At 38.5% G+C, this 72,089-nt stretch overlaps 2 protein-coding genes across 4 annotated transcripts in view; both read right to left on the bottom strand.

Annotated features, from left to right (window-relative positions):
- Positions 1 to 7,652, bottom strand: part of LOC114646531 (galactose-3-O-sulfotransferase 2-like) — a 20,521-nt gene extending 12,869 nt beyond the window's left edge. Inside the window, exon 1 of one of the 3 annotated variants that reach the window (XM_028794757.2) lies at positions 7,529 to 7,652. In XM_028794757.2, coding sequence (XP_028650590.1) covers positions 7,529 to 7,575 — 47 coding nt within the window. In that variant the 5' untranslated portion in view covers positions 7,576 to 7,652. Of the gene's footprint in view, positions 5,070 to 7,528 lie in introns of those variants that run through there. The other 2 variants (XM_051922889.1, XM_051922888.1) reach the window with 2 other exon arrangements.
- A 15,612-nt stretch (positions 7,653 to 23,264) lies between these two features.
- klhl6 (kelch-like family member 6) lies at positions 23,265 to 59,260 on the bottom strand. Its single transcript, XM_028794756.2, has 7 exons — positions 58,909 to 59,260; positions 53,673 to 53,838; positions 39,041 to 39,490; positions 34,070 to 34,307; positions 30,057 to 30,259; positions 29,439 to 29,652; positions 23,265 to 24,509 (listed from the first exon to the last, which is right to left on the bottom strand). The coding sequence occupies exons 1-7, from the start codon at positions 59,166 to 59,168 to the stop codon at positions 24,208 to 24,210; spliced, it is 1,833 nt and encodes a 610-aa protein (XP_028650589.2). The 5' UTR covers positions 59,169 to 59,260; the 3' UTR covers positions 23,265 to 24,207.
- Between the last annotated feature and the right edge of the window lie 12,829 nt (positions 59,261 to 72,089).

Below are 72,089 nucleotides of genomic sequence, written 5' to 3'. Positions count from 1 at the left end.
GCAAAGGTTTTGGAGAAACAAGATACAAAGTGAATATGACCAGTTTGACAACATTCCACAGAGGATATGCTTCATCAAGCAAGGAGTCGGCGCACAAAACATTAACTAGAAGGAGTGGTTTCTCCTGACAGCTGAATGTGAGTGGAATGTGAGAGTGGACCTTGATCAACAGCTGAAATTCTAATGTGAGCCACAACTTCCTATGTTCAGATATCATACTTCACCTCTGCCAGGGCAGTGATCAAGGTCAACCAGGGTGGAAGGAAGTATGGAGGCAGCCTTTGAGAGGAAGAAGGAAAAGTATAGTAAGTTGTCCATGGCATGTGCAGACGCAGGATGGAAGGCATCTACATATCCAGTAGAGGTTGGCCACAGACACTTTGTTGGAAAATCCACCCAACAATTCCTGAAGGCACTTGGAATAACTTGATCCAGACAGAGGAAGACGTAAAAGGAGGCAGAGCATGGGATGTGGGTGTGCTGTTTCATGTTTCTATGTATATATTTTCACCATGAATATGTGCTTTTTTGACACTCTTTAAGCAGATGCTTGGTATTAGGATTCCTGCCATCACGCACATTCAGAACATATCTTGAGGCTCTAGACAATGACACTGTGTTTTCAAAATGAAAGATTATTAGAGGAAATGTAAAAGAATAAATTTAGAATTAAAAACAAACCAAGCATGTTTTTCCACAAACAGGTTTTGTTACAAATGCTGCTTTTCATCACTAGTTTGGTTAGAGCTATTTTCTCTAGGGAAGTATTGAGGCGGAGTTAAAGAATTATGATTCAGAAGATAAGATGTACTTGAAATTCAAGGTTAAAGTTAAATGTTGAAAATTTAGTAATCAGGAACAATAAACTATGAAGCAACCTCAGATACATTTTCTCCTTTAATTGAATCCAAGTAATAAGAATTAACAACAAGTGGAGTAGACACCAAGGCACAGAAGACTGAATCCTGAATGTGGCTACTTCAGTGTCACACCCACTAGTGCAGTAACTATTAAATTATAGGAACATCTGGAAAAGTGCAATATCAATCATAATTATGATGAAAACCAAGATAAAAAACACCCAATTATGTATCTTTATGTAATACGCACAAATTAATACATTAGAATAAAGTTTAGAAAAACCAATTTCTAAATTTCTGGTATCAAGTCACTATGCTCCTTGTTAGTTGCTATTATTAGGATACAATCAAGGAAGCAAAAGACACAGAAAAAGGTGAATTAATATAAAAATGACAAAAGAGAGTTAAGATGCTAATACTAAAATACCAATATTTCTTAATGTTTCATAAAAGTGAATCTCAAACTACTATGCTTTTCTGAATGCAGAATAAAAGAATAAAAAGACCAGCTAATTAAACAATGAAATCCATTACAGGTAAAAATGTTTCACTGAGTGTGAATTTGTTTAGAACAGAAACCTGCAGTCAGGTTGGGCTCAAAGGATTGACCTTCAAGACTATTGCTCTAGTGCTTTTGTCCCTTTATCAGAAATATTTTTATTTTTGCTTTGGAAAATGTGAGCATAAGAACCATATTCTTTCATTGTTATCTAATTTCTCTCAGATCAATGCTTTTCAATCTTTCTGGTGTCATGACCCACTTTTTCCCATGCAAGTGTCTTTGCAACCCACCAATAAACATTAGAGCGTGGCCGTCAGAACACTAGTTAATCGACACAGTTGTATCTGTGTCCTTGGGTACAAGATAAGAGGGACTGATGGCATGAGTTTAAGCTTAATTACTCCTCCACAAGGTGCCCCAATGTAATATACATTGAGATCTATAGATTTTGAAAGGAGATCCCCACCTTGCCCTCTGAAATCATTAACATTTACATATGCATCTGCTTACTTTGAATGGAGATGCCCCACCTCCCAGCCACTCTACAAAATTCTTTACATATACATTCACTTCTGTGGACTTCAAATGGGGATCCCTAATTGTTTAACGGGCCTTCAAAACATCATACCATCAGTTGTTTTCATTTCAGTCACTAGAGAAAACAAAAGTAACACCATTCAGTTCATCACATGGACCTCCTAAATATGCAGTCAGTAAACTGTGTTAGAATTTTATTGCCTGCCAAACAAGTTAAATTTGTAAACATCTAATAATGACAATCATAATCATTTTGCTTAAATTTGGAATTATTCCTACTGATTGTTCAATTTAAAAGAATGCACTTTCCTGTAAAATTATGTTTTGCAATGACCATTAACAAAATCCAAGTTACTAGGAAAAGCAGGAACTGATCTCCAGAAGGTATGTTTTACTCATGGACAATTGTATGTAGCATGTTCATCTGTAAGCAGCTCCAATGATCTAATAATATTACTATTTCTTATTATTTGACTGGTGTCTTTATCCAAGGTGGCTTACAACATTTGAGATACAATTGGTTACATTTCTTTTGCTTTTGGAGAACAAGCAGGTGAAGTGACTTGCTCATGATCACAAAGTGGCAGTAGTAAGATTTGAACTCACAGCCTCAGGTTTTGACATACAAAGCGTCAACCATTATACCACTCTACCTGCCAATAATAATTAGCCTTTGATTAAAAGCCCTACAAATACTGCATACAGAAATGTACTTCATAACCTGGTACATCTCATACATCTGAATAACTCTTGGCACTATAACTGAGGCCCATTGTCTTATTACAGTTCCCTAGGTAGCAGGATAACATAGCTAGTGGTTTATAATGTCCTAAAAATTTTCAGGCAAGATTCTTTGTATGTACTTAAATTCAGTGTTCAGGCTTTTGTGCTAAATAGAACAGATAAGCATTATCAAAATAAACATCCTGGAAAGGAAATATTTCTAACTTTAACTAATACCTTTAATCTAGATCAAGTTCATTAACAGCTGTGCCATTAAAAATAGTTACATAGGCAAAGAAAAAAAATCAGAGAGCAGGCATACTCCCTGTCTGGCCTGAATTTAACTACTCAGAGGGTTCTTGGAGTTGTGTTTTTTGTAAGAAGGAAGGGCATAATCACACCATCGCACCTCACATTCACACACTAATAAATAGCTAATGTAGTTCACCATTGCTGAAACATGCAACCTGCTGGGAAAAATTATCACCATTATCATTTTCATTCATCTGTTCCTGGTAAGGGCTATGGTGGCAACATGCTGAGATGGGCTGATCTGGGGCAAAATCCTGCAGCAATTCTTGGAGAATACCCAGAAGTTTCCAGGATTGCTGACAGATACAACACCCACTGCAGGCATCCTAACCACATGCTAAAACCATCTCAATTGGCTCCACTCGACCTAGGAAGCAGCAGATCTATTCCACCTTCCTCCTGTATATGCAGAGTTCTTCATACTGTTATGAACAGTAATCCAACACACCTTGCACAGGAACTTTATTTCTGATGCTCGCACAAACAATTTTGTTCTTTCATTCTCTACTCAGTGCTACATGAATAGATTTATCCACTGATTTAGTTTTTACTTCACCATTATAGTCAAGAGCAATGTTTGTACAATTGTTACTGTTGTATAAGTATGTTGGTCAATTTTGCAATCACCTCTACCCTCAATCATAAACAAACCTCTGACTTACTTGGACTCCTTCGCTTGGGGCAGTTGCTCCCCTCTTACCTGCAGAGAACAAGTCACTCTTTTTTGGAGATGTCAGTTCTCATGCCAATTTCATCACGCTCATGTATTAACTGTTCCAGTACACACCAGACACCATAGTCTGGAAAGTTATGTTGCACATCCCAACAGCTATCTTCCAATCCCAAAATATACTATGCCAACGTCTATCCAACTTGCTACTGTCACCTGACTGTCAGTACAGCTTTCACCTTAAAGGTGGCAATACTTCATGCTATTTCCATGGAGCCTTTTGGGGCAGAGCACAACTGGGATATATGGCTCACCTGGCCACCAAGTTTTTGACAGTGAATACCATGTCAGATTACAGTAGCTGGTCTCATTATCTCTGTTCTTTGGGAGAGTCACCTCAATTTAATTAGAACATTTATGAAGTTCACTTATGGATGGATCTTTGTCTTTGAGCAATTTGCTGTCTGTAACCCTAACAGGAGCACATACAGTATAACCACACAGCATAGCCACACAAAGCCCCACCACTAAGCACAGTTCGCAATCCTAGGAAGGAGAAGGAGACTACCCAGAGAAAACCACACAGACAAAAAGAGAACAGGCCCTTTTCCATTAAAGTGGACTGTGTGTTCTTTTTAGTAATGTTTTGCAAGGACTTGATGAAATATTAATACATATTGTGTTATAAAAAAACAGGTAGAGTACTAAAAGCACCGAAAAAGTAATGAGCATGAGATTGTTGATAGACTCTCAGTATCAGGTTTTACAGTCACCTTTTTACTAACGCAGTGGATTATCTGTCATGGAATTTGACATTTACGATTAGGGTGTAAAATTTACAGTCTCTCTAACAGCTGAAAAATAAAGATTAAGCATTAGAAGAGATTACGCATAGATGCCTTACAACACAACCTTCTGCTTTCACTGTTTCCTTGGGCCTTAACGATTCCTTTGTTTCAGTAAAGTGTTTCCGTTAATATGTACCTAATCATACAGTTATTTTTACTGAAATTTTGTGCTTGAACCAGTTGTATACATTTATGGGGCCAAAAGGGTATTTTGAAATTCCTGTTTTTTCAGTCTGATGTCTGAAGAGGCTGAAGTCAGTGACTTATTTGCAGTTTTTTTCATTCCTACACATCTATGGTAACATGAAGATCCAATATTATAAACATATATACTAACTAATTAAACAGGATCAACAACTTGAAAGACAAGATTCCACTTTTGAGTTTGCATTTTTGACCTTTGTCCAGCTCAGTGCACAAACACTTCTCAAATGCATTGGATAGGATTAACTATCGTGTGTAATGGGCATTCTGATGGCATTGGTTATTTTCACAATTATTTAACAAAAAAAGGGCTTTGGTTTACATTTTTAGGAAGAACTACACCACAAGAGAGAATGAATGGGTTGACTACAACATCCCTGAAAAGAAGCTGGCAGAAAGTTTGGGTTATTAGGATTTAATTGGAGATTTCTCTTCAATAAAAGTTAGGAAAATTAGAAAAATCTAATTTAGAAAATAATCTACTATGACTGTCATGAATAAATGTTATATTGCCGAATAAGTGGTATTCTGTCAAAATGACAGTGAAATTTTAATGGTCCATAATGTACTGATAGCATTTAATCTCTTAATGTGTTTTGTCAACACAAAAGTCACTTTGCTTGAAAAATAATACAAAATTTCCTGATATTTTTTATTAATTCTTATTTCTACTTCAATATAAGTATAATTGATACCTTTAAGAGCCTATTTTTAAAGACTTTTATTATACATATATACATATAATACATATAATATACTAGGGGGCTCCGCCCCCTGCTCGCTTCGCTCGCCCACCCCCGGGTTTGATTTACCGGATATACAATTTATAGAGATTGTTATTTTCATGGGAATTGTTACATATGCATTATTTTCACTTTTACTTTAAAACTTTTGTAAAAACAATATTTGTACTTTATTTTCGGCCCCGGGCGTGGTTAAATTTCTTTCATGCAGGACGTATAACGATGCTCGCGTTGTGAAGGGGGTGTGGCTGAATGCACACTAAGGAGATGCCGTCGGATCATCTGCTGTCTTTCTGCTGCTGCTGCTGCTGCTGCTGGTGAGGTACGTGTTCTGTTTGCCTCACTGCACATCGATCATTTAAAACCCTGTACAGCAGCTGTCCTTTTGCCACTTCATGTCTCTGCTGCATGCGTTGTGAAGGGGGGTGTGGGGGGCTGAACACACGCTAAGGATAAGCGGTCGGATCATTTGCTGGTTTGCTGCTGCTGCTGCTGGCAAACTGCATGTTCTGCTTGTTGTTTGTCGTTGTTTTAAGTGCTGGGAGCAACATGAAGTGTGTCTGCCAAATGCATGCCAACAACTGCTAGGTTAGATGTCTGTGAACTTGTTTTAAATGTTGTCTCACTGCCTTGTCTCGCATGACGTTAAAGTGTCTTTCACGGGATGTCAAATTGTCTTCCAAGAAGATCATGTCTCGTCTCCCTCCCAAGATTTTTTTTTATAATAGAGTGATGTGTGTGTGTATACAGTATATACTGTATATATATAGTGAGTACCATAATGGATGTACTGCAGACTGCCTTCTGAATGGAGGGTGATTTCTCACCCAGCTGGAATGTCTTAAGGTCAGAAAATGGATGGCAGGGCAAGGAATTGCCCTCCATTTGAGTCCAGATGCTAGTTCATCCTTTAGGGTACTCACAATATATATACTCTATACAGTATACACACATACACTGTATATATGACTATAAAAACAGGGCCTTTCACTCTTCTTATACTGCCCCTCATATTCTATGCTTCTTTAAATTAACAAAAGTTTGAAGAAATCCAGTCTGAAAGAAGTCTCAGCATTGCACAGTTTGAACATAGTTCATTGTTTCTGACTACTATAAATGTAACAAATGTGACTATACTCAGCAACCCACCTCTACTCCTAGATTAAGTTAAGACAGCCATCCATTTTGTGGACCTTCATTTTTATAGTGCAGGCTTTTTATGGATTAGGAATCTGTCCCAGTAGCATCAAGTGGAAGGCATTCATCAAACTTGAACTTGTCCATTACTGGTTACCTTAACACACAAACCCACTGTAATTCATGCTTGACTGCTTATACATGTCAATAACTTTAATATACACAACTTTATAATGTGGCAGATACTGTGCTCGGAGATCTATTATGGTGGGAAACAACAGGGCTAACCTCCTGGCCATCAGGCTTTCCATGTTAGTGAAATGACAGAATTAAGAAAAGAAACGTTTTTAGAAAACGATCTGAGAAGCCAAGTAAAATGACACCTTTTATTGGCTAACTAAAAAGGATTACAATATTCAGACTTTCTAGGCAACTCAGGCCCCTTCTTCAGACAAGATTACATCTTGCCTGAAGAAGGGGCTGAGCTGCCTAAAAAGCTTGTATATTATAATCCTTTTTAGTTAGCCAATAAAAGGTGTCATTTTACTTGACTTCTCATTACATTCATAATGAATAACACAGTACAACACCATAGTACTATAGAAAATGATCTGTAATATGATAATGTTATTTCCAGTTTATAAAAGTATATTATTGTTAACACAGCTCTGTAACTAATAAGAAAACATTTTAAAAACATTTCGGGTTACAGAGTGCAGAGGCCACTTTGGCAGCACTGAATCTGAGGCAGATTATGTATCAATCCTAGAGAAAGTGTTAGTCCATCACAGAACTTCAGAAAATTTCACATAAAATTAAATACCAAATTAATACAATACATTGCCATCCAAAACAAGCATGTTGTTCACATAAAGATAAAAATGAGGAAAAAAAAATACAATAAAAAGTACTGCAACGGCTAAAAACATGCCAAAATGTGAGATTTACTGTATTACAAACTAATTTGCTTAAAAACAGTATAATGAACTTACATGGCAACTGACTGAGTACTCCTCCAGAGATGCACATTTTTCTTCATGCCTTTTCTTTAAAAAAGACTCTTCTGATAGAGTGTAAAAGAATGCAACCTGGTAAAGTCACTAAGGGAGGAGATTACAAAAGTCCACGTCATGCAGTGCTCTAGTGTTACTCCCCTCCTTTCATCATGAGTAGCATTTGCTTTCTCCAGAAGAATAAGGAACTCCGGGACAGTGGGCAGTCAAAAATTAGTTTAATGAAGACCCTAGAAGACAAAGAAGTAAAGTGATAAGATTAACTGAAACCCACAGCTGATATTACAGGGAAGAGTGGCTTTTTAGCTTCCAGTGTGTTTTGGAGCAGAACAGCTGCCTTGCATTTCAAATAAATACATAGCAACAGATGAGAAATAAAAGCAAAATTATTATAACCTAGCAAAATACACCTAAATATCAGTACTGGAGCTAAGGAAATGCATTCATTATAATAAAAAAGGCTATACAGCACCAAAAGAATACTATCCCTTCAGATCTATACAGTATTTCACAATGCTGTGAATATTAATTCACTTGTGTTTATTGCTTTGTTGCTTTATTGCTTTAATTGTGTGAAAAAGTTGATAGATAACTATATACAAAAAGTGAATAACAAAGGTCTAAACATTTTTAAAATTTCAGGGTTTATTTTTAAGCTTTGAATGCTTTTTATTATAATTTTATAATTACAATTTTATAACTTTTGTTAATAATAATATTAATTAAAAAAAATGATCCACTTCTTTTTTGACATGTTGGTTACAAGACCTCATTAACGTTAAAGGTCTGCCTTGATTTGTTTTCATATCAACAAAAGCTACGATTTCAATAAAGGTGGCCTCTGAAATGACAGACAGAATAGACAAACAGAACAAGAAGAGTGGTAGGGAAGCTGGATGTACCTCTCAGCATGTTAATTGTCTCCCGCAGCTATGGGAGATACCACCAAAACAAACAGGTGTAGGATTGTGCAGCATGTTCTTGCTCTTTCTTCATCTGCCGTACTTTGTTTCTCTCTGTCATGCTCTCTCTTTACACCAAGTGCTCACAATCACCATCGCCAGCTTTATGTGTGGACAAGTATTTCTGCATTCCTCTCCATTGTCCTGCTTGTAACATGTGCTTTATGCCAAAATCCCTTTGTCATTAGTTTCATTTTATCATCAATAGGTATCCAGCATCTGGGAAGCCCACTGCAATGGCAGAAAAACAAGTCATCTGAGAAGTAGTAAACATCTAATAAAGTTCCATCTATCTTTCTAAAGTTCTATTTATGTGCAATGCACAACTATGACTAGACATTACCATGCACATACTTTGAAGAGTTGTCAGGGTTAGTAGAACAGAAAAAGTGAGAACCACACTGTGAGCAGTACAGATTCTACCAATTCCAGTGTGTAAGCAGTGTGCCTTCCTGCAAAGGTCATCAGGAAGAGTCTACAGTATGGAAAGGAGAAAGCTGCAGCCTGGGTGAAAACATGTACTGTTTGTCCAAGATACTAGAGGGTGTGTGACACAACAGTAGCCAGACATTTTTTTACTTGAGACAGAGAGAGAGAGAGAGAGAGAGAGAGAGCGGTCAAGGAGACATAGCAAGAGCTGTAAATCCTTAGAGCCAAAAGGTGGGAATGTATGGCCATTTACTGATGAGTTGGGTGAAGGCTGCTCATTCAAGGCTGAGCTCAGAAAGGGCAGACAGAAAACCAGTACCCTCTTACCCATCCACTAGGGGTAAGCAATGCATCCCTCCCTATACGGTATGGAAAGACAACAGACTGCCTGCAATGTTCAGCCTTTTAAAGGTAAAGTTGGCTCTAGGGTGAAGAGACACTGGGGCCACCAAGGCGAATTCTAGTGTTCTCTCTGCATGACTAAAGGAAAGCAGCTCACCAGGCATTGGGGAGAGATGCTGGGGTCTAGGCAGAAAGAAATAATATATAAGATGAGAATGTGAATGCTTTACATAGTATTTTCAGTTGTTAATAGTATTTTCAGAATGTTAACAACACTCTTTTTTAAAATGCTACATGTAACACTTTGCATATAGTGAGCATATAGTGCTATGAATATTCTAGTCTTTTTCTCCCTACATCAGCTGGTGGTTACTATTGACAGCTTAATCATACTAGTAGGCACAAGGTAAAAATAAGATTTGTAATGACTGGGCAGTGAAAGAATAGTGGCAGCTGAAAGATGAGTATTAAATACTTGTACAGAGTGAGTTCAAAGTCAATACTAGTCATGGTTCCTGTCAATGACAGGTATTAGAATAATTTAAAAATATTTGCTACCTCTTGTCGTATGTGTACCTTCAGCGCCTTTTCTCTTTATTTGTGTATATCTGAACCTCTCTGCTTCTCAGAGTCTGTCATTATTTGTGAGGTGCCTTCCTTGCCTCCTGTTCGCTTTTATACTCCCTGTCTTTGAAGACGACTCACTCAGCATATCTCCTATGCCCTGTCTACTCCTCAGGTGTCTAACACTCATACATTCTCTTACTGCTTACCTTTTCACCATTCATTGCATTTCAACTGATTCCATTTGAAAAGAAACTGGAGAAACAGGGGTGTTGGAAAACATTTGACTGGTATTATGTAAGTGGAAGAATATTCTATGTTAATTAAGTTGATTGTCTACAAGAAATATGGGTAATACTTTCTGCTGCAAGGACCAGTCTTTAGTCCTTTACTAGTGTCTTTATATGGGCTTCTCTTAGATAGATAATTGTAAAAATAGAAGGTGAATTTCAATAATTTTGCTGGTGAAATAGGGGCTCTTAACCTCATGATTGAATATCTCTGTAGCATTAACAGAGTGGATATGCAATAATGTTCTTAAAACTAACAACTAAAAAAGACAAATTCTACTATCTTGGTATAGTGTAAAATCAGGGATTGGATGGTAAAATTCGTTTAGCTGTAAATTCAAAAATGCAGTAGGGAGAGTTCTATTCAAAAAGTGAGTATCTAAGCATATAACACCAGTATTAGCTGCACTTCAATGGCTTCCAGCTTTTTTTAGGATTGTTGTTAAATGTCTCTTGATTGTACTGTATATATGGTAAGTCATGCTATGGTGATAATTTTTTGTTGTTGGGTGTAACTATTTATTGCGCTTTTGTTTAGTTTAAAAAGTTGTACAGGGACACTTATCTTGAGCATTACAAGGTTGTGTAGATAAGAAAACTGCGAAGTAAACAGCAAGGCAGCTGTGCAGGAGCACCCATTTGAGGCAGTGCAGGTGGGAGATCTTGGTGTCTTCACAAGTCCTCCAAGCCTGGATGTGGAGTGGCATCCTAGGATAACGCACCATGCTGCGAGGAAGACAATAAAAGATGGTAGAGCCATTTCAGTTCAACTGAAGTTGGAGCATCTGTGGCGAATCACAGATGTGTGAGGATGGGCATTGCTTTTATTGGATTCCTCCTAGGTTATGAAGCATAGAACCGTAAGTCCAGTGTATATCCATTACACCAAACAAATATTCTTGTGGTGCAGGAAACCACAGTGCCTGATGTAAGCCAGATATGCTATACTCACCACAAACTAGCATGCATGATACAATAGGTACAAAGAAAATCTGACAAAAAATTGGACTCAAAAGCCAGTGTTAATCCAATCAAATATACAGACATCCATCCCCTTTCCAGCACAAAACGTCAAACGTTTTAGTCAGAAGAAAATTCAGGGTTCAGTGGCACTTCACTAAAATCCACAATACATTTGCACAGGACTTTCCTGCAGATAGCAAGCTATGAAAGGAAAAGGTGACAAAGCGGAAAACAACACCAAAAAGACAGCAAATTCTATTCACCAAAGTGTTGAAGAAATCCAATTCAGCAACAGAGGCTGCATTTAAAGTGTTCCATACCCTGACAAAACATAAGAAACTGTTCACCAATGGCAGGATAGCAAAAGAGGGGACATCTGTGGTTACCGAAACTTTATTTAAGGGTCTTAAAAATAAAACAAAATCAGGTTTGCTTTTGCCAATGTTTGTCTTGGTGCTAACTCATTTTTGAGGAGAGTGCCTGTGTTTTCTGCAGATCAGTTATGCCAGGACATGGCTAGGTACAAATGGCTTTCAATCCCATGTGAGGAGTCAGTGGATGCCACTGATGCCGTCCAATTGGCTGTGTTCGTTAAGATGGTATTTGAGAACTTTTTCTCCAAAGAGAGTTTTTGACATTGCTTCTGATGAAAACCAAAGGAATTGATATCTACAATACAACTAACTAGTTTTGTTTAAGATTAGATTTGATCTGGATTCAGGGTTGTCACTGATAGTAGCCATTGAAAATAGGCAAATGTATTTTCAATTTACCAGTGAAGTATACTCTATGCAGGCAGCACAGTGGCGCAGTGGTAGTGCTGCTGCCTCGCAGTTAGGAGACTCGGGTTCACTTCCCGGGTCCTCCCTGCGTGGAGCTTGCAGGCACTCCGGTTTCCTCCCACAGTCCAAAGACATGTAGGTTAGGTATATTGGCGATTCTAAATTGGCCCTAGAGTGTGCTTGGTGTGTGGGTGTGTTTGTGTGTGTCCTGCGGTGGGTTGGCACCCTGCCCGGGATTAGTTCCTGCCTTGTGCCCTGTGTTGGCTGGGATTGGCTCCAGCAGACCCCCGTGACCCTGTGTTCGGATTCAGTGGGTTGGAAAATGGATGGATGGATGGTATACTCTATGCAAACCCAGGAGCTGACTCACCTTCACTGCCCAGTTAAGGTGCAAACTTGGGAGGGGTGGAAAAGAGGACCAGGAGGTTACCTTATGTCTGGAACACATGGAAACGTAAGATATACTCATAAAATAAAAGCGGAGTGTATGAAATACTCCCATAACCATCTACATGCGCTGAGATTGCAAATGCCTTAACAGCTAATTTTCACTGTATTGCAAGAGTTGTTTGTGTGAAGACGGTGGGGACAATGTGTTGGTGCAAGAATAAAAGCAAGGTGAAAAGGATTCAGAATTGGTCTGCCATCCATTGTAATGTGTAATGTGATGAATTGTCCGCTCTCATAGCAGGTCACTGCATGTACAGATACAGTGGCATTTTGTGTTTAAGGGAGAGCTGGATTAAACCTGATACACCTGACACTGTTTTAATGCTGGATGGATTTTATTTTATTCAAGCAGACAGAGAATCCAGTATGGTGTGGAAACAAGATAGGAACGGGACTGGTCATCTATTTGAGTGAGGAACAGTGTAAAAGGGTGCATACTATAGTTTAAAATACAGTTTGTAATTCACTGTGGTGGGCTGGCACCCTACCCAGGGATTTGTTCTTGTCTTGTGCCCTGTGTTGGTTGGGATTGGCTCCAGCAGACCCCCACGACCCTGTGTTAGGATATAGCGGGTTGAACAATGACTGACTGACTGAGTTTGCAATTCAGACATTAAAATTCTGGCTCTTGGAATTTGTCCACCTTATTTGCACAGGAAAAAACACCCTTACTAATGTTTATATATTCCTCCCTCTGTAAATAGGAACTCATCAATTGAGATGATTTACTCTGTCACTAACACTTTAATGAATACTCACTCCAACCTCGCAGTAATAATATATAGTGACTTCAACCATATGACTTTGCAAGGAACAATGATGAATTTCTATCAGTTTGTGTCATGTTCCACTTGAGTAAACAATGAGTGACTTCTATTCTCTGTCTCATCTCCCTTATCAATACACCCCATAAGTGTAGTGACATTACCTGGTGTTATATTTATAGTCTGATGTGTACAGAGCAAAGAGAAAACAAGACAGGACTGTTCCTGGTAGTGATGCAGTTTTGCTCACATCTATGTCAGAAATACAGTCCTTGAGACTATCTGCCCAACAGCTAGTCCAATATCCAGGGAAAATAGGCTCAACCACCTACATATCTCTGAGTTTAATCCTTAACAGGGATAGCTGGATGGTATTGAAGGAGCTGGAAAAGTCAAAAAAACATAATCCTCATACTGCTGCCACTTTTGTCCAGATGAGAATAAACCTTCTGGAGCAGATAGATAATTGTATCTCCACTCCAATCTTTGTCTGATAGGCAAACTGCAATGGTTCCATGAAGTCTACCACAAGATGACTCATACAGTCCCGGAACATCCTTTCAGAAGTTTTCATGATGTGAGATGTAAGTACCACTGGTCTGTAGTCATTAGGTAAAGAGGAGTCTGCCTTCATTTGAAACAATGCAGGATGTTTTCCACAGCAACTGCACTTTCTGGAGCCTTACAGACAGACTGAACAGGTGACAGAGGACACCACAAAGTTGGTCAGCACAGGCCTTAATAATTTGAGACCTGACTCCACCTCATCCTGAGGATTTTCCTCTATGTAGCTTCCTCAGTTGTCTCCTCACTTGATCTTCCATATATAGAGTATGCCCAGTCCTTTCCAGACATCTTTCTTTTGCATTCACTGTGCATCCTTAAGAGCCTTGTTATCACCAGAATTAACTACTCATTTTCTCATTCAGGAGACCTTTTAGCTCCTCAGTAATCCAGGGTTTGTTGTTTGGAAAGCAATGCATTGTCTTTGTGGGTATCACAGTGTCACACAAAAAGTTAATATAATCTATGATTCAGTGGCAGAGTCCCCCAATGTCATCTCCATGTAACTTGCACATCATTTCCCAGTCTATCATTTGGAAGCAGTCATTCAGAGCCATTTCAGCCTCCAAGCTCCACTTCTTCACTATCCTGGTGGTAACAGTTTGCCATCTGATAACAGGCTTGTATCTGGGAATGAGAGGAATCAGGTTGTGGTCAGATCTGCCCAAAGGTGCCAGATGTTCACTCTTAAACATCTTTAACATTTGAGTAGAGCAGATCCAGGCACTACATCTGTATAAAGCCTCACTATGACTATGACAGCCAATTTAGTAGTTTTTCTTTCTTTTTAAATTTTCTTCCTACAGTGGAACCTTGGTTCATGAACGTTTCAGTACACGTACAAATCGGTTTACGACCAAAAAGTTTGCCAAACTTTTGCCTCAGTTCACGACCACACACTCGGTATATGAAAAAGCCAGTTTCCCTTTTGGTTTGTGCGCGCTGATGATTTCCGCACGTGTTGCATTGTTCTTGGTCAGATGTGCGTGCTTGCACGTGCATGCATGCTTTCACTGTGAACTCTTTGTGCTCTATTTCATTTCCCTTCCGGTTCGTACGCGCCGATTACTGTATTTAAGCACGTGTTTAGCCTCTTCCTGTTCATTGTTCTCAGTCAGACGTGCATGCTTTACCTGTGAACTCTTTGTGCTCTACAGTATTTCGTGTGCTTTTGCAGTTAACCATGGTTTCTAAGCAAGTGAAGAGTGGTGAGAAGAAAGTTTTGCAGAAAATTGAAATCGAAGTAAAGAAAGAAATTATTGAAAAGTATGAGCGTGGCGTTCATGTTACTGATCTTGCCGCCGAGTACAAGAAGTCAAAATCTATGATTTTGACTATTCTAAAGCAGAAAGAATCTATTAAAGCAGCTGATGTTGCAAAAGGAGTTACAGTGTTAACCAGGCAGAGGCCTCAAGTGCTGGAAGAGGTGGAAAAACTGTTGCTAGTGTGGCTGAACAAGAAACAACTTGCAGGGGATAGCGTAAGCAAGGCGATGTTATGCGAGAAAGCCAGGAAGATTCATGGCGATTTGCTGCAAAACTATCCTTCTACGAGTGGCAAAAGTGAGGAATTTAAAGCTAGTAGAGGATGGTTTGAAAAGTTTCGCAAGAGAAGTGGCATTCATAGTGTGGTAAGGCATGGAGAGGCTGCTAGTTCCGACGCTGAAGCTGCGAAAGAATTCGTGACAAATTTCACAAAATTAGTGGAGGACGAAGGCTACATCCTGCAACAAGTCTTCAACTGCGACGACACCGGATTGTTCTCCACCCAGTTCCTCCTCACTTCATGCCAGAACTCGATTCATGCAAGGTTAGTTTTCTTGGTGGTTTATGGTTAGTTTTTGTATTACGGATTTTTCAAATGTTCATTTTTCGGTTCGTAGCGTGAATTGTTGCAATGTTACTTTTCTTGGTTGTTTATTAAATTTCTGATTTTTCAAATGTTCATTTTTTTCCCTGTGCTTGAAACTCATTAAAAAAAAGTTTACACAGCGATCGGGTTGTAAGGCTATTAGCGTGAACTCCTGCAATGTTACTTTCTTGGTTGCTTATGGTTGGCTTTTAAATAAAGTTCGGATTTGTTGAAATGTTCCTTTTTTTCCCTGTGCTTAAAACTCATTTAAAAAGAGTGTTTACAGCGATCGGGTTGTAATGCTATTAGCGTGAACTCCTGCAATGTTACTTTCTTGGTTGCTTATGATTGGCTTTTAAATAAAGTTCGGATTTGTTCAAATGTTCCTTTTTTTACCCTGTGCTTAAAACTCATAAAAAAATGTTTACAGCGATCGGGTCATAAGGCTACAGTATAGCGCGAACTCTTGCAATGTTAGTTTTCTCTGTTGTTCAAGGTTTTCTCAGTGTTATTCAATGTTTTTACATTTAGTTTACTATTACACTGTGCATTCTATGGTTTAATTAACTATATTTGTGCTTAAAAACATAAAAAAATATATATTTACAGTTCATATGGTCTGGAACGGATTAATTGTATTTACATACAATCCTATGGGGGAAATTGCTTTGGTTCACTAACAAATTGGTTTACGACCAGAGTTTTAGAACGAATTATGGTCGTGAACCGAGGTTCCACTGTATTTAGTTATTCTGGTGTGTGTTCAGATCATAGTGTTTGTGTGATTATATTTATTTAACTACCTATTTAATGATTTATTTAATGAGCTTCTGCAAAAAGTTAAATTTCCTCAAACTCTTCCATAAAAACATCTATCTTTGGCATGTAACAGTTCTGAAACCGAGACTGAAAAGTCCACAATCTTTCGGAACCACGACTACCCCAACCTGTTGCAACCAATTCAGCTGCAGCCTGTTGAACTCTCATTACGCTGCAAAACTAATTTCTTATTTCATAATTAACACTAACACATTTAAAATCGCACAATTATTGTTCTATCTAAAATTAGGACAAGCCGTATATTTTGTAAACAGTCAGTCCTCAACTTTCACAGGGAGTACGTTCCTAGGGAACGACATGAAAGCTGAACTCACAAATGTTAATAAAATGAACCTATGGGAAACAGACGGTTAGGTTCCAGTAACAAAAAAAAACAAATTTTTTGCTGGAGACTGCTCATAATACATTATTTTCATGGAATTCTTTATAACAAAACACTATTTTTGACAACATGAAATTTCATAACCACAGCTGCATCTAGAAAGGGGCAGAATTAGGCAATGCCCACCCAAATGTATGCTCTGCCCACCCAACTAAATTCTGCACTGTTTGAAAATGCCAATCACATTTATTTCCTCAGCTCTTGTCACAATTTCCTAATTTCTCTGGAACTTTTGTAGGCGCCTATTATTTGGAGAAGAATATTTGTGCATTCTTTTTTTTTAATTTATTTTTTTTAATTTCTGTTATTGTTGCTATAGTTTATATTTGTGTTGGGTTGAATAAGAAAATTTATTTTAAGTTTTAACATCATTGTTAGCTTGCTAAGACACAATGTGAATTTCCCATTGGGATTAATAAAGTATCTATCTATCTATCTATCTATCTATCTATCTATCTATCTATCTATCTATCTATCTATCTATCTATCTATCTATCTATCTATCTATCTATCTATCTATCTATCTATCTATCTATCTATCTATCTATCTATTTAACATTTAATTATTACAAAAGTTGATATTAATGCTCGGTTTAAAAAAAACTACCTGGTTAAAGTCCAGACTGGATATTCCTTAAAAAAGCTATAAACACTATGCAGTGATTTTTGGTTCCCAAATCAAAGCTTGTTATCAGCAAATCGGGCAGTGCTGTCATTAGCTCTACACCTTCAGATCAAGTGGGCAGTTCAAGAGATAATGTTACACCTTCCTTGCCCATTTTGCACCAACACAGTGCAGGTAGTGTTTAGTAGGTCTTGTGGCTGAAAGTTATATAAGTGATCTGAATAATAGTGAACCATCCAGGAGTGGCTAGTTGAAAAAAATTTGGGCTGGGCACAGTTTTAGGGTGGGAAAAACTGAAGCAGCAGTTTTATAGTGCCTTTCATATCTATCTATCTATCTATCTATCTATCTATCTATCTATCTATCTATCTATCTATCTATCTATCTATCTATCTATCTATCTATCTATCTATCTATCTATCTATCTATCTATCTATCTATCTATTGATTGTGGTACGCGGCTGGGGGTCAGACCCGGCCGGGACGCCTGGAAGGACTGGGTCGTGGCATATTTATCCTCCAGGCCACGAGGGGGCAACCGCCCTGGAGTAGAAGAGGCCCACGGAAGGGGAGCAGGGAGGCTCAAGACCGTTGGGGCCTCTGGTCACCGTCAGGGGGAGCCCCGAGCCTCATGAAGCCCGGGACTTATTCACTTCCGCCACACCCATGGAGGACGATCCTTCCAGGGTCAACCGGAGTGCTTTTGGGTGCTCTCCTGATGCTTCCGCCACACTAGGACATGACGTCAGGTAGAACACCTGGAGCTCATCCGGGTGAGGATAAAGGGGGCTGCCTCCCTCCTGTCTGAGAGCTGGAGTTGGGAGCAGGAGCAGGACGAAGCACCTGGAGAGAGGAGATAGGAGGCCCAGGGACAAGGAGAGAGAAGGCCCAGAAAAAGGGAGACTGGGGCTAGAAGCACATTGTGAGTTGTGCGAGACTGAGTTGTGTTGTGTGGAGAAGAAAATAAAGCATGGGTTTGATAAAGATGCGGTGTCGGTCTGATGGTGTCCGGACAAATATCACACTATCTATCTATCTATCTATCTATCTATCTATCTATCTATCTATCTATCTATCTATCTATCTATCTATCTATCTATCTATCTATCTATCTATCTATCTATCTATCTATCTATCTATCTATCTATCTATCTATCTATCTATCTATCATATAGTGCCTTTCACATCTATTTATTATATAGTACCTTTCATATCTATCTGCCTATCTATCTGGTCATTCCACAAGCTCTTCTGGTCCTCATCATAGTGTCAATGCACATCTTGGCCTGTCCAGTACCAGACCAATAGGACAAATCCAGGCTAAATTGTATTATATTTTTTACAACATGCTGCTCAATCTGATGCCAGCTTTGCCATTTCTTCTGTGTGCCAAAACTTCAGTCTGTGACATCCACAGTCCCCTTATTCTTCCCATAACTTGTCTTATAAATATGGAATGGAACTGGTGCACCTTCCATCCAAATTTTGTACTACACCTCTCTCTAAATTGCCCAATTCTCTGCCAACTTGCCTAGTTCCTCATTTGCCAAAACCCACACCATAATGTCCACACCCCTACCTCAAACTCTTCCAATATCGGTTTCTTCTGTCTGTCTTATGATACATTCATAGCATAAGTCCAATCCAAATCTTATTCTGCCTCTGCTAATAGAGTGCCCAGTTCTTGGCCATTTCCACCATATTCCATAAATCCACATCATACAATCACTACTCCTCTGGTTTTTCTATTATAAAAGAATCATAGACAGAAACTGAGACAGCCAGATGTCCAAAAAGCACACTCAATTTATTATTTTCTTCTTTTTTAACACAACATACAGTGCACCAACCCACAATAGTTGCTCAGTCCTTTACTTTCCTCTTTCTCTCAAGTCTTGTGCCACCTCTACTCCTCTCCTCGCAAGCTCTGTCCTCTTCCACCCGACTCCGGCTCCTTGAATGGAGTGAGGCGGCCCCTTTTATAGTGCACCTGGAAGTGCTCCAGGTGCTTCCCGATTAACCTCCAGAAACACTTTCTGGTGTGGCTGAAGCACTTCTCGTTAATCCAGCTCCTCTTCAGGCAGCACTTCCGGGTGTGGCAGAAGTGCTGCAGATCTTGTTTCTGGAGCTGTCCAGGCACCCCCTGGTGGTGGCCATGGACCTCAACAGGTTTGAGCTTCTAAGCCCCAAGCCTGTGGCCCTGATGCAACACAGGGGGGCTGCCCTCTCTTGTCCTGGGGTATAAATTGCCCTTCTCCTCGTTCTCTGCTCCTCCAGGTCTCCCGGTAGGTCACAATCCCTGGCCATCCATCACACTATATAAAAAGTTCCTACTGAAAAATTTGAGCATGTCATAACAGATGGAGCTCCAGCTATGATGAGGTGTGACTCAGGATTTATTGCGCATTGCAAGGCAGACACGGACTTTTCATAATTTCTGAACTATCACATTCATCAGCAGGTTATGTGATCAAAAGTTACTGGATTTGAACACATCATGACCCCTGTGGTTCAGATCATTAATTCCATCCAAGCAAAAGCCGAAGTACACAAATGCTTTCAACTGTACCTTGAGGAATGTTCAGCTGAGTATGGTGACCTGGCAATCCACACAGAAGTCCAGTAGCTGAGTAGGGGTAAGATATTGTAACATTTTTTTGAGGTCTGAAGGAAATCAAAGCTTTTTTCAGTTGGAGTGGGTGCATGACCTGGCTTTCCTGACAGACATATGTCAGACATATGTAAACTGAATGATGTAAACCAACAGTTACAAGATAAGGACAACAATATATGAAATATGATCATCATAAGTGAAGGGATTTGAAGCATTTTTGTGAACAGTCACTGAACCGGTCTGGAAACTCCTGCCCCAACTTGTATTAAATCTGTCATTTTTTTTATGAGCAAGTAAAACGTTAAAGATTGCAACACTTCAACTCTGTTGGAAAGATATTGGAATGTTATACAGGGAAACCTGATATTTTTGATGTACAGAAACATTGGCCAATCTGGTACAAGTACGGCAGGAGTTTCCAGTTTTGCATTCTTTGTCTGTCTTTTCATAGAGGTAGAAATACAGTAGGTGACATTTCAGAGCAGAATGTATAGAGGGATATATTTACTGTATAGCACTGATGATTAGTATGTATTTGAAAGTATTATATTTTATTGAGCACTTGCACTGTAAAGGTTAAATTATGTACAGTAACTGTGTAAGCTAGGGACCACCAATATTTTATAAGTCAAAGGTCAGGTATGCACAGAAGGGTTGGGGGAACAAATTCCCCTCTTCCCGATGGGGAATGTAAACTTTAGGTTGGAAATATTGATGGCAAACACAGGACCAATACAAGACTGGAATATGTCCTGTCAAGAGAGTGTGGTGTGCTACTACGCCCATGAAGCTGGGAAATATTGGTGGAACCAGTTGGTGGCAGGATTGCGGGGAATGGAAAGTTTGGAGTCAGATGAGGAAGACAAATATGTTTGGAGATAACAACTGTAATAAAAGTAAGATTTGCCCATCACTGGGCGCTCATTGTACTTGATTTGAGTCCATGTGTGCATCATGCAATAAAGCCTGATTCTGCTGCCATTCCTGAGACTCCATGTGCCTTTCTTTGAAGGGTCACACCCTCGCCGCAACAATGGCTGAACTGTTCGATATCAATTTTGTGGAGAAAGAGATGGAGATTATAAATCTCCAAAAATAATGGCCCAGCTAAAATGTTAACAACATTCACAACATTTATGGAGCTTGGAAGAGCCAAAAAATATAAGAATCTACACCAAGCAGCCCTGAAAGCATCTGCTTTATTTGGCTGTACATACCTTTGTAAAGCAGTCTATTCTGATAGGAAAGTTAAGAAATCTAAATAAACATTTAAACGACTCTCTAAGAATGAGGTGGATGTACCCCAGGATACTCTCCTCTTGTGGACCTGATGAAGTACTGGTCATCTTACTAGCTGTAGCGTTTTTAGTTTTTCATTTTATATTGATTTAAGGTGTTGTTTGAGCTTAACTGAAAATTTAAACATGGATATGAAAAATTGCATTTGACATGATTGTCATATGGATGTAAGAATATTTTGGTACAAGATATGGATTTGAAGCATGTTTATACAAAAAAAAAGCTTCATTCACCTGTTTTAGATTGAGATGTTTGATATGCTTGATCTGAAATTTGAGCCATTTAAAGGTACAATTCTTATTTATTTTTAGCCATAACTGATTGTCCTGATTCATACAATTCAAGATTTTGCCTTAATGACAAATATGTTTACTAATTTTACTGTTTTGAACTGTTTCTAGAAATAAATCACTTTGCATGTTAATACATAAAAGTGTCTTCTTTTAGCTGATCTGGATTTGAAGTTTTTTTTTTTCTGATATGAGAAGCATTTAATACAACAGATGAATAAATATAAAATGTACGTAGCTCATGGCCACTTTCTTTTTTTCAAAGTAGTGCTTGAATTAAAAAAAGGTTGTAGACCACTGGAATAGAGCAAGCTGAACATTTCCATTTTGGCCACACATTAATTTGTTTTCAGTCTGCAAAAATATTGCCTAACTGTGAGCACAATGCTGATCAAAATCCCTAAAGTAGCGCTCCTCAACAAACATTAACATAAGGATCTGAAAGCAATGTCTGCATATGGGTGGAAGTTGTGAGTATTTGGCAATCTCTTCATTTTTTGGTATATGTTTCTGTGTAGTTGTCATTCTTATATTGTGTATCATGGACAGGGCTGGCGCCACCATTAAGGAGAATTAGACATTCACCTTGGCCACAGATCTTAAGGGGGGGGGGGGTCCCAGCTGCACAGGTTAGCTACCGAATAGTCAGTTAGTGCACTTTAAGCTCAGCCTAGGGTGCAAAATAACCTAGCATCGGCACTTATATTAGAGTATATGCGGCACGTTGATGAGCCATGGTATTAGCCAGCTGTTCAAAGGTCAGTTTGTGCAGGCACTTGTCTCCATTTGTCACACGAGTATTTTGTTTCACATAGTTGACGCTTAGCAGATGGTGCTTCTATTTTTGTTCTTCTTGGTATCAGTGGCCTCAGCAATGCACCTCACACTCAGCTGATGTTGCTTTTGTTCTTTTCTTTTCTGCCATGTTACCATCTTAAGCAGTTTGACTTATAATAAAGATATAAAGCCTGATAACTTCATGGAGGTTGCTAGGACCCCACTTTCTTGCTTCAGTAGCGTGTATTACTTCATAGTCTTTCGATGAAGACCAAGATCAATTTTCTAGCCCCAGTGGTTTGTTAGTAATCATTTGACAGATGGACGCAATCCTTAGCATTTTATATATATCGACTGTATAAAAAAACAATTAGGTCTGTGTGCCCAGTCCCTCTGAGCTATTTGATTGGTCAGTTTGACTCTGGTGTGATTGGTCAGTTTGGCTTTGGTGATACGACAAAAGAGGAAATGTGAATGGGAGACGTGTGAGGAGGAGTAAAGGCCTATGAAGCAGAGAGTTGCCTTTCTGAGACATCTTGCCTGAAGAAGGTGCCTGAGTTGCCTCGAAAGCTTGCATATTGTAATCTTTTTAGTTAGCCAATAAAAGGTGTCATTTTGCTTGACTTTTCTCTACATTCATAATGGCTAACACGGTACAACACCCTAGTACTTCAGAGACAGGAAGTATGAAACCGAGCAGGTGATGAGAAAGGTATCTCGAAAATAATAACAGATTCTGGTGAGTTAAAAGTTGATTGGTACATGCAAGTAAGAATTTCACTGCACCCTGTACAGGCTGACAATATTGACCCAAAGGCCTTATTAAGGGTACCATTTCATTCATTATTTTTTTTATTTTGGTGACAGTTTCTGATTTTCTTAACCACAAAAATACAGTATAAGTTTGCAATGGGAATTCTAACATTTTTGCCTTTGAGACACATTTAGCGCTGCTAGTGAAGCCAGTATTATTAAGAATGATCATTTTCAAATCATAAAGTAAGCAAAAACAATGCAAAGCAAAGATGAAACAAGCTAGATATTTCAAAAGACCACAGTTCATTTGTGTAGTTGTTCTTGATAGAAAACTCAACTTTGTCCTTTATACTGTTTCATGCTTACTTGTAATCAGTCATTATTACTTTACATTGTAATTTCAAAGAGTTAGTCTAAATGGTGACTGGCTACATGTGAGTGTGTAGGTCTGTGGGTGTCCTGTGAAGGACTAGGTCCTCATCCAACATTATTTTTGACTTGTGTCCATTCCAGCAGGCATAGGCCATAACAAAACTTCACATCGAGCTATTCCAGCTTGAAAATGTTATGTTTTATTTCATGAAATGGACTCCTCGGCTTCCTTCTTTTCAGATGGTATGGTTGCTAAGTGAGCTCGCAGATTCAGAAAACTGAGTCCTGTTCCTAGCCTGGTCACTGTTAATATGTTCTCTGTGTGTTTGTGTAGCCTTTCCACAGATACTCTGGTTTCTCCCCACATATCCAAAAGTGCTCAAACTGGCATCTCTAATTTGGTCCAGTATCAATATTATTGCTACTGAGATAGGCTGTGAGTATCTGATCCTGCACTGGAGCAGGCTGATTTAGAAGATTTAGATTAAACTGCATACTGTAGATATAGATTTTTAATGTGACCTGGAGCCATTGGGGTGAACATTCATATACTATTTAAAAAACGAAGCATAGTTTTTTAATTTCTTTGTAACATTATACAGCTTACAATTTGACAGTAAAGACAGTAGACTAGAAGAAAGCAAGCCATTGTTTCTCATTTTCTTCTCAGTTTTTGTGATTTATTGCTCTCAAATGCTGAGCGATTCCACCAACAGCAAATTAGTTGATTTATGTTTTTAAATCAGACAGAAATCGCACCAGGCACCATCCTCCGTACATGTGAGTAGGATTTCCTAACAGTGACACTCCCATGATGAGACACCCCTCTAGGCAGGACACATTCTTCAGTCAGCTTCTGGGATTCTGCATCCCAACAAAGTACAGTGGCAATGACTTCATTTTTCTCATCACGACCTCCAGTGATAAAAATCTTGTTGTTGCAGGCAGCGATCCCAGAGCTGGCTCTCTCATGGGCAAGCCTGGTGACCAAACTCCATGAATCAAACCTGGGGTTGTATGAGTACAGTGCTTTCATTGCACCACCTGCAAAAAAAAGTACACAAACACATATCACTACTTTCACCAAAAATAAACTAAAATTATGAGATGATGGGATAATAGTTTAGTGGTTAGTGGTTGCCCATGTGTTTTATTAGCATGTTTGCACCATTTCTTTAGTAGCAGTTCTTCCCAGCTGCTACACTTTTCTCCCATATCCCCAAAGACATGCTAGTTAGGTTAACTGGTGCTACGAGTGTGGGTATATGCATGTCTGGGCCCTGTGACTAACTGGCGCCTTGACCAAGACTGGCTCCTATTTTGCATTCAGTGTTTCTTCAACAGGCTCTGGCTCTACATAACCTTGAACTGGATTAAACTGGATTTGAGAATAGCAGTATAAGTGGCTAGCCGTAAATACTATAACCTCTCAGTAGGTTTCAAACCTACTTAACAAATATAAGGTCACAAAGGCTTGAGGCCCTCCTGCCAGCATCACATGCGAACCGTGACAGGGAGTGCAAGTCCAGTGCTTACTGAGAAAAGGTCAATTTAGAATTGCCACTTAAGGTGATACAAATATCATTGGGATGTGAGTTGTGGCCTGCAGGGGGCGCTCCTGCTCCCCAAGCCCAACACAGTCAAACACGAGGCACAAGTCCAGCACAACACAGGCTTTTATTTATGTGGGAAATGCTTCCCAAACCATTTCCCAAAACACCAATGCACACAGCTCAGTATAATAAAAGCACTCAGCACTTTGTTTTCTTATTCTTTTCTTCATCTTCATCTCTCACTCCACCTCCACTCCTCCTCCAGCAAGCTTTGTCCTCCACCTACGACTCTGAATCTAAGAATGAAGGCAGCTGGCTTCTTTTATACTGCACCCAGGGGTATTTCTGGTGGCCCGTTAGTGTGGTTCAGAAGCACTTCCGGATGAGGCAGAAGCCTGATGAAACAGGGCTCCGCAGCACTTGTAGCACCCCCTGGCAGTATCCTAGGAACCCAACAGGCTGAGCCCCCAAAGTTCAACTCCTAGTGTGTCCTGTGGGACTCTGTGGTGTCACTGCAACCCAAGGGGGCTGCCATGTAGCAATATGGGGGAGATAATACACTATGCCTGCTCTTTACCCTCGTCCTTCCAGTTAATAGGCGTCCCAGCCAGGTAAGGGCCCTGGCCATCCGGCACAGGGTGTTGGGGTTTAAGCCTGGGCGACCAGATCCATTAGGCAGCAGTAAAAAAAATTAAAAAGTGTTTCTTCTCAGATATGCTAACAAAATAGAAGCTCTTGAAGCTGTTTGTGAAAATGGCACTAAATATACAGAGGAGCTTAAAAACGGAGCAAAAACTATTTTTCAGTTACATTTGTTTAATTTTTTTCAATGTTCTGTAAATTGCAAGTCTTTCAAGACTGAGTACTTTATTATTTGTTTTCTTCACTTTGTTGTTCTCTCAGATTAGTCTTGTGGCTGTAACTTGGAATTTAATCCATAATAATCCATGCTAGTCCTGTCCTTGTGGTATAGCGGGTCCACAGCTCCCGTTCTAAGGCCAGTTTTAAAATAAATAATCACCGCTTAGTGAGGGTGCATGGTGGTGTGTGGCCAAAGCGGTTCCGAAGGGATTTGTGATGTGGGCGTTTCTTGCCTAAGTGCACAGGTGAGAAACGGTCCACATCCGTAATTGTTCCCAGGAGCTGCTGATTGCCGCGACTACCACATTCCCTTTCATAAATAGAAGCGCGAGTCAGCAAAAAGGGGGAAGAAAAGGAAAACACTGAAAGAAACTGAAAACACTGAAAGAAACGGAGGTTGCAGGAGAAGGCAAGAAGCAGGAGGAGAAAGTCGGTGCGGGAGAGCAAGTGAGTGCAGGCTCGTGTGCAGCTGAGCAGGAAGCCTGGGTGTTTGGCCGACACCCAGAGAGTAGTCGTAGTGGTCAATCCCGCTGAGTTTATAGTGAAGAGCGGGAGTGACTGGAAGGCGGATGATTCTCTGCGTAAGGCCATGGAAGGTAGCGGGAGTCGGGACTTGGGACGTGGAATCCCCAGCGTGTGAGCCCTGGACGTTGGGGGAATCCCAAGTCATGGTTTGGTGGAGCCTACCGGAGCCAGGGATCGGTAAGGTAAACCGACCAGTAGGAGAGAGGAGAGACGGTCAGCTGCAGGTAGGGCGACTCCCTGTTGAGAAGCCCAGACGGGAGAAGCAGGGGAGCCGCCAGAGGACATCGGGCTTGTTTTGTTTTAAAAGACTGCTTTCTGCATGTTTTTTACCTCATTGTTTAAAAATTTTTCTAATGGATTTTAACCTCCACTTTTCACTTGCTTTTTATGAATTATTTATGACTTTTGAATCACTTCACTTCATTTAAATTGGACATGTTTTAATAAAAGCACTTGGCACTTTTGCACACCATCCCCTTGATCCATTGTTGTGCCTCACTGCAAGCTCATTGGTGACATTACGGACAGTGTTGGGTTCAAGGGCTCCCGGACAGAAGATGGGAGCATGGAGTCGAACCCACATCATCACAGTCCTCTCTTCAAGTTACTTAAGCTGTCTGTTTTTCAATTGTACAAAAATTCTATAAACTATAGTTATGTATTTACAAAGTAAATTCAATAAAAGTTGCTTGGTTCTAAAAAGCCAAAGGGCCACCTGACTCTTTCTTAGAGCTTGCATAATGTAAAGAAAAAGTACTCTGCAAATAAATAATTAACTCTTGGAAGTAAGGTAAATCTCTACAGAATTTAGATCTTAAATCAGTGGCCTGAACAGAAATCACTTCCAGTGGCTTTTGAATAATTTTCAACTACAATCAGGGCAAGCAGCAAAACAAAGTAATGACCAACACAAATGCCGCCATGATCTCTTGGAATTCTTCTGCGGGAAGAGTACTTATCCAGTCAGCTTTGGCTACAACTTACATTAGTTATTAACTACAGGCATTTTGTAAGATAATTGTTATTGTCTCTGAGTTAATCATGTTCAACATTTCCAGAACAATGCCAAGGTTAGTTTGACATGAATTTGTTTTTTAGATGCTGAACTAAATTATGTGCATACAATAATTACCCAGAATTTCCCTCCAGTTTATTCATGAAATCATTTTTCTTGATGCTTAGACAACAGTTCCCAAATGTAACTGCTTCAATGCATCTGATGATAGAAAAGAGATGACTCCAAGTCAAGTTGAGATATAGAAAAAATATAAATAACAGGGTACAAGATGTCAAAAATTAAATTATTCTTAGAAACACAGCAAACAGAACAGTGTACTTAAATACTAGGCTTAATTGCAATAGACAGTCGGTCTTTAAAAGTTTGCACACGTTGTGTGTTAAGCAGGTCATCTACATGAAGTTCAGTATGTTTGGGACCGCAAAGTACTTGGATGGGAGACCATCTAGGAAAAACTTGGGTTCTTGCTGGAAGAGGACACCAGGGGGTGCTTACCCTATGGTCTGAATGTGGATCCCAATGCCCCAGGGCAGTGACAGGGACACTGTGCTGTAAAAATGACACCATCCATCAGATGAGACATAAAACTGACATCCTGACTCTCTGTGGTCATAAAGATTGCTGGGTATCTTTCGAAAAGAGCTGGGTGTATCTCAATGTCCAGACTAAATTGTCTACCATGGCCTAGTCATTCTGACCCCTTAATCATCCCCTGTCTCTAGCTGGCTATCTTTCTCACCCCTTCACCACCTAATATCTATGTGTGATGAATGTATTGGTGCAAAAATGGCTGTCATCATATCATCCAGGTGGTACACAGTGGTAGTGATTGAAGTGGCTCCCCACTCACTATGTAAAGCACTGTAAGTAGCAAAAAAAGTGCTACAGAAATGTAATTAATTATTACTACAAGAGTGCTTGCCTAACAACAAGGTGATTTCAATGTGATTATCTGCATTATGCATTTACCTGCTAGCTTATTCAAGATGCATCCCTTATCCACTGCATGTTTTGTGCTCAGAATTTCTTGCCCATAGCAGCTTAAAACCTGTTAAACTTCAATCATTTAGAAACAAGTATGGTTGCCTAAGGAAATGTTTTTAACCCGGAGATCATACCTAAACAAAGGAAAATGTCTGATCAAGCACAGAGTGTACTTAATATTCAAGTGCAAAAAGTCTTGCACAATAGCTTTTTTTTATCTAGCTGCTGTTATGCAGTGTAAAGTCATTCATGGTGATATAATGCATTTGCTTATCAACTTGAAAATAAAAAGCCCATCTCTCTGATATTGTGTGTGATGCATTGATGATATGGTACATTAAGGTCAGTTGGTTAATTGAGTCTTGCAGAGAGAAACATTTGTGATTAAGTTAGAAGAATCAACAAATATAGTAGGGTCTAGTCAGCTACTTGTATTTGTGAAATATTACTCTGATAAGAAATAATGTAAAATGGTGGTTGTGGGACACCATTCTGAGTAAGGCATGTCTAACTGGCCAATTTGAAACAAGTTCCTGAAACTAGCTATATGGTATTTATTTGTCTTCTACAGCAAGCCGTCATGTTCTTCCTGCATTGAGTGAAGTGGAAAGTGATTTGTTTAGGTTTGAACTTGACAGTTTCTGTGTTTTGGTTTAATTTGTAATATCACTCTTGTTAGCTTGATATATTTTTTTTCATCCCATTAAATTATTTTCCTTACTTTTGTTTTTCTTTAACCAACAGAGGCAGGAGTATGGGGGCACAGAACTCTCTTTGCCTAAGGGCATCTGATTAGGTTAATCTGGCCATGACCTGGGGGTAAGTAATAATGAAAGTGGGAAAGAAATTACAGTACTCCAATGTGAAAGCCGGCTGGAAGATGTTGAGAAGGAACCTAGTTAAGGTTGAAAAGATAAATGATTGAGGTAATGGACTGGATTAAATTAAATGTGGTTGAGTCTATATTGATTGGGCCTATAAAATTAAAACAATCCTGAGAAATTAAGTCCATACATTGTTAGGATTACTAACCTGCAACATAAATGTGTTCTTTAAAGGTGACTGCATTAATGCACTTTGCCTCAACTGGCATTGACGATTTGAAACTCCATTCATTAGTAGATGGGTCAAAACACTGAGTTTTATCTGTAGAGAGTTTGCCATTTGGTCCACCTCCAATTACATAAAGTTTCTCATCGTAGGCTGATGCGGCGAAGGAGCTCACGTTTAGCATGAGGGGTGCTGCCTATCAGAAAAGAGAAAAATCCAAGTTAGGTTCAGGCACAATAACTGAAAGTTACAGGAACCTTTACAAATTAATACTGCAGCCATATTTTATGAATTAAACAGAATGCATTGATATTAAGTTCTTATTACACACTGCCACTAAAACTGAAAGTTGTTCCTTAAACTGTTTCTGTTACAAGAGTAACTAATTTATTGAAAATATTCTTTCCAGTGTTTCAGATTATTGTATTTGGCTTTAATTTGCTTCTGTTTTCCAAGCACAATGTACCGTAATGTCAGTAGAAAGATACAATAAGTGCTTTACATATTTCAGAACTGAAATGTACAAATTTAAGACATGTTAATTTTTTTTAACTGGACTACAATATCTTAGTATTAAACATGGATTGATAAAAAAATAACCTGCGTCCAGCAGTTATGAAAGGAATCATAAGCTTCCACACTGTTCTGTCGCTGGATTCCATCGAAACCACCAATAACGTACACCTTTCCTCCCAGCACAGCCATTTTGTGTCTCCACCTTCCATTGTTTAGATATTCTAATTGGATCCACTTGTTCAAGGAAGGATTGTACTTCCAGGCATCATGTTGTGTCTCTTTACCTCCTATTTGAAGAAACAAATCAGAAATACACAAGACCCATGAAGATGAATGAAGATGACTTTGTCCTGTTCTGTTTTGAAAGGTCTCAGTTTATATTGTATAAATAAATTATAATATAAATTTGTCTCAGTCTATATAGTAACATTTTTCCTTGATTGAGAGCTATAAAGTTTGATAGATAGATAGATAGAACTTTATTTGTCCCCAGGGGGAAAAGTTGGATAACTGTTTAAACGAAACGTATCTGAAGTAATGAATCACTTAGGAACAGGGTTCATAATAAGAAGAAGCTTCATACAGGCTTTTAATATGTAAGAATATATACCAAACAAATACTTTGAAACATTACAATGACAGCCTGAAATTATCCTGAGACCCATTCAGGGCTGACTTTTGCCCTGTGCCCAGTGATGCTGGGAAAGGAAGTAAACAGTGGCACAGCATTGGACTAAATGGGTTGAAGATAATTCTAGGTATTTAAGCAACACTTATAACAGGAGGTGAAAATAAAGACACGTAAAGCGTACAGTTAATTATTTACCAGGACATTTTGATGAAATCTTGAATGATGCCCTAAGAATGTGGATTCCTAAAACTAATAAGCTGGACATGCATTAATAATATGATCATAAAAAAAGTAAATTTTTGAAAAGAACAAGATACAGGAATTCACATGAACATATGGAAGTATAACTAAGGATTCAACAGAATGAGTAAATTTACAGTAGACTCAAGACATTACCAAGCTGTTGCTGAACACGCTGCCAGCCATGACTATACTTTACCTTCTTCTGAGGTCTCATGGCTAACCCCTGTTGTAAGCAGGGTGGGTTCTTTGGGTAGAGGACTCAGCAGTGCTGATGGCATAACTTAACATTGGATTCAGCTTGGTGATTCTAGCAGGTATATGAAAAGAAGCCATTGAAAGAAAGAAGAGGCAAGGTCAATAGTCAGATCTGTAAAAAACAAATAACGTAAAGGAGCAAACAAGTACTGGGTAAAAAACATAAGCCAAAGGTTAGAACGCAGAGTCGGAAATCAAAGACAGACAACACGCATTAGGAATGCAGTTAAAATTAAAGGTTATGAATAATATTTTTGAACAGAAACTATTTTATCAGAAACAATGATTACTAAACCGTCATTCACATGAATGTCAGGGCTTTCAGTTTGAAGGTTAATTAAGTATGTAATACACCTGCAAACATTATGTGATTGGTCCATAGCTAAGGTTGCCTAGCAACTCTAAAACAGTGCTACTTGTAAAGGCATAAGGTAAGTAAAGGGCATGGCCACAAGCAAACAACAAAAACGAGGTGTGAAAGAGGATGGGGTCCTAAAGCTGCCGAAAGATGTAGCATGGAATAAAATAAACGTTATGAGGAAAACTGGTTTTGAAAATTGTTAAAACCAGAATGTCTACTTAGTGAAACATGCAAAAACAGAGCATATTATTGGAAATAAATGAATACCCTGAACTTTCTGAATATCCAGAAATACATAAAATTGTACCTTTTAAAATAACTAAGAAACAGCTAAGGAATTAAATACATTTTTCACTACTGTTTTCACAGAAGAAGAATATAAACTGGACTCTTCAAATGGAGTTAAAAGTAAGTTCCATGTTTAAGGATCTTAAACTGGAAGAGGCAGTCAATTAGTCATCATTATCATTCCAAACAATTGTTTTCTCACTCTTTCTGTCAGAGGGCTAATATAGAACAGTGACCCTGTCTATTCTTACACACAAAACAGCGTTTCAGAAATGTCCTTATTCCTTTTTGGATACAGTGATAACAGTATGGCTGAGACTAAAACAGTCTTCAAAAACACACAGCAACAATCTATAAAAATATAAATTTATTTGTACCTAGCAAGTAGCTTAAATGGGAAAAGAAAGTCAGGAAGGGGGGTTATCAAATGAGAAAATATACTGTATATTTCACCAATGTTTTCAAGAAAAGTTTCAGACGGAATTAAAATTTCATTTTATTAAACTAGAAGAGGGAAACAAATTTCAGAGCAAGGCACATTTAAGAAGTATAAAGCTACCAGCCTGACTAGGCGTAATGATGTTATTTCTAAACTATCAATTATGATATTCAGAATATAGATTAATTATAGTCCAATGAAATCTAAAGCAGAATCTAAAGGTCAAAGAAAACAACATAGCATTCCTAAATTCAATTAGGGGTCCTGTTACAGTGGCAGTGCCTACACCAGCAGCACTGACCACAAGGCAAAAAAACATCTCTGGAGATGTCACCAGTCCATACACACACATCAGTCAACCTAACTGGTATCTGGGGATGTGAACTAGTACTGACAACTGGGCTACCATGCTGCCCCCCCCCAAAAAAAAAACACCTACTATAATGCCCTCAACCTTTCAATCATTTTCTTATACTTTATTGTGAATGATTGGAGCACACTGAAGTTGTCAGTGACCACAAATTATATGATGGAGGCAAAAGAAATAAATGAAAACGTGCTTGAAGACAAAAATAAAGAACTTTATTACAACAATAAAGAACACAAATGAAGGACTAAATGTATGAATCAGTACAATTTATAAATTGTAAATAAAATTAATAACCTTCAAATAAAGAGCTTTAGTGGAAAAGCAAACACCACCAGTTTAGTTTGTAGCAGGGGCACCAGCAGTGTCCCACTCACAAACTTCTCACTTCACTTCTGAAACTAGAGAAAGAAGCACATTGAGACAAGACATTTTGGGATGTGGGAGAAAAACTCATGCAAACAACAAACATAGATAGCAAAGTTTAGATAGATATTCATGTTAGACAACACCTAAAATGCCAAAAACATGAAAAAAGCTCATGTTCACATGCTGAATAATTCATATTTTAGACTGACCAGTTGTATGCTCACAACATACTAAACACATGTATTTTTACTACAGAATTGTTAAATAAAATATGTCCAGAAAATGCTCTTGTGAATGAAAATGGAATTTGCTCAAACACAAAAGAGCATTGCAATGCAAGAAATGACTAGTTACCAGCTAATGTAGTATCATTTTGCTGAAGCTCTTTCATTGAATAAAATCTTCCTAACCTAAAAATTTCTTTTATTTATATCACCATGTTCTTTTAAAGCAGTGCGAGGTATGATGTACGATGACACCAGTCTCTCCATTCATATGTAGCTTTCCCTACGTCAGAGCATTTAGCTGTGTAGCTTGGTCGGTAGAAAATAAAATGAAGGGAGAAAACTTGGGCTGAGCCCAGTCTCTGGGCTGATTAATATATTCAAGCAGACGTCAGCTGCTAAACAGTTTAGCATATTGCATATCATTTTTTCAAACACAAACCCTCATTTGATACAAAAGGTTCCAATTTTCCTTCATTAAAACAGCATTTTACACTACGGTACAATGTCATTAATACTTTATTAGAAGTACTCGATGGTTTTCGATTATCTGGGAATCAACAAAATGTTTGATGGTCAAAGATGACTTAGTAGCTCTCAATCTCCTTTCCTTTATTATTTTTTTATTCATTTCTTAAAATGTATAGTCTATGATTGATGTAGATAACTGATGCAAAGTTGTCTACTTTATAATCTAGAAATCCTTAACTAGATACTAGGTAAAAGAAAAAGAAACACCTAAGACATCTTAAAGCTCAGATTGAACTTTTTAAGATTCAATAATGATAAAATGTAGACACTGAAAAGATGTTCATGTTGAAAAATCTGACCTTGAGTTTGGGATAAGGCACTAAAAAAATTTCTATTTTTATGGTATTATTAATTATCATAATGTAGTTAGAGCTTCTGCTTTTGTTTACCTGATAAGTAAACTTCATTTCTGAATGTGATACAAGCAAATTCTATCCATTTTCTATTCTCAGTATCTGCCTCCATTTCTGTAATTGGTAACTTTGCTACTTCCAGTCGGCTGCGTCTCAGTGGATCAAAGCAGGTCACATCTGATACAAATTTTTCATCTTTTGTACAGCCACCTATTATTGTAAAGACCTCCGACTGGAACTCTTGCACCCGGGGCTTTGTACGTTCAGAAATAATCTGAAATAAGAAAAGAGAAAGCTGTAATAAAATGTAAGAGAGTATGAAAAGTAAAGATGAAATGTTCTGAGGTTTGAAGAAGATTTCTTAATAATATTTAAACGGAAAGGTCACTAACAAAAATTGTGATGTTGATTAAAAAGAGTACGTTTTTGTGTAACTTTTTATGTAACTTTAACAAGACAAAAAAAATGTTGTTAGAAGAAAGGTTACTGATACTTAAAAAAAGCAGAGGTTTTCTCCAGGAAAATGGCCACTACTGCACATCAAATGTCACGTGTTAAATTGTGGCAATATCTGCATGATATTGAAAAATCTTTGTCTGACCTTTAAACAAACAGGTAGACATAGTTTAGGCATGTTTTTTTTAAAAAGAATTACATTACATGTTTTTAGACATATTGGAGAGCATGGCTGTTACATGTTAAATTAAATTTACATTCCGTGATACAATAGCTCAGACCCATCTGAAATATCTGAAAATGTAAATTAAGATATTTAAAAATTAATTATAGATACATGAAAATACACCTATTTCAAAAAATCTGAAATTCTGGAATATATTGTAAGATATCACCAATGCATTTTGAGGTATCTAGAAATAAATTCCCATTAATTTTGAGATATTGTAAAATAACTAAGATATCTTGAAAGGAATTGGTGATATCTTGAATTGTTAGTGAAAGTTTTCAAAATACACAGGAAGCTATTGGAAGATATTTTTAAATGTTTTCAACATATCTCAAAATGCTTCTCAGATTTATCTTCATATTGGCTGGCATTTGAGATATCTGGAATGCAGGGCCGGATTAAGAGCTTTGGGGGCCCGTAGCACATTTCAAATTTGGGGGTCCTTTTGGTCTGCATCATCTGAAGTTTAGATTCTGAAAAGTTCAAACCGACTAAATAATTATTTTACTCTCGATTATAATAAGAATCTTATAATATTTATGTGAATTTTATGTGTTGGGCCCCTAAAGTTTTGTTGTGTAAGAAATTTACAGTTTTAAAATGTAAAGATAATATTTTTAAAGACCAGTTTTTCAATGCTACACTTTTTCATTAAATATTGGGTCCACCATTTGGGGGCCCCCAAAATTGCGGGGCCCGTAGCATATGCTACATGTGCCTATTGGTTAATCCGGCACTGCTGGAATGCATTTTGAATATTTCTGAAGTTGTAAGTTCAAATCTCGCTTCTGATTTTGTGAGGCCCTGAACAAGTCACTTTCCCAATTGGGAAAAAAAGAAATTATAAAAAAAACAATTATATCTCAAAGTTTTATGTCAATGGCATCTGCCAATAAGGTAATAATTAATAAAAAATAATTAGTAAAATTTTCTTTTTTTTCTTTTTAACCAAACAAAATTAATGAGTCAAATTAGAAAAATTATTTATTAAAACACAGCAAACTGTAGGAAGATTTTTATAGCAAACTAGCTGAAATTACCTGCCATTGAGCATCATACAAACTTATAAAGTCAAAATGAAAACAAAATGATGAGTTTTCAATCAATTATCAGTAAAAAAAATAACTGACTATTAGGATGTAGCAGTGCCTCGCATACTGCCTTATTGTATGTCTGAATGCTAGGCTGAGTATATCTACTTCAGAAGCTCAGGGTGCTGAACAAACCTGAAGAGAGAATGGACCTGTAGACTGGACAATGAGGAGACTCAAATGGAATAGGAGATCATTTTAAGGAAGATGAGGTGTAAAAGGCTGACATTTTTTTCAAACACAGGAGACAGATTTATTCACTGCATTTAATAATTGAACAGCCTGATAGCCAGAGTAACACCAGGCAACCAGTGCTGCTGATCCAGAGTTTGTTCAAGAAAATATGAATATGGAGGAGGCCAACTATTGATGTTTGCTGGAGAAATGTCTCCAAAGATAGTCTGCAGTACGGTGACCATTTTAGGACATCATCATTTTTCACTTTTTCTTAATCATCAAAAATCAGTATTACTCTGTGTCATGTATCAGAGGTCATTTAAAACCTTGCATATCATGAAACATCACTATTATTTGGTATCAGGTATCGGTAGTCACTGTACTGGAGTAGTGGGCCACTGACTGGCTGTAGATCGTAATAATAATAATAATAATAATAATAATTATAATAATAATAATGGGCGGCATGGTGGTTCACTTCCCGGGTCCTCCTTGCGTGGTGTTTGCATGTTCTCCCCGTGTCTGCGTGGGTTTCCTCCAGGTACTCCGGTTTACTCCCACAGTCCAAAGACATGCAGGTTAGGTGCATTGGCGATCCTAAATTGTCCCTAGTGTGTGCTTAGTGTATGTGTGTGTGTGTGTGTGTTTGTGTGTGCACGCCCTGCGGTGAGCTGGCGCCCTGCCCAGGGTTTGTTTCCTGCCTTGCGCCCTGTGTTGGCTGGGATTGGCTTCTGCAGACCCCCGTGACCCTGTAGTTAGGATATAGTGGGTTGGATAATGGATGGATAATAATAATGCATTTTATTTATAGGTCACTTTACATTAGCAGTAAATCTCAAAGTGCAAACATAAAAAGTTTAAACAAAGGCAAAGCAAGATAAAAACTGAGATAAAACAACAATAATCACAGCATTCTTGTTAATAAGCTTTCCTAAATGGAAAAGTCTTTAGCTGTTTTTTAAAACAGCCCACAATCTGCTGTGTTCTTATCTCTCTGGTAGGGCATTCCAGAGCAGTGGAGCAGCAGCTGCAAAGGCTTGGTCACCCACTGTAAGAAGTTTGGTAGCTGACTACTTCTGTCTTTAACATTGATTTACATACAATGGTATCTAACCACATTCCTTTAACCGCAATGACCCTTTGTGGTTTTTTAGTTTGACTTTGTATCTTATATATCTTGTGTTTGTGCATATTAGGTATGCTTGCATTGTTTATTTTTTGTATTCACTTTGTTATTGCTTCAATGCAATTGACATTTATGTACAGTCACTCTGGGAGTGCTAACTAGTCATTGCCTAAAGTGGAACACAGAGCAGAGCAGTGAATTGTAGGGTCCTAATATTTTACATGCAAAGTCAGCCATTTTCAATATCTTAAATGCTGTTTTTGGGACTGGTACTATTATTCACTACAACCCAAATAAAATTAAACTCCTCCACCTTCCCCAATCTTGAGCTTGATAAGTGTGTCATTTTTCAAAGATTATATCTATTCTTTTTTTTAGGTAAACATGTACTAGTTTTACACATGTACACATTTTGGTCACTCTTCTACAACATGAAAGGAGACAGTCTAAGAAAACTGTTTTGCAACTTCTGTAGCTAGGTCTTGACTGGTTGTTATTACTTGTACAGTGTTTTGTCTTGGCCACTCAGGAACACTGACATTTTAGTTTTCTTAAGTCAATTTAATGTCCCTTTTTGATGTTTGTCTTGGTCATTTACGTGCTGGAGTATGAATCTATTTGTAAGTCCTAGGTGTTCTTGACATTCTACCACTTTTTGTTCTGCTCATTCCTCCACTGATATTGCTCTTCTGCTTCCACAAGACTTCCATGCTCTAAAACAGAGACATTTCACCATGCCATGATGCTAACATATTCATGCTTTGCAGCAGAGGATTGTGTTATCAGGGCAATGTACACTACTTGGCTTCCATCTCTTACCAATTAAGCCAAACATGCAATTTTTGGTCTCCTTGAACAGTAGGATCTTCTTCCACTTGGCCACCAGGATGTCTCCTGGCAAAAAAATTAGTTTAGATCTAATGTTTCTATATTCATCATTGACCTTCGTTTTGTCATAAAATCAATTCATCTAATGTTTTGGTGACATTCCTGACTATTGGTTATGCTTTGTAAATTTGAATGCCCTTTACTCAGTGGATTCTCATTACCTGCTGTACTAGTCAACACTTGAAAAATTGGAGTAATAGATAAACCTAACTTGAATTCATTGGAAAAAGTGTAACTAAATAAAACTGTAGTTCAACTGATTATGAGGCATCTGGATGCACCAGAACATATTATGAGTATAACAGATATGTTACCTTTTATTTTTACTATTGAATTATTGAATAAAGCACATCCAGAAAATGCTCTTGTGATCAAAAATGGAATGTGCTCAAACGCGAATGAGCATCTGAATGGAGAGAACTACCAGCTACATAGTGCCATTTTACTGCAGCTCTTACTTCTGTATTTAATGCTTTTCATTGGATAACAGCTAAGTTGTGGAAACATTTCCAAATCCTAATTTATTAATTTCTCACAAATATGTCTATTTTATATATCACCATGTACTGACATGCGGTCATGCCAGTCGCTCAGTTCCTGTGCAGCTTGCCCTAACTCTAACCATTTAGGTGTGTAGCTTATCAGGGGTAGAAAATAAAATGAAGGGAAAAAACTTGAGCTGAGCCCAGTCATTGTGCTGATTAACAGATTCAAACAGACTTAAGTTGTTTGAGGGTTTTCTATTTTAAATCTTTAAATATATTTGCTTTTTTATGTTATTATTCCATTGGACTTGCTTATGTCCAGTTTGCTTGGGTATCTTTTCTCATTTTTTAATTTAAGATTTTAAAGCTCTAAAAATTAAATCTAATGACTCTGAACTGGATTTAGTGGGTTTGATAGTGGAGAAATGGATGGTGGAATAGAAATATGTAGGAAAAACAGTAACAGAAAAAAGTGATATTGAATTCATGCTGTTTCTCAAATGGCAACTCACTTTCATTCCATAATTTCAGGTATATTATTTTAAAAAGTCTTACGTCATTTCCAGAAAGATGATATTTCCTTGCTTCCTGCAGGAGAGGAAACACATCAGGACACTTGCGAATCACTTCATCCCCTTCTACTTTTTCAACAAAATACCATGGGTCCAGCAGTGGCAACCGTACATTTCTCAGGATCTTTGACAATAGTGGCAGTCTCTCATGTTCTTGTGAACGAACCCAGCTCATCACTGCTTCATAAACTTGCTCCTCCTCAGTCACACACAACTCATCACTTTTTAAGATCTCACAAAAGATATCACATGGGATATCAAGAAGTTCTCCATAGGTTACCACCTGAAGAAAGTTCTGGATTATGTAGGTTTGCACTTGTGTTTTTAGAGCAAGCAGGGAATAATCATCAGCCAGTCTTAGAATCCCCACACAGTTTTCTGGTAGCATGGCTTCAGTGAGGAAATTAGCACAGGCATCTACAATTCGTAAGAACTGAAAAGACCAAAAAAAAAAAAGTCAATCTAAATATTGCACTTTCAGGGTATTAATGTCAGTTTATCATTCTTCAACTCTTCATCCTATGCATAAAAGTAAAGTTTATGAATGTGTTTATTCGCCCTGTACAAATGGAAATGGCATGTCTAGAAGAAGTGACTTAAAATACACTTTGGCCAATCTTTTCAACAATGGATCTGCTGGAGGGCAATGTGACTGCAGCTTTTACTCTAACACATTTTCTGATAAAGCATCCTCTGCCTTTAATCAACACCTTCTTCATTTAATACATCAATTTGTTATTTTCCATACCTGTTTATCTAATTCAGAGTCACAGAAGCTATAGAAAGCATGAAAATAAGTGCTGGATGGTTCACTAGTCCACTTTAGGAGACACTCATATGCACACATTCACACTTATTCTTGTAGGATCAGTTTAATATGAGCAGTTAACATAACACTTGTCTTTGGGATATGTAAGGGAAAATGGACAAGCACAGCCACAAAGTCCTCCAGCTTCTTATTAACTGAAAACATAATTTTGGAGCAATGCACCAGCCACGCTACGGTCGTATGTATTGTACGTTCTGTGCAATCCTTTTGTTTTAATATTTTTGCAATACCCCTCAGGTAGCCCAAGTGACAGCAGAGGGGATAACCTCTCTATATACAAGGAAAATCTATTGTGCTATCCTATATTACAGTGGTCTCCGAGTCCAGTGCTGAGGGAAACTCATGGCTTCAGGTTTTTATTCCAACAAATTTCACATTCAATGCCTCATCTTCTCCTTTAATTGATCTTATGGTTTAGATTTCTGACCTACAAAAATTTCTAAGTAGTTCATTAATATTTGTTACCACAGTTTTAAATGCATACTGTTTACACCAGGGGGCACTCCCACTCCCAAAACACCCAACACATAAAGGCTCAGACACGTTGCACTCAACAAGAGGATTTTTATTTATGTGAAATGCTCTTCCCAAGCGTTTCCCACAGCACAATCACAGCCCCAAAGCAGCACACAATAATAAAGCACTTTGCAACCCTTTGTCTTCTTTTCTGCTCTCTACCACTGCCTCCTCTGCTCCTCGCACAAGTTTCATCTCCTTCCTCCAGACTCTGGCTCCTTGAGTTGTATCAGGTAGTCCCTTTAATCCAATCTCCAGGAATGCTTCCAGTGATGTAAAGCTGCAGCTCTGAGTCACTTCTGGGTGAGGTTGCAGCTCCCCCTAGCAGACCCCAAGGGACAAAACAAGGCTGGCCCAGTACTACAATACCCAGCATGCCTTGTGGGCACCCAAATGGCGGTTCCAACCTCGGCTGGCTGCCATCTAGCATCCTGGGGAGACAAAGCCCTGTGTAAGCTGTCTCCCCCTGTCCTTCCAGTTTGAGGGAGTCCTAGCTGGACAAGGATGCCAGACTTTCCTCACATGTCTTTTGCTGTTTGTTTTTTTTGATTTGCACTTTTTTGTGGAGTTTGCTCCCTTACTTTTATCCTGATGATAAGCAAACAACGTTGACTGCTAAGCATTTCATACATGCGAACAGACCACTGAATGTAGCACTGAAGAAACTGCTTCCTTATAGCATTCAATTTTGACAGCATTTGGATGCCATTAAAGGAGCAGACTCTATAGAAAATGGCAAAGGAAACTTAAGCATAGCAGGTTTTGGCAAAAATACAAAGGTTTTATAATTTCTTACAATAAGAGAATAAAAAAGGACAGCTGATAAAAGAATGAGATTAAGTAAATGTAAGAATGAACCACTGATTGAGAAATTTTTTGGAATAAAACTGAACTTGGAAACCATCACTAAACTACATTTCTTACATTAAGATTCATCTTGTTTATGTGAGTGCCATGGCTGGATGATGGCATGACCTCCTACCAAGATGGAAGGTGCCAGGGAATTGCTGAGCAGAAGCCAGATGCCAGGAACAGTTCCATCCCCCATACGTTAGGGGTCAGTGGTTTGCTGGAGGCATCCTAACTTGGACACCCACATGGGTTTATGGGAACTGGAGTCTGAAAGTGCAACTCAAACAACCTTGAAGTGCTCCCCACAAGTGAGGCCAGGTCACCAGAAGCCATGCTGGGTCCGGTATAAAATAAGCCAACACTCAACTGGAGGAGTAAGGAGAGAAAATGATTCATAACTATGGCAGAGTCTTCTGCTGCCATGTGGTTCAGTCTGATTCACGGTTGTGTCCTTAGCTGTTTAAAGCTTACCTTCCACACTTACAAGGATGGAAAGGGAAATGTGACTGACTGTTTTTGTCCTTTTCAGAGAAATATCTGATGAAGGCCACACAGTCAAAACATGATGTCTCTAATATGCTTTTGTATTCATAAGAATTAGTTATGAACACTCTGAAATGATTAATTTTTTTGTCCTCCAGACTCTATAGTACAAGAACACTCTCATATTTGATATGCCATTTGACTTGCTGTGATGTCTAGTTATGCAAGAGTTTGAGCTTTTTGGGGTTTCCTTCTATTTTTGCCCCTCTAGACCTGAAAACCCTTATTTTTAGGCCCTTTTGGGGCCATATTTTGTGCAGGAAATTACACCCTTATGATAAATAGTAAATAAAAAGGTGTTCTTCGGGATAAATGATTAGAAGGACATAAAGTCGTGCAAGCCACATCAACTGACTCCAGGAGTTCACCGCCTAATGAGATACGAGGGTCAAAGTTACTTCTTTTCACAAAACTTTGAAAATTGGGAATTAGCAATAAAGGAATGGGGAATGTTGTTTTAGGGTATTTTTAGTTTGCTGGTATTATAATATTTTTGATATTTGATTCTTTATTGGTGGTCATAGCCATCTGAGAACCACTCCCAGAAGATTAACAGTGACAAATTTCAAACATAAGTATGTAGGATATTGTTTTAGACTATCTCAAAGTCCATGATCACAAATGCATTTTTTCATTTTTGACCCTTTATTAGGGATCCTGTTTTCCAAATACTAAAATACCAACTCTAGTCCTGCATGGACCACTGTCAGAGGGTAAAAAGTGTCACAATTAATTTTTTTAGAATGAAGAATATTTAGACTTTAGATATTTAAATTGGGATAGCACGGTGGTGCTGCCGCCTCGCAGTTAGGAGACCCGGGTTCGCTTCCTGGGTCCTCCCTGCATGGAGTTTGCATGTTCTCCCTGTGTTTGCGTGGGTTTGCTCCGGGTACTCCGGTTTCCTCCCATAGTCCAAAGACATGCAGGTTAGGTGCATTGGCGATTCTAAATTGTCCCTAGTGTGTGCTTGGTGTGTGTGTGTGCGCCCTGAGGTGGGCTGGCGCCCTGCACAGGGTTTGTTTCCTGCCTTGCACCCTGTGTTGGCTGGGATTGGCTCCAGCAGACCCCCGTGACCCTGTAGTTAGGATATAACGGGTTTGATAATGGATGGATATTTAAATTGAGCCACACGTCTAAATATTTACCATATTTGATGCAGAAGAAAATCATTACATATCTTATGAGCACCTTGATTTAGGGATGGTTACACTAATTCAGACATTTTCTATATTGTTTTCAGCATGGGAAAAAATGTTTACAATTTTCCATTTGCACATGTATATTAACATAGCACTTCACTGACAAATCACATGCAGTCCCTACTATCTAGATTTACATTCATGCAATATTGTGAACAATCTCCTTGATTATCAATGTGCATTTTGATTAGCTATAGAGGAAGCATAATATAAGAACCTAAACTGAACAGTGATGACATGATGTTGACTAGGATGTTTTCCTGCTCCCTCCTTCCACGCTTTTTGCCCTTGAACCTTACTATCAATATCTGTTGACAAATACACTGAATTTCATAAGTTACAAAGGGAAATGAAAAGTAAAGCTTACTATTCATACTTGCTCTAGCATTTAATCAGGTACATGCCAACCGAACCTGATTGCTCGCTCAATGCTACTCAGCCTGTACTATGGAATCTGAGCCCCAACGATTTGGTTAGCTGGTATTGCTTGCTAGTGGTGATAAACTGTAAATATGGGGATGTACACCCAGATGAGCAGATGAAAATGGAAACCACGATGAACAGGTGAAAAGGAAGCCAATTCACATGCTGCTACTTGAACAAAACAAATTCACTGAATTCTAATTTTCAATTTTTTCAATGTCTCCTTTGAACTCTCCTCTCCTACAACATCACAATATGTATTGTGTTATTTGTGTTCAAGAAAACACTTCTTCCGAGTAACGCAATCAGATTTTTTTAAAGAAACAAATTTGTGTGTTGTCTATTTAGTAACACCATCAACAAAAAATAAATAAATAAACAACTAAATACTGTTAGGCAGCATTCATATCTAATGATTGTTTGGATGTTTTTGAAGAAGTGAAAATTGATATTGACTTGTGTTGCAAACATCTGTTTTATTCTCCCGGGAATAGGTGGGCTGTAGAAATGTCATACATTATTTGTGATATAAGGAAACAGGCTTAGATGTCAGAATGCTCAGAGTTGACTTTATTCACTATAAAATAAGACTATACTATGTATGTGTAAGGTTTTTAAACCATTCTGCCAGTTCTTTCAGTTACTTTCTTTATTTACAAGTGTTGTGCGTTGCTGAGTACAGATACAGTAAATCATGGTTTGAGTGCCAACCTGACCATTGTCATTGTGGAGTTAGCACATCAACTACATGACCGTGTGTGTATGTTTTTTATTTTCCTAAAAACTCCAGATTTCATCCCAGATTAAGTATTGGTGAATGTGCTTGACTACAGTATGCCCTGGAGTGGACTGGCACCTTGTCCTGCTGTACGCTTAGAATATTTTACATCTAAATTTTAAATTATCATCTCAAGCTTAGGTTTTGCTGACAGAACCATCAAATGTTTACTGTATATGCAAATCATTGTAGCAACAATCATAATCAGTACTTACTACGTCAATGTGGTTAAATGGATGGATGGATGGATTTTCTTTTTTTGACTCTAGTTTGCATAATGTTTATGGTTGTACTTGCATCTTTTAAATAAATGAATATTCTTCTGAGTGTTTTCTGTCTTTTTATTTATCTTTCTCAGTAATTATGATTTACAGTTTTTGGAATTAGGGTGTGGGCTTTCCTTTCAGTTTATTAAATTTTCTTTATTGGCAATGCATTAACTATTTTTTAATTTTGTTATTTGTTTTTCCTGTTGTTTGCTTGAGTTCTTATTAAGAAGTATTTGCTCCTGTTTGTAGTGTTGCCTAATTATCCAAATGGTTCTTGCTTTATTATTGTAATAATTAATGTATTATTTAAATATTTACTGGTAGTCTGTTTTTGGGGAGAGGTTTAATATTTTTCCTTCCTACCAAGATTACATATAAGAAACTCACAAAGTGTTCAGGAGAGAGCAGAGATCAAAACGCTGAAAGCAAAAAGGATCATCCACCCAATTGACAGGAAGATGAAGATGGCAGGGTTTGAAATCAGAAACACAACAAAGTTAAAACCAAAAATTATTCCATACTCAAAATATCTCACTAAAAAGTTGGTGCCATAATCTGGCTTATGATTGTATTTCTTTCCAACTTTTCCTGGTTCTAGTGGTTAGAGTCATTTTTTGCTTTGTTGTGTTTTTAATATTGCCACAAACAATTCACTTTCCCCTTTTAAATTGTGCCAGGGCCTCCAAAAATTAGTTAAGTGGTTGTTGGGGTTTGCAAGGACAAAGAATCAAGTGGTTAGATTTATCTTTTGCTTTGTTGTGGTTTTAAAATGGTCACAAACAATTCACTTCATCCTGTGGTGCCATGTTGTTTTCCTTATGGACACCAGCATGTTGGAGACTTGTTGGCAGGACATGAGGCCCTGGTGCTGGTAGACGGTTCCCATAGGTTGTTTGTCATCATGTAACCAGAATAATGTTTTAAAAAGCTGCTGTCATTCATTTTGTGAGTTTTTTTAAATTACACGTTATGATATTTTTTCTGCCTTCTTATTACAATTCATGTTTCATGTTTCTTGGCACTGGTTACATGTTCCCTTCCTGGCTTATGACTTATCGCTCTGTTCTCTGACCACAATTCTACACTTCCTGAGATTTACGTTTTAATTGCTGTCTTCCCAATTATGACCTCGTGTGGATTCCGATGTCTTTGTGCTATCTCCTAATTCTGTTTTCTCTCTAAACTGCTGTCGCCTCATGCAATCAGCACAGCTTGTTCCTTTAAATAGGTAACTGAACATAAGGTATGCTCTAAAAAAGATGGCTGTCATGATGTCACACATTCACATGCATAAAAGACACAGTCACAGTGATACCTGATGTCATAGCAAGTAATACTCAAAATGAAGGTATGAATAAAATCATCACTTAATACCAAAATAGTAAAAAATAATAAATAATAAATGTCAAGAATAAACTTATTCTCCGCCCCCCTGCTCGCTTCGCTCGCCAACCCCCGTGTTTGGTTTACCAGATATACAATACAATACAATTTATTTTTTGTATAGCCCAAAATCACACAAGAAGTGCCGCAATGGGCTTTAACAGGCCCTGCCTCTTGACAGCCCCCCAGCCTTGACCCTCTAAGAAGACCAGAAAAAACTCCCAAAAAAAATGGAAGAAACCTTGGGAAAGGCAGTTCAAAGAGAGACCCCTTTCCAGGCAGGTTGGACGTGCAGTGGGCGTCAAAAAGAAGGGGGTCAATACATAGAACAGAATAAATCCTCAATACAGTATAAAAATAAAAATTCTAGAAGTACGGAGTAGAATTTCACATTAGATGATATCACATAATATGATTTGGATTTGTTTTAAGTCCTGGAGACCTCATTCATCAAGCTGCCTCCCCCATTTTGTCATTCCACATCTGAAATAGCGCTATTCTGATGAAAGGACCCCTCATTCCCACGTCCCCAGGCAATCTACAATTTAAATAGATTGTTATTTTCTTGGGAATTGTTACATATGCATTATTTTCTCTTTTACTTTAAAAACTTTTGTAAAAACAACACTTGTTTCTTTATTTCCTGCCCCACGCGTGGTTACATCTCTTTTTTTCCAGATGTATAATGCTGCTGTATGCTGCTTTTAAAGATTTGAGACAAGGTCAAATATAAATAATGTCAAATATAAATAATGTCAAGTATATAATATTATCTGGTATAATGAAATAATTTTTTGGATGTTTTAGATGAGGACCTAAGAACTCAACAATAGCCAAAAACTCTTATTATTGTGATTCTTTTAGACTGGGGATTCTTTTTATTGATGGTGATATGTATTGTGCTTTTGCTCAAATAGTTGCCTAAACTTTCCAAAACCATTACCCAGCACAAATGAACAGATTTGAACAGATTCAAACACTCTCTAGTCCAATATGTAATGACTAAATTGACACCTTTATTGTCTAAATGCAATTTGTTGCACTAAATTGTTGTATGTTGCATTATTTGTGAATATATAATGTTGTGTGGTACATTGCACAAAAATCCTTTTATATTTATTCACTATGATTCATGTTCTTTGATATTTTTATTGTTCCTGTGACAACAAATATGAATAAGAGTTCTAACCTACTAGTTATATATAATAAATAATATCTGAACTTCAAGCACTAGAATTGCCAAGTCTACTGACTCTGAGAGAGACAGAAATGTTTTTTTATGAAGAAAACCTTTTAGATACACATAGTCAGCGAGCAGGCGTCAAGGTCCGCACCAGAAATCAAGCTTATCTTTCATTAGGTTAGATTGCTAAACAAAATAAATCAAGAGTTAGTAAGCAATCATAAACCAGGAAGTTGCAAAATAAAGAATTTTTTAGAATGAACTAACGCAAGGAACTATAAGCAAACTTAGATATATCGGAAATGTCCAGGATGACCTTAAAACTATCACTCGGATAATGTTAGAAGCAGTGCACATTCTGTGGAAAGTTGGGAAAATGAATCTTCATAATGGAGTCATCCACAGAAAAACAAAGATGTAGTTGAGACATAAAGTTTAAAATATTAAACTTTCTCAAAATACTCTGGGAAGCCAAAACTAACATTAAATTTGTTCTACTTGAGCCACCAAACCTCAAAATACATACAAAGACTCTGAGAATTCATTCAGGATTCCCCACAAATAATTAACAAAAACTGCTGATCAAGATGATGTTATGAGTATGGCCATTCAGCAAGGTCAAAAGGGACAATAATGGAAATGATCATGATGGTGTTTGTCACAGAAGCCAGTGAAATCAGGTGTCCTATTTCTTTCATTTACAGTCAAAAAACCACTGATCCAGAAGAACACTAGCCTTGATCTGACTCTGCCCACTTCTCCTCTATCTGTAACACCATTCCAATCTCTGGATAAAAAGTTTACTGTGGTTTTGTGATCTTATCTAGTGACTGGCTGAAAATGGGACTGTACAGCACTTTAACTGTACCACATTGCAGATGGTGTTCTTGTACACCTTCTTCATCAGTCACTATTCACTTCAGCAATAAACCCTTTCTGCAGTTTAGGGCTACCGTGACTTTGTGTTTTATTTTTACAATAAATTACTAATTTCTTGACGTGCTTATAAGTAGTTCATTTGTTTAAATGTAAAAGCTTCAAATATAACAGTTAAGACTGCTACTGCAATGCAGCGATTCAGCTCTTGTGTTAAAGCACTCTCAGTGCCACTACATTAGGTACATCTTTCTAGTGCCAGGTAGGACCCTCCTCTTACCTCCACCATTATTTGAGACATACATTCAAACTCTTGCTAGAAATTTCTAGTAAGGAGTTTGGTTGATGCTGATTCAATAACATTATGTAGTTCCTGCAGTTTTTTAGCCACACATTCAGGTTGTGAACCTCCTATTCCATCTTATCTCAAGGGTGTTCTATTGAACTGAGATATATATGGACCATGCTAACTGTTGTAGTAAACCGAAGTCACTCCCATACTGAGGAACCAGTTTGAGATAATAATTGGTTTATAATATGGTACATTACCGAGCAAAAAAAAGGCATTTGAAAATGGTTGGGCTATTGCCGTAAAGAATTGCATATAATTAGCAACAACAAATGAAAGAAAATTAGTGTTTAAAGACCTAAAGTGTACCAAGAAAGCATTCTCTGCATAATTGCACTGCCTTCACTAATGTGTACTATTGGCACAAGGCAGTTGGATCTGTAGATTCAGGATATTCATTCAAACATCTGACCCTATCATCTGTATAATTTATTAGAAATCAGGTTTTGCCAAACCAAGCAAAACTTTTCCAGTCTTTCTTTTTCTTTTCTTGATCATGTGCCCACTATACCCTAACTTTGTTGACAGGAGTGGATCCGAACAAGCTACTGCTACAGTCTATTTCAATGTGCATTCAGAAATGCCCATCTGTACGTGACTTTTTGAAAGAGCTAATATTTGAGTGCTTGTGGCATTTCTGTTAGCTTGAATGGGGCTGGTCATTTTTCTCTGACCTCTGACATTGCCAAGGTGTTTTCTCCCAAATAACTTCCACTTGCAGGGTATTTTGTGTTTATTGCACTGTTCGTTGTAAACTCCACAGGCTGTAGAGGGCAGTTGGGCACCTGTTGATGCCGGAACTATCATGGCCGGCACCAGCAATCATGCCATGTTACAGCGTCTCTTAGATCACAACTTTCTTATTGTAATATTTAGTTGAAACCTCTTTTCCATATCTAGACTCCTCTGAGCACGATGCAGAATTTTACAAAAACTCTGTGTTCTCTCTGTTTTTTCTTTGTAGTTCCTAGTTTTAGATAAACTTTTTAAATTAATATTGTCAAGATAAGATGTGATCTGGCATTTAGCTGTTCACTAGGAATTTAAAAATTGATTTTAAATTAATGATATGTTACTATCATTGCAAACCTGAGCACTGGCTCATCTCAACTACTCGTTGGACAAGCTGACAACTTGGGAGAAGTAACAAAGAGAGCAAAGAGGATCTGAAGGCTAACTTACGTCTGCAACACCTAACAACTTACTGTAAGAGGCCTTAAAAAATATAAAGTAGGGTAAATTAAATATTCCCATATTCAGCTGGTAGAACTACGGTCACTAACAAGCTCTTTTATAGCCACATGATTATCCATTTGGACAAGCAGGCTATTTGCATTAACTAGCTAGTGTTCCTAATAAACTCGCCACTGAGTATTTATACAAAACTCAACTGGGAGAAGTGGAGGATAAAAGAGAGAGAGAGAGATGAAAAAGAATTGTGTGTGTGATAACAAAGAAACATTTTGTAGGGTATTTGTACAATAAAAACATTTTATTTGCACTTGGACTTGCATCTGTGAGGTTGTGTCACTGGTTTGGGGTGTTGCAACACTGTTTAACTCCAACTTAAGAAGCACATTATATATACTGGGAATGCAAAAAATAAATCAAGAATCATTGAAGGGCTACCCAAAAATGTTTGCAACACATTCTACACTTCAGTCAGAATTAACAGGAAATGTCTGCAGTTTATTTTGTGGTTAAGTAGAAATATCCTGCTCACTGCTGCATCGCCATGGAGCAATCAGCTTCCTAACAGAGTGCACAGCATCTGTTAACAAATATTAAATATACCAAGTAAAGACTTGTTTTTCAGAAGATTTTTCAAAGTGAAGCAGGGAGCTATCAAAATACTTGAGGGGACCCAAGTACAGCGGGTAACACCTCAGCACCACACTGGAACAGTATGAGTTTTTTTTGGTGGCTGGAGTGCCAATCCTGCCATCAACTCCTAAGTTTTCCCTGTAAGTTGGACTGGGCTGGATGCAGATTAACATCATACCTGGTAAAAAGCAATTGCAGGTTAAGGGCCTTGCTTAAGGGCCCAGCAGAGTAGAGTCAATTCTGGTGTTTATGGGATTCAAACCAACAACCTTCCAATTGCCAGCGCAGATCCCTAGCCTCAGAGCCACCACTCTGCCCATACTTTGTCAAACTGGTTAATATTAATTAAAAACGATTAGTAGTAGGAGTGCACATTCATGTGCAAAAGAAACATCAGAAATGCAATTTAAAACATACTTGAATCCACTAGGTAGACATGGATGGGAAGAAAACAGAATTAACCTCTGAAAAAAATAATGCATGTGCTGGGGGAATAACATAAGAGGATAGTTTCAAAGATGGAAAACAAAAGTTTCATTATGATGTAAATTCCTTCTTTCTACCACAACATACTGTAGATGAAACTGTCTAGACATTTGACTAATACAGAGGCAGTGGCTATATTAAATGAATGTGGAAGTCCAAGAATGAGGTCAGGCTGCTCTCACAGGCCTTTTCCATCTGCTCTTAAGCCTTGTCATTTAGCTAGAACAAGTAGACTTAAGTGGTGTTGAGGAACCCAAGGAAAAGAAGAAGAAAAGGGATAGATGTGACAACTCCAAAGGCACCTATACATTTTGTAACACACTAGGGGGCACCACTGAGGCCCAAACCACAGACACAGCAATACCCAATGTAATTCCAGGTTTGAATAAATGGTTTTTAATCGACAAAATGCCTTCCACATACAATTAACAGCAACATAAACCATTCAAAATTCATTCTTCCACTTCAAAAACACCCACTGCCTCCCAACTCTGACTCGATTTAAGTGAGGCAGCGGGCTTTCTTTTAAGCTAAACCTGGGAACTGCTTCTGGTCTCCTGTACAGGACGTCTGGAGAATTTCCAGGTCGTGTGGAAACCAGGACAGCCTTTATCCAGCAATGCCCTCTGGCAGTCCCCAAAGGGCTGCATTTCCAGACTCCAACTCCCATGTTGCCCTGCACATGTCCTAATTGGGTTTAGCCCTGAGGAACACTGCCACCTGTCATCTGGGGGAATAAACTGCTCTCAAAAAGCCTGTTCGCCCAGTTCATACAGTATAGTCTCCTGGCCGGTCTGAATCCTTCCTTTATCCCGGCCAGGATGCTTATCCTTCCTTCCTTGCTGGCACCTACAATTATAATAACCTCTGTGGTATTAAAATTGCCCTTTACCAGTTAAAGGGGCTCATCTCCAAAAAAGGCCTTTAACCCAACAGAAGAAGGAGCATCAAGCCACTATTGAAGAAATGAATTACAGGAACAAACAAACATAAAAGTACTGAGTCTACAAACAAAAGTGAACATTAGCAGCACAAAGAAATTCACAATCTGACAGACTCAAGAACGAATGAATAAACAACTTAAGTAAAAACAAGACTTGCTTCAATAATTAAACTAAGTTCACATGTGGGTGCCATGGCAGCCATTGTATAGCAGTCAGACAATGAAATGGTCATTAACAACACGTCAGAAGTTTAGAATAACAAGCTCTAGTGTTAGTAAGCTATGATAAAGCAATATGTCTTCAGCCTTGTTGATAACATGTCTCTTAACAATCTGTTAACAAAGTTTAGGACAAAGGATCTAATGACATTACCATCCATCCATCCATCCATCCATTTCCCAACCCGCTGAATCCGAACACAGGGTCATGGGGGTCTGCTGGAGCCAATCCCAGCCAACACAGGGCACAAGGCAGGAACTAATCCTGGGCAGGGTGCCAACCCACCACAGGACACACACAAACACATTACCATCTAGTGTTATTTTGCATATCCTTTTAATTTTGTATACAAGAATTAATAAGATCAGTCACTTTAAACAGTGCCCCCTAGCTTTTACTAATTAAAAACTACAGAGTTCCAGTGGTGGCAATTTGTGGGGAGGCACTGTGGTAGTATTCACTCATCCTGGAGATGTTCTGGATCATATCTGAACAGAATGCCAAGCAGCTCAGTAGGTGGGCCGAGCCACATCCTGTAAAGGAGACCAGGGAGCATCTAGGAGCTGAAAGAGGCCATACTCCAAGCAAGAAGCTAAATGCCACTAGAAGAGAAGGCAGCAGTTAGGCCTTCTGGGCACTTAGGAGCAGCAGGAGGTTTCTTTTGTGCTCAGGCTACAAGAATGAGTGCTTCTCCCTTTAAAGAGACAGGTATATCCCTCCCAAGAAGTAAGGGATGATCCAGAATCACTTGCCAATTGGTTGGGCATGACCTGGAAATGCTCTCAGACCACCGTTTAAAAGAACCTGTGGTCCCAAAGCCAGGTCAGATAGAAGCTGGGTTTGGAGCATGGCGAAGGCTTGTCTGATGTAGAAGAGAAGGTGGAGGAGGAGGAGATGCTGGAAGTCCAGGACAGTGCACAAATGTACAAAGGTTCAGGGGGCAAGGCTTGGCTAAGTATAGTATTGTACTTTTCACCCTTTGTTAGTTTACTCTACTTAGCTTCAACATATTTTGGTTTTGCTTTGAGGAGCAACCCTGCTGTTGGTAATAGAAAAATTCAAAGACCTTTATAATAGATCGCTGGTATAAAACTCATATCTTCGACACACGCACAGGCTGCAAGTTGTCATTCATACCACATTCTTAATTGATAAGCAATTAGTGCTGCTAATGGGACCAACTTCTTTAATGCTCATTTTAAGTGACTTATTTTGTAAAGATTCAGAAAACTTAATTGTACCAAACAATAATGAGATGCAAAAGGAGCCAAGAAAAGTTTTGCTAAGATGACCAGTTTGCACCAATGTGTACATCATGTAATATTAAATAAAAAGTCTGACCAATATTAATCTGCTTTGGACCACAAAATAGATTGATGGTATTCTCAAAAAAAAGTATATTAATAGTTTTGAAAATGGCTGGTGTGGAAAAATGAGGGCCCTGACAGGCCATTAAATTAAATAATGTGTTTCATTTACAGAAAGATCTGGCTTCTAATTAAGTAATTACAGCAAAAATTGTGGCCCTCCAGGAATACAATTGTCTTTGGCTTGCTCATTTTTGTATGGCTTCTGGTTAAGGAAAAATATCCAAATAAGAGCTAGTGAACCTTAAAAAGAAAGTTAATTAAAATAAAAAGTTTAATTAGCAGCAGTGGTTGGTTGCAATTAATAAAGTGTATGGAACAAAAATTCCTCCAGGATCCGAAATTTGAACATCATTGTTATTAAATGATCTAATTTTCCAGCTATTGTATGTCATCTAAGAAAAGAAGTTGAAAGATGGTTTGTAAGACAGAAGAAAGACCCCTCTTTTTTGCATCTTAATGTAGCTTCTTATGTAAAACAATACAATGTATGTACACCTTGAATGTTACTTTAGACAACATTTAGCTGTGAGAAGAGAGGAGAGCAGAAATTTTAAGGCAAGAGGTACACCCACCTGGAAAAGACTAGCAGCTTCAAGTATTTTCTGCACATTGTACTTGGTGAGGAGCACTCTGCTGGTGTATGTATAATCTATTAGTATCTTCATTGTCTCTGAATCCACACCCTTAATCACAATTTTGTCTTCATTTTTCTCTTTCAGATTGTTGCAAAACATGGCCCTGTAAAAAAATATAACAGTAGGGGTTACTTTGTGTCATGTTTATATAACCATATGACATTTTGAGGATTATTCCTCTTAGATTTTTTCAATTTATTTTTTGAAGTGGCATGTTCCTTTATATTGTTATACTCAGTCACAGACTGTCCTGGCAGCATTGATCTTAAGTCCTGCACAGTGTATTAACCCATTCCAGAGCACATATAACACATGCGCCTACACCCACTCAGTCTGGGACAAATTAGAGCAATTAGTAAACCAAATATAGACATCCTTGGTATTTGGAAAGAAAGCAGAGCAAAGCCAGAAACTGAACTTGAATCTCTGTAGCTGCAAAGCTGTAATGCAAAAACAAACCAGCATACCTCCCTCCAACAGATATTGACACATACCAACTATGATGTCACAAAATCTGATTTAACAAATTGAAATAAGCAAGCAGCAATGACTTGACTTAAATGTTTTCTACAAAATTGATCAGACTCTTACATCTGCTGAGAAAAATTCTGGACCAGCCTTCCTTGTACTTCAAAATTTCTAAAAGCTTTCCCGAATTCACAGCCATCTTTAGGTCCCACCCCGAGAGCTCAGTTTATCAGGATTTTGGGGTTACTGGTTATGTTTTAAATTCTGGTGCAAACCATCATAAGATCCTTGTTTAAGATTCAGGTCTCAAACTAAACTGAAGAACACCAGCTTATAATTTGGAATGTTGGTTTCTAGTCATTCATGTCCCCAATATGCTCCTCCTTTTATATATACTGTATCATTTTCAAGTGTGTTTTGGACTTCTTAATAATAAACTACTATTCTGTATAGCATCGATTTCACAATGGACCCTGCATCAGTGATTGCAGAGGTGATTTAGATTTGGGCTTTGATTTGGCCATTGCAAAACCCCTTTATATTTTCATTTTCTGTTTTCTAGGTTTCCATCATTCTTTGCGGTTGCTCCCCCTCTTTGTGTTAAGTTTTGGTTTTGTTATGTTTCATTTCTCAGTTGTTCATATTTAGCATTTTATACTTTAGAGACATTCGTTGTGGGGTATTCTGAATTTTTTCACAGTCTTTTAAAAATGTGTTTTAGGTTACATTTTGAACTTGTGGTTCATGGTTTATTTTGTAAATGTAGTTCTCTGGGTTTTGTGTTTACTCACCCTCTGTCCTTTGTAGCTTTTACCTTTTAGTGTTCTTGTCTAATTATTTAATTCCTCTTGTTTTTACTTCCTTACATTTCCTAATTACTTTTGCTTTTATGTTAATTTTGAATTGTTTTTTGTAATAACATATAATTTTATTTCTAATTCATTGTTATGTTTATTAGTCAAGGACTAGTAGTTGTTTCCCATGTTCTTAATTCAGTTTTAACAGAGAGATTTATCTCTTTGTACTTTGTACTTCAGTTCCTAGTTCTGAAGTTTGTTTTTTTTTCAGAGAGGAAATCAAAAGTCAGCTCTTGAATTAACAAAAATGAAGTAGCTTCAAGGACATGCTGCAAATAATACAGCACAAAAGTGAATATTAAGGACAAACACTTTAGATTGTAGCAAGAGCCACGTATACTATTGGCCTGTTGTTAGTCTGTCCTCTCCTTAAAGGTATACCTGAGAAAATCGGTTGAGGTGGTTTTGCCTCTTGTTGGGGATCTGCAGGGCAGCATGCATGATGGAGATTTAAACCGGAAAGGCATGAGGAGAGAGCGCCACCTGCAGGTGAAGCAAAGAGCAACATCACACCAAGCACCGGAAACCCGAAAGTACAGCCACCCACTGGAAGTTGGATTTTTTTCCCCAGATTTACACATGATACGTGGCTCAGAAGATGAACCATTTTGTTTATTATTTTCTCTCGAGCGCCCAACTAGTTTTCCTGGTAGGCTAGAAAGTTTATATTATTTGTGCCGACTTTCAGGAGATTTCTTCCTGCTTCCCTACTCATACTGAACAGTAAGAACTGTAAAAGCAGACTGTTATTTTTATACGAAACAAGATTAATAATGGCGATTGCATTATGCACCCTAATTTGTTTCTTTCAAGCTTTGTTCTATATCTGTTGTTGGGGGGTGGGATGGTGGTGTTGATGTAAAGTCATTTGTTTTGTTTGTAAAGTTATTAAACTAGGATTAATGTTGGTCACTGAACTCCAAACAGATTTGTATTGAGTATTGCTGCCAGTGCGATAGCAGTATTCTGATCAGGTGGCTGCGCAGGACTCCCCAGGGTAATGGAACAAGATTACTTCATTATATGAATAATGAATTGAATTTGAATGAATAATGAATATGAATTTCCCCTTGGGATTAATAAAGTATCTATCTATCTATCTATCTATCTATCTATCTATCTATCTATCTATCTATCTATCTATCTATCTATCTATCTATCTATCTATCTATCTATCTATCTATCTATCTATCTGTCTATCTATCTATCAGGGCTGAATGAAAAATAATGAGACTATCCCTGTTTCTCTTTCATGGAGGTAGACATGGGAATGCTGTACAGGTATCTGTGAATGGCATAGGTCGACATGTGTGAATATACCTGCAGTTGGACTGGCGTATTTTTCAGTTTTTGGTCACAGAAATAGGAAGCACCCTGTTCGTGTCACCATGGTGGATGAAGAAGACATTCCTGTGAGAGTGCAACAGAGGTGTGTGATTGAATTTTGCGTCAGGCTTGGGAAGAGTGCTAATGAAGTAACAACTGAAAATAAAAAAAACTACGTAGAAAGAAGTTCTTCTCAGATGATGAAGTGCAAAACGCCACGGCTGCATCGCTGAATGGAATGTCGCAAACAGTCTGTAACTTGTCTTTGAATCTTTTGAAATGTTAAAAACGTATCATGTGAAGGACACTACCTCGAAAAAGAAAAAAAATTCTGAGCCTATGGAGTCATCCAATTTCGAATAAGAAAAATAAGTCACAGTACTTTTCTATCAAACCTCGTATATAATTAACAATTTTGTGGGGTTCTGTAATTTAGAAGAATGACAGGTAGAGAACACCTATAGTTTTGGAGAAGCGGGACTAAATGAGTCTTTCAAAATACAAGTACACTATACTTCATATGAGAAAATGATCTGATTTGTTCTGTCTACGCATGTAACTTCTTCTGTGCAAATGTTACACCCTACTGTTGTGGGGAGAAGGTTAAAAAGACAGCAAAAAATCAAAGGGGGAAAAACATAGTATAAAACGCACCAAGTAAAAAATAAAGACTGCCTTTTAGTATTGCATTATCTTCTCTTATTTATGTTTCTTCGTTTAATATTTTATGTCAATATGTTTAGGTTATTCGCTTCTTGGTAAACAAGCAGAGAAGTGTGAAAACACTATCTTGTGTTTAGCCGTACCCTTTCTTATTTAGAGGTATATCCATCCATCCATCCATTTTCCAACCCGCTGAATCCGAACACAGGGTCACGGGGGTCTGCTGGAGCCAATCCCAGCCAACACAGGGCACAAGGCAGGAACCAATCCTGGGCAGGGTGCCAACCCACCACAGTAGAAGTATATCTGAAAGCTCCATTTCTCATTGTAGATGTACGTTCATTTTTCACCACAGCATTGATTTGCAGAATGCATGTATTGATGTGTGAAAGCACATAGCAGACTTGTGAATACAATGTGCATTTTGCAAAATGTCTCGTCAGTAACAAGACTCCAATGGCACAATCAAAACTGTCACAGTGTAAAAGACAGTAGTCTTTTGTATAATTGGCTTGTTTTACTTTTATCCAGTTATGTTTTTACAAGAATGTAGAAGCTCTTTACATTTAATATCATACCTGTACTTTAGTCATTCTCAAGATAAGCACTTATTTGTATGCAGTGGTGCATTACACTGCATACACTGCTTGATTTCTCCCATTTCCTAGAACTTCCAGGTGGCTCTGAGGCTAGGAATTTGCACTGGCAATCGAAATGTTGCCGGTTCGAATCCCGTAAACGCCAGAAGTGATTCTACTTTGTTGGGCCCTTGAGCAAGGCCCTTAACTTGCAATTGCTCCGTCCTGGGTTTGATGTTAACCTACATCCATGTAGGCCCTCCAAACTGTAGGGGTTGGTGGCAGAATTGGCCACCATGAAAAAACCTCACACTGTTCCATTCCATCTGAACTAGTGTGGTGCTGAGGTGTCACCCGTCACATGGCTGCACTCGGGTCCTAATATGGGATCTTGAGTTGGTTCATCATGTGGTGGATGTGGCAATGCACTGTATCAGCGCATGCTTCTAACCTCTCTATCTCTCCTCCGGAGCTCAAAGCCATGCCAAACCATGCCAGTGGGGGAAGTGAGAGTAGACAGCATTCTAAAGACATTGATGAAGCTCCAATTTGTTTTTGCAGGGAAATCTGCACTTTTCAAGCACAAGCATATGTCTTTTAGCTAAATGACTTACCACCCAAGCCACTAGCCAATATATTCTCAAAGCCTCTAGTCTCACAGTTTGGGCAAGTTGCCATTGATCCTCCACATTTTTTTCAGAGAAAATAATGTCTTTTCTTAGCATGGACTTAACTTTGAATTATATATGCAATGCTGAGAGGTTTTATTTCTTCCTTAATTTCTGTGGGTTTAATGTGGTAATCTAAATTTGTTCCCGCACTGCTGAGATTTAATGTACTGTAGTTGGTTGCCATTGTGATAATTTCACCCTGCCTATCAAAAAATGGTTGTTGACTTAATTAAGCTAACATCTTATTTCAAAAGCAGTAGTGTCTCTCTTCACTTTTACTGCTAAGATTAGCTCTTGGTTCAACGTAGCCAGAATAAGGGCTTAACAAAAGGTATGAGCATCTTTAGAAATGGGAGTGTTCTGAATGCTTATTGATAGTTTGTGTGCTAACTGTTCTTCTTTATTACTCTACAGCTACCCTGCTTTGCAATGTATCACATTTCTATACTCTAGTGTTAGCCAAGACAAAACAATGTGACTCCACTATAGCCACCAGCAAACTACATGTACATTATCTGTACACTTAAGAAAATTAAGTATAGCATGGGTGTGGAAGCAGATGTTCTTATATAAGTAGGATTACATGAATAAAATTGATGGCATTCCTCACCTGAAATAATTACTCGCAGCAGCTAAGACGACTCTGTGACAAGGAAATTCCCTGCCTTCAACATACAGCGTTACATCTGTTAGAGAATTTTCCAGTCTGAGATTATCCATTGCAGTTTGCAGCTGGAAGGAGAAGCCAGTGTCATCAAATTTTGTGTTGCCATCATTAGAAAGCTCCACCATGTCAATCGTTTCTCTGGGTGCATCATTGCTCTGAGAGATCACAGGCGTATCTGTGCTATTTTCTAAAGTCCCCTCCATAATGTGTTGCTCTGCCTAGCAAGACCATTAACGGCACATAACATATTACATTGGTTTCCTTCTGGTGTTTTTTGCTGTTTCTTTTCCTATGAAGTCAGATACCAGTGGCTGTGTGCATTTCCTGTTGAATTATACATTCTTATCTAGAACTAGCAGGTGCAAAAACAGGAAGTTCTTCACTTTCACAGTATCAATAAAGTGTAGTAGCCTATGTAAGGCATTTGTGTTGTTTCATTAAGAATATTAAAGCAAATGAAATTTTAAATACCGTTGGTTTTTTTGACAAGTAAATTGAGAGAATATCTGCTTGTACATCACATGTTGAACAAACTCTATAACTGCCTTAGCTCATTAAACCTAACGTGATCAGTGTTTTGTCATTGAAGCACACTTTAGGTGGTTTTAAATGTGAAAAACAGATTGAATATGAACCAAGAAGAACAGGTCAGATGTCCTTATCCTCAAACACAGTTGTGGGTCTGGATCTTCCTCTTCTTTTTCAGTCCTGGTTAGATCCAGTTTGTCCTCTCCTCTCAAGGCAGTACTGGACACTTTTGTATAAAATCTTCCATATCTTGGCAATCTGTCACATGGAATAACTTTTATTTCACAAGACAACAAGAGAGTGATGTGTTTCTTGAGAAAGTTGTTTCGTTTTGCCCAACTTTAAATTCCAGTATAACTTTATTAATAGAACAGGCTTCAGCTGTGCTCACACAAATGCAAATGTTTCTCTAATCACTAATTTACATTAACAATTGATTAATTAAGTATGAGATAAAAGAGTTTTCCATTAGAACACTTGAGTAATGGCTGCTGAACATGGAGCCTTCCTGTCATATGGGAATAATAAATTATAAATCATTCATTTCAAGCAGTAAAAGTAGCATTAGTAACATCTATTAAAAACATAAAAAAGTGTTGTTTATTTTGAAAGCTAATGTATGTTATGAGGGATGGCCGGCTAAATATTCCGGTCCACACCTCCAGGCCGCCAGATGGAGCCCTCCCAGCAGCAGGGATGGTCCCCAAATTCCAGCAGGGCGTGATGGACATTGGAGTTTTTATAAACAACCATGCTGGATACCATGGGGACCACCTGGAGCCGCTGTAGGGATGCTCACAGAGTGCTACGTGCCCTATAACCCGGAAGTGCATCATGATCACATGATCAGAAGGAACGACGTGCTTCCGGGTTGAAGAAAAAGACTTTTAATCTGACCCGGAAGTAATGAGGACTTATTGGGATGGAACCACTGCTGGGTCAGGGACTATAAAGGACTCTGGGAAACCCCAGACGAGTGAGCTGAGCTGGGTGGAAGGGTGGCAACGCGTCTGGGAAAGGAGGATTGGTTTATTGTATTGATTATTGATTTGTATGAGTAGTGTGGAGTGGAGGGTGCTTTGTGCACATTATAATTATAAAATAAATAAGTATTGGAGCTTTACCCAGTGTTTGAAGTGGTATCTGAGGGTTCAAGGGAGCACCATAGCCCCCTACTGCTACAATGTATAATTTAAACTAGAACCTCATCTTACATGAATTAGCTTAACACAAACTCAAGATGAGACATGAAGCAGGAAAACAATTCAAAAGCTAATGTCTGTGTGCTTTTCTTTGCATATTGCAAGAAATGGAACATGATATGATTCTGCCAGGAGGAACGCTTTGTTTGCTCTAACATTGTCTCATTTATCAAGGCACGTGGCAGTGCATGAAGGAATGGGATGCACTCTTCCTGTATTACCTCTCTGTTAAATCAATGTGTGTAATTTGTCCTATAAAACATGACACATTGTGAAACAAAGTTCTATTGAAATTCAGGTTGCACTGAATTTGGATATGGTCTGTAGCCTTCAGTGTGGAGTTCTCAAATAAGTACTATTGTACACAGGCACCTTGTATTTTAATATATTGATGTACTTCATATACACAGAGTACATATTGCCGTGTATGGGCAAAACCAAAACCTGCATGACCTCTCATATCAATATGCATGGATGAGGTCTTTGTGTCCAAATGGCAGACTATGGGTCGGATTTATAAAACTTGTGTACACACAAAAAAAGACCCTAAATGTGCGTCACAAAAGTTGGGATTTATAAAAGAAAACTTGACGAGAAACCTTATGTACATTTACAGCAACTCTGACCTACGTGTATGCAACATTTGAGAGACAATACTGTGTAATTCAGAGTCAGTGCAGCGTATTTGCACTAAAGAACTTTTTTGGGTTTTCATTAGTTTATGTAGGTTATCTGTTGTCACTTCTCAGGTTACTGGCAGACAGGTCCGGATTATCTCAGCCAAGCATCACTCCATCATGCCCAATGTGCTGGAAACCATTAACCGACCATCGAGATGCTGTATTCAATTTTGCTATAGTGTGGGTGTATATGCATAAAACACAAAATATTTTGCCAACATACAAAAGGAAATTTGCAGCACTGTCAAGTTTTCCTAACGTAATCAGATCAATTGACTGCGCTCGAATTGCAATCAAGGCAACTAGCAAGAATGAAGTTGCTTTTATTAACTGTAAGCAGTTACATTCCATTAATGCACTAGTCTTCTGTGATACCAAGATGAGACTGAAAAACATTGTGGCTCGGTGACCTGGGTTAATCTGTGATTCATTTATTTAGAGGCAAAGTAGCTCTTTCAGATGGTGCTGTATTGCTTGCTTGTTGGTAAGATAACTGGCTGAACCCTTTAGTGTTTCAAATGGCCCTTATTATAGCCCTATTCCTTATTACAGCAATCACGTCATTATCTGTGCCAAATAATAGTGGATACCCACTCAGATGCTCGAGTCTTCAACCCCCAGAATACAGAGGAGAGGATCATGCCACACATGATCTTGCATGCTCAGTTGTGCAGCACACCATAAGACTCCAGGTGAATCAAGTTCTGCAGCATCGTGACTGCATATGTGCCAGGTTGATTAGCGTAGTCCATTTGTGATTGTTTCCTGGTAGGAACTGGGTCAGGTTCTAGTCACGTTAACATACGCACGTTTACAAGATGGTTATGACTTGTTACACTAATGGTGTAGAAATGTGCATACACAACGTCTTATAAGTCAGATTTTTTTGGGTGTACGCATTTTCCAATTTTATAAATAAAACCCCAGGTCAGGCAGACGTTTACTTAAAGGTTTTGCTCTTAAAAGGCCACATGTGGCTCAAGGATCCAGGTAAACTAGGAGCTGAGGGAGACTTTCTGATTATCTTTAAGTAGTCCTAGCACAGGATAGGATTTAAACACCATGCAGACAGCAAAAAGTAAAAGACTAAATGGAAGAGCACAGAAACAAGCCCACAAGACATTCAGGGCAGAGCTTGCCATGTTGAATATTTCAGGCAGAAAGTTTTATTTACTGTTTTCTTTTCCTTTTAAACTTAGTAGTCTCTCTCTTTGATCATCACTGCTTTGTTGTTTGTTATGAATAAAACATTCCTTTTTGATAATGGTAGGCTTTCATCACTATACTGTCATAAAAGAAGACTCAGAAACTGCCAAGGAGATGGGAAAACAGTGATGTACCCTTATATTTATTTTATGAAGCTAACAAAAGTGTCATTGATTACGTTTTCAAAAGACTCTCTTACTCTGTCTCTGTTTGAGACACATCCTGGTCATTTTCACAGACGTCAAAAAATTCAGGAATTCCTGTTGCATGTGGTCAATAGTTTATCTTCTGATGATTCTTAGTATGTCTGAGATGGATGCCATTTTTCAGTCACTTCCTGGGTCATTTGCACGGATGACAAAACATTAAGGATTTCTTTTTGTGACTTTCACGTGGAGTTTAGCCAGTCTGAGTTTATTTCTTTTGCTAGGCTGAGAACAGGGACATCTATAACAATTCCTACTGGAAGTCATCTTATGTACCACTAGACTAATGCAACTCTGATGAATACCCATGTAACAATATTTACTCCGTATAAACATATTTCATATTGGAAGTGTTGTACACCTTCTGTTAAGAAATACAGCATAGCAAATGAAAAAATTCTTAGGTAAATATTCTGCCTGGAATTTGTAAAAAGCGTCTCACTAAAAGTATTCTTGGGGAAAATGTAATGCTTGAAAATTCAGACAGCAAATGGCCAAAGTCACATGTACACGACACATGATGTAAAAAAGGTGACCTCCAAAGAGCATAAAACCTTCAAAATGAGAACGAGAGCAATAGAAGTAGGAGCATTCATGGAAAAGCCACAGGAATCCAGAGAAGCACTAGGAAGGCATACAAATCCACTTAAAAGAGGAAGGCAGAATGTGTCCTTTGAAATGTTATGTGTAGGTAAGAACTTAAGTGGGGACACTCCATATTGATATTACTACAGGAATTTTTATTTTTGCAAGGGTGAGTCAAAAAAATATATGCAAAGTTCTCATATCTGTTTTTCATCTGGACTACAGCAAAGGAGTATCTGCCATTTGTGTGAACGTGAGGACTATCTTGGATAAAATGTATGAACAGCAACAACAGTGAATAATAACAGTTTTAAGAAAGCTACAGAACTTGACACAACAGAAATTTACAAGGTCAAAGCAAATCATCAGCAGGTACAGTAATGATTAGGAAATTAAAGAATTGCAATAAAGAAGGGTACATTGTGGGCTGAAGACACCTTGCTTTGGTATCATTCCATATTGTTTCTTATTATTATCTGTGTTTGCCCTTTGCAATGAGTGATATCACTCACCAAATGGGGAATTCATTATTAGATAATGAAAACCAGAACAATATTACACAGTAGTACACTGCTTCGTCCTGGGTATAGTGTTAATCTGCATCCAACCCTACAAGCAGGTCCTTCAATTTACAGGGGAAACTTGGGGGTTAGTGGCAGGATTGGCACTCCAGTGACCGTAAAAAAAAACCTCACACTGTTCAAGTGTGGTGCTGAGGTGTCACCCACTGCACTCGGGTCCGCAATCCAGGTGGTTCATCATGTGGTGGGTGTAGCAACATGCTATCAGCTCATGCTTCCAGTACACTCCAAACTGATTTGTAAGTTGAAAGACTAGGAGGTGCAGAAAATCTGTAAAGAGTGCCAACATGGTGTATTATCGTAGTATTTCCCTATACTTACCCTTTACTTGTTTCCTCAAGGGTAAGTGTACTCGTCAAGTTCATTATTGGGTTGGTCTAATGTTGCACTTTAGGATTAACACACACATAAATAGTTATAGGCATACACACAGACCCTAACCACAACAGTGCCCCATGAATGACACACACACGCTGATTAATCTTTAGCACTTTAAACCACACAAGTGCTTTAGGAATAACACAGCCTGTCACTCAGCACTTCAAGAGACTTACTTATTATCGGCAAGAACAACATGCGATGTTTTAATGAAATCTCAGACCTAAATATTACTTTTGGTCTACAAGAATACATTTAAACATACAAAGGCTCAGCACTCTTGACTATAGGCCATTTATCAGCCAAGAATACCGTCTTTACGTACTGTTCCCTACTATTGAGTGGAGCTCTCACTCTCAGCCTAATAAACCTCACAGCACAGAGGTACTGTAATGGCAAATCTCCACCTGCACTAGGTGCTCAAAGAAATCTACCTTATTATTTCAGTCACTCTACAGACATTAAGACAAAGCATAGAAAGTTTAAAGCAGCATGGTATTTATTACAAGAATAATAATAATAATAATAATACCAGTGGAACAAAGAATAATATAAAATAGGACTGATAGAAAAGTCTGGATAAAATAGTCTTAAAAAAAGCTTACGAAAAAGTTACAGATGACAAGGATGAATGTCCCAGAGCAGCGTTTGATTTAGCAATCGATGTTCATGAAAATGGTGTTAACAGACGATCGGATGAAAATTACGTGTCTTTGTTTTCTTTTCTGACGTCATTGTTCCATCGTTGGTGTTTTTCTTCTTCTGACGTTGCTTTCAAAATTAGGCATATTTATTATAAAATGTCATTGCATGGTTTCACCACACATGATTGCTGCATGCACATGATTGGCTGGCTGTCAATATGATGGATGAATTTTGCTCAAACTGTTTAATCTATCTTTTCCCAGATAAGAAAGTTTTTTGCTGTAGCCTAAACATTGCAATGTCCTCCTTTCCCAGGCTGTAAACCAAATTGTTGTCCCAATTGTCCATCCATAAAGTAATCGATATCCTGAGTTATCGGCTCAGTCTTCCTTTCCCAGGCTGTAAAACCATTTTAGCACTATGCTGTGAACAACTGTTATAAAAGTGAGGTGTAAGGGAAGAGGATATACCTTTTTTATTATAATGCCTATACAAGTGTCCTGCATCTGAATTCATCTTGTTGGGATTAAGCAAAATATAATAATAAAAATATAGAGAATAATTTGTAGATTTTATACACCATAACACATGGTAAATTGACTTTGTTTACCACATCAAAGCATTTTAATTAAAATGTTAAAAGATTGCTTAACAAAATAGGTGTGCTTAACATTGCTTAACAAATAGGTACTGTATGCTCGGGGATTAACTGTAGTTAAATGTTTTGAAAGTTGCAACATGTTTGATTTTTATTTCTTTACTTCCTCAAAGACAGAGCCATTAGAGTTAAATATATCTGTAACAATGAATCATATTAAAAATTTGTGTTAATAGAGCATAATTATATGTATTAGTAGAATGTATAATATACATTTTTTAAAATTTATAGTATCAAGTTGTTAAAACCTGAGCATGTGTAGTTTTGTAGTGACTGAAGTAGCTTTCCTTGATACTAGATTACAACCCAAGTGAAAATGGCATCAATTTATGTATTATTGTTAGCTGTTGATTGCAGAGAGTCTTCAGCTAATTATAGTTCATATTTATTTTTTAAAGAATTACCTAATGGAGAGTTTATATATAAAAGTTTTATATTAAGTTAAAATAATCCCTCTCAAGGTAACTTTGAAAGTGTAAATTAATCAGTAATTGGAGTTATACTGAATGTTTATCAATTTTAAAACAAACAATTTTGGATATCTCTCAATTCTTTTTTAATAGGGCTTTTTTAAATGTAAAAAAATTTGCTAAGTGTACTCGATTTGAAATATTGATGCAAAAATGGAGACATTTCTTTAAAAAATATGTGTATTGAATTTCAATTAAATTGATTCATTTTGAGCTGAGTTGTTTTAGCATCACAGACTAGCTGAACCACCCGTCTAATTAGAACTGAAGTCTAAATGATCGATGTAGACCTCAGCAATAACGTTTGCAGTGCACCATTTTAGGAATGTATTTTTAGTTCATGTAGTAATAAAATGCATTGTATTTTACATTCCAACTGATTACGCATCACAAATATTTGTAGTAATGAAATGCATTACCACAAATGTGTGTGATGTTACATCTGTTGGAATAACAAATGCAATGCATTTCATTACTACAAATGTTAGTGATGTATCATCTGTTGGAATGATAAATGCAATGCATATGTCTCTGTTATATGCCATTTGGGTATGGGATTCATAAAAGCAATGTTAATGTTTGTGATGCACCATTTGTTGGAATGACAAAGACACAGCAACTGGACAAACACACAGATAGGGTGGCACACAAATGTTTATCCTTTTATTAAGATGGATAGATGAACAGACAGACAGAATGACATGGTGATGGCAATAGTTGTTTTTGCATTATATGTGCATGCTCCCAAAAAGAGCCAAACACTTTCCAATGATGAAGGCAATTAGGGTCTAATCAATGTAGACAACTTCAGGGAACATTAAACAGTTCTAACCTATTGGAGAATAGCTGCTGATGAAGAGGCAGATCAATTAATGTTTCTGCTTATAGCCCTTCCAAGCTGAGTAAAAACAGTTTGTTCTGAAAGTACCTGAAAGTGTGTGTGGTGTAAAACAAAGAGTGCTGAAAACAGGACAATTAACTTAAAAATTATGCACGAGTGATCTCTTCATTGTTGTTAATGTTAATACAATGCAGCACCTGAAAACCCACAGCCTGGTAATAAAATGTCTTATTTAAGTTCACTGTCAGTGTCAGATGCAGTGAGTACCACATTGAAGAATTACTGCCTAATGTACGCCTGATATGACATGACAAAGCTTTTCAGTTTATTATTGATCTACTTGTGTTTGGAAGCACTCAGGAGTACTTCTTCAGGCTCAGTTTTGTAAATAGCAATTTGCAGTTCTGTTTAAGATGGAATGGATGTGGTGAGCGTTTGACTACATTCTGGAAGGGGCAGCTTAGTTCTAAATGAGGAGGAAGCACACTCTGTTATGTTTTCTAGTTTCTTTTCTCTATTTTGTCACCATAATCTTTGTGCATGCTACATATGAAAGTCAAAAATTTATAATGTGTGCACTTTCACATACAGTAAAGAGTATGAAGAGAAAATGCAGGTATGAACAAGCAGCACTACCCCCCATTTCTGTTAGGTACCCCAGACATGTCAGGCAGTGATACCTGTAAAATAAAGGGGGCAACGGACACAACATTGGATCATCTAATCGTAAGATTCCAAATAAGGTATGGACAAGAAGGATGTTTAAGAGATAGCAGCACCTTCTGGCTATTAGAGGACATATACACAAGGAGTGGACAGCTTGTGATTAGCTCTTGCTTTTGCTCTTTAGCGACCATAACAGTAACATCCATAATGTCTTAAGAGTGAGGCCCAAACATTCTTTTCTCCAACCACACTTGCCAACTCATACTGAGGCATCCCAAGGCATTCCCAGGCCATCTGGGAAATGTAATTCTCCCAGCAAGCCCTGGGTCTTCTCCCGGGTCTCCTCCCAGTTGGTTGTTCCCGTAACATTTTATCATACCATATCAGATGCCCAAACCACTTCAATTGGCTACTCTCGATGCGGACGGCCAACAGCTCTACTCCAAGCCTCTCCCAGCCACTCTGCGGAGAAAGCTCACTTAGGCTGCTTGTACACCTGATCTCATTCTTTCTGTCATTACCCAAAGCTCATGACTATAAGTGAAGGTAGGGACATAGATCAGCTGATAAATCAAGAGAATTGACTTCTGACTCAGCTACTTCTTCCCAACTACAAATTGGTATAGCGAATGCATAACTGCCATCCCCACCCCAATCTGTTTGTTGAAATCACCATCTCTTTACCCCTCACTCCTGAACAAGACCCTGAGGTATTTAAACTCCTCCACCTGAGGCAGTAACTCACCTCCCACTTGGAGAGTACAGTCCACCTTTTTTCTACTGAGGACCATGACCTCAGATTTGGAGGTGCTGATCGTCATACCTGCTGCATCACACTCAGTCGCAAACTGTCCCAGAGTATGGTAGAATTCGCTGCCTGTTGAAGCCAACAGGATCACATCATCTGCAAAAAGCAGTCATGTGATTCTAAGGTCACAAAACTCGACCCTCTCCCATCCTCAACAGCACCTTGATATCCTGTCCATGAAAACTACAAACAGGATAGGAAACAAAACACACCTGACAGAGTCCCACATCCACTAGAAATGGTGCTGATGTTTTTCTAAGTATGCAGACACAGCTCTCACTGTGATTGTACAGGGACTGAATAGCCCTTATTAGAGGCCCTGGAACCCCATACTCTTAACACCCCCCTCAGTATCCCTCAATGGACATGATCACATGCCTTCTCTTAGTCCAAAAAACACACCTAGATGGATTGGTTGTACTTCAATTCCCCGTCGAGAATCCTCATGAGGGCAAAGAGCTGGTCCACTGTACCACAGCCTGGACGGAATCCATATTGCTCCTCCTGGATCTAAGGTTGCGACGACTGACAAGAGTCTCCTTTCTTGCACCCTGGCATAAGCTTTCCCTGGGAGGCTGAGAAGTGTGATCCCCAAATAGTTGGAGAACATTCTTCTGTACACGTTTTTAAAAATGGGGAACACCACCCTGGTCTGCCAGTCTAGAGGCACAACTCCCGATGACCACGCAACATTGAACAGGCATGTCAGTGATGACAATCCAATGATGTCCACAGCCTTCAGCATTTCTGGGGCACTGTGGTATAGTGGGTCCCCAGCTCCCAGTTAAGGCCCGTTTTTAAAATAAATAATCACTGCGCTCGCGGCTTAGGAGGGGGTGTGGTGGTAGGGTGGCTGAAGTGGTCCTCAGGGCGATTCGCGATGTGGGCATTTCTCACCTAAGTGCACAGGTGAGAGACCGCCCGCATACGTGATTGTTCCTGGGACTGCTAATTTGCTACAGCTGCCATGCCCTCTTGATAAAATAGAAGCGCGAGTCAGCTAGGGAAAAAAAGAAAGGAGAGAAACGAACAGAGGTTGCTTGAGAAAGCAGGAAGTAAAGAGAGAAAGCCGGTGTGGGAGAGCAAGCGAGCGAGTGCAGGCTCGTGCATGCAGCTGTACAGGAAGCCTGGGTGTTGGGCCAATACAAAGGAGTAGTAGGAGTGGTCGCTCCCGCTGAGTGATCATGTAGCGGGAGTGACCAGTGATGAAGGGCAGATGACTCTCCGCGTAAGGCAGCGGAAGGCAGCGGGAGTCGAGACTTGGGACTTGGATTTCTCCAGCGTGAGAGCCCTTTGTTGTTGGGGAATCCCAAGTCACTGTTTGGCAGGGCCTACTGTAGCCAGGGATCGGTAAGGCAAACCGAACAGTAGGACAGTGGAGAGAAGGCCAGCTGCTGAGAGGGCGACTCTCCTGTTGCAGGGCCCAGACGGGTGAAGCAGGGGAGCCGCCAGAGGAAAGGAGACACCGGGCTTCTTGTTGTTTTTTTAAAAAGGAATGCTTCCTGCATTATTTTAACCTTGTTTTTTAGAAGAGATTTTTCTAATGGATTTTAACCTCCCAGTTTCACGTTTGTTTTAATGGATTATTTATTTAAAGAATGACTCTTTTTGGAAGGCACTGCACTTTATTTATTTGAACACTGTTTTGTTGTGTTGGTTTAAATAAAAGCACCATCCCCTTGCTCTGTTGTTGCCTCACTGCTTAGCTGATTGGTAACATTACCGACAGTGTCGGGTTAAGGGCTCCTGGACAGCAGACGGGAGCATGTAGCAAACCTGCATTGTCACAGGCACCCAGAGCCTTGCCATTGTGAAGGTATTTAACTACCTCAGTGACCTCCCTCAGGGAAATGGACATTAATCTCCCATTAGCTTCTGGCTCCACCTCCTTCACAGAAGGCTTGTCCATTGGCTCCAGGAGCTCCTCATAATATTCTTTCCACCGCCTGATAACAACCTCAGTCCGGATCAGCACTTCTCCACCCTTGCCGAGTACAGCCTGGGTGAATTCCTGCCTTCCCTTTCTGAGTCGCCTGATGGTCTCCCAGAACCTATTTGAGCCCAATCGATAGTTGATTGCCATGGTCCCTCTGAATTCCTCCTACACCCAGGTTTTTGCTTCTCTGACCACCAAGGCTGCAACCCGTTTGGTCTGTCAGTACTTCTGCTGCTTCAGGAGTCTCCCATGCTTACGATACATGGTAGGCCTCCTTTTTCAGCCTGATGGCATCCCTCACCTCTGATGTCCCCCACTGGATCTTTGGGTTGGCACCTTTGACCATCAGGCTGTAGCTCTTTGCAGCCATTTTCACAATGGAGGCATTGAACAAAGCCCATTTGAGCTCTATGTCCTTAGGATCCCCCAGGAAGCAGGAAAAGCTCTGATAGATAGATAGATAGATAGATAGATAGATAGATAGATAGATAGATAGATAGATAGATAGATAGATAGATAGATAGATAGATAGATAGATAGATAGATAGATAGATAGATACTTTATTAATTCCAAGGGGAAATTCACATACTCCAGCAGCAGCATACTGATAAAGAAACAATATCAAATTAAAGAGTGATAAAAAATACAGGTAAAAACAGACAATAACTTTGTATAATGTTAACGTTTTATGTGTCTGGGTTCCAGTCCACCAAGGCCTCTGCTTCGAGTATGGGGTTAGGAAAAAATAATCATATGATGTGAGCGTGCATCTGTCATAACTGATGAAAAATTGGAATTGCAGAGTCAAAAGCAGTACAATAAGCAGAATGGAGCTTGGTGCTGGGGGCTTGTTGGGGTTGTCATAACACCACCCACAATGGAGGCAGTGAGCAGACAAGTGAGAATGAAATGTATTCTTACCTCTAGAAAAATACTGTATATACTTGTAGATAAGTTCTCCCGCGGATAGGTCGGGATTTGATTTTACAGTATAATATCTGTTATTTTATAATGTTGGTCGTATAAATCAAATGTGGAAAACTCATGCTGTTGGTAGAAGGGATTATGATATTCTAACACCCACCTGAGAGAGTAACCACGGAGCACACTGCCTTTTTTTTCTATGTGGGTGCTCCTATCAGTGCGTGCTCCTAACCTCTCTCTCTCTCTCTCTCTCTCTCTCTCTCTCTCTCTCTCTCTCTCTCTCTCTCTCTCTCTCTCTCTCTATTGTGCCTACATGACCACATGGTAATACGAGACTATTCCAAAGAGACGTTTACACTGTTTTGTGTTTTTTGTATCGACACCCTTATACACCTTTATCGTAAGAGCATCCCTGATCTACAATGGAGTGTTTGATGAGAAGAAAATATGAAGCTGGTTTTAAATTAAATGTCATTGAAGTAGCGAAAGAAATTGGTAACTGCACTGCTGCAACAAAATCGATGCATCTGAGAAACAAAAAAAAAGTTGCATTTTTGAATGGGTATATAAGTCGGTGTCTGATTTTATGATCAATTTCAACACGAGTATATACGGTAGTTCCAAGAATCCATAAAAAAATAATTTCTTCTAGTTTCTTTTCATTATAACAAGGATGCCGTGTAAATGTAAAAAAGTATATTTTCTTGAATCAAAACCTTTTGCTGCTTCAAAGTGGACATATTTGGTAAGTATTAAGGCTTTTTCATTCACATATGGACCCTATGTATCCATTACTCTCATTGAAAGCT

The sequence above is a fragment of the Erpetoichthys calabaricus genome, chromosome 2 (assembly GCF_900747795.2).
Source record: "Erpetoichthys calabaricus chromosome 2, fErpCal1.3, whole genome shotgun sequence".
Classification (NCBI taxonomy): Eukaryota; Metazoa; Chordata; class Cladistia; order Polypteriformes; family Polypteridae; genus Erpetoichthys; species Erpetoichthys calabaricus.
Note: the sequence above shows the minus strand (reverse complement) of the source record. Positions and strands in the feature narration are given on the sequence as shown.

What these genes read in the sequence shown, in the direction of transcription:
- klhl6 (XM_028794756.2), bottom strand. Translation starts at nt 59,168, where the DNA reads ATGGAGGGGACTTTAGAAAATAGCACAGATACGCCTGTGATCTCTCAG. An exon ending in AAGCTGCTAGTCTTTTCCAG is followed by an intron (nt 39,491 to 53,672) that starts GTGGGTGTACCT and finishes TGGTCTTTTCAG; the next exon opens with TTCTTACGAATTGTAGATGC. An exon ending in AGAACACATTTATGTTGCAG is followed by an intron (nt 24,510 to 29,438) that starts GTTAGTAATCCT and finishes TTTTTTTTGCAG; the next exon opens with GTGGTGCAATGAAAGCACTG.